This window comes from Toxotes jaculatrix, chromosome 1, assembly GCF_017976425.1.
Source record: "Toxotes jaculatrix isolate fToxJac2 chromosome 1, fToxJac2.pri, whole genome shotgun sequence".
In the NCBI taxonomy this organism is placed as follows: Eukaryota; Metazoa; Chordata; class Actinopteri; family Toxotidae; genus Toxotes; species Toxotes jaculatrix.
This window is the reverse complement of record NC_054394.1, coordinates 19,423,097-19,495,023: the sequence shown is the minus strand read 5'-3', so window position 1 is coordinate 19,495,023 and position 71,927 is coordinate 19,423,097. Positions and strand designations below refer to the sequence as shown.

The 71,927-nt window shown below is 41.9% G+C and overlaps 1 protein-coding gene across 1 annotated transcript; it reads right to left on the bottom strand.

Annotated features, from left to right (window-relative positions):
* Positions 1-26,954: 26,954 nt before the first annotated feature.
* On the bottom strand, positions 26,955-35,347 carry stk33 (serine/threonine kinase 33). The gene is made up of 13 exons (XM_041042150.1): positions 35,231-35,347; positions 34,575-34,688; positions 34,331-34,435; positions 34,012-34,150; positions 31,347-31,432; positions 30,622-30,709; positions 29,631-29,706; positions 29,429-29,541; positions 29,186-29,271; positions 29,027-29,099; positions 28,320-28,483; positions 27,521-27,607; positions 26,955-27,155 (listed from the first exon to the last, which is right to left on the bottom strand). The coding sequence occupies exons 1-13, from the start codon at positions 35,345-35,347 to the stop codon at positions 26,955-26,957; spliced, it is 1,449 nt and encodes a 482-aa protein (XP_040898084.1).
* Between the last annotated feature and the right edge of the window lie 36,580 nt (positions 35,348-71,927).

Here is a 71,927-nt window from a genome sequence, read left to right as displayed (position 1 = left end):
GCTGAAGTACTCCTTAAAGAGTGAGCGGTTGCTATCCACAATTGGTTTATTCAAGTAAGGATCATCAGAAGACCTTTTCTTTACATCAAAGAAATACATAAAAGGACACTTCAGTTTATTTAAAAATAATTGTGCTTGAGGAGAATATTCTTAAACCTAAAAAACAAGCTATAAATACAATACTGACATATTATCATAGTAAAAAGTTGACAAACTTGTTAGCAAAGACATCCAGTACATATGAATTCATTTGTTTCTGGCCATCCCACAAAGTTAAGTCCAATATTCACTCTTCTTTCAGGTCTGTTTTTGGTCTGTACCAACCCCTGAGGGAAATATCTGGTTCTTTAGCTGCTACATGCTCCACTCTGTTCACAGACTAGTCTCTAACTCTGCCTGTCTGCTGTTTGGTGTTGAGCAGGTAGTGTACAGTGAAAAATAGTTTTGCACTGTGGCTGAAAACAGTCGTCTTCCTCAGCGGCTACATTATCTCTTTAGTACGTGTTTTATCGCGCATTCGCAGAAAGTAATCAGGTTACATTGTTTACATGGCACAACTTTTCTTTTGATCGGTTTATGAAAAGGTTTAAACTACCCCTCAGCCACAGATTGAAATTTCAAAATTGGGCCTGTTTATTCTGATTGAGGTTTTTATAAGGAGTATTTTTATTTAGTTTGAGCTTTTAAACTGATTATAATCAGATTATTAGGCTCCATGTGAACGTACCTAATGTCATTAGGGAAATAATACAATAAATATGAATAAATAATCTTGAAAAAAAGGAAATCAGTGCATCATAAAGCCTTTTCAGTTTTGCAGACAGCCTGTACTGTCTGCAAAACTGAAAAGATCCCAAAGTAGCATGTGGACATACAATATATAGGAAGTGACATCATCTTGAGAGCAAACATATTTAACTGCCCCCTTTCCAATGGTCCATGTGATATATTTCTCTCCATTGTGGTTAAAACCAGGCCAGTTGTGGACATTCAGCTCTGCCTGCCTCCTCTCCTTGTTCCAGCTTAGCGGGCAATAAGGAATGCTGCCTGCCACCCTCCTTTTCCCATTAGCTGTTTTATTTCACGGGAAATTTACTTCCTGCTTGCTGTAATTGGTATGTAGGCACCTCCTGATGTGGGCATTAGGATTTCTAATACAATCTTTTACACAGGTGAGAATGTGCATATATTACCCTTTCAGTTGCACATTATTTGATTGTCATTCACAATTATTTACCCATACACTGCGTGAAACAAAGTTAAAGATTGTGGCTAATGTTATTAGCTAAATACAAGTGAGCATAACTTTGTTTCCACACCCTTACTGCACAATGGTGATAATAACGTCATCTGAAGTCTTAAAACTTTGGTGTGACTTTTTTTTTCCCCCTAATAAAAGCTCTGAAATAGAAGCAAATCCACAAAAGCAGGGTGATTTGCATGTTTCACCAAAAAAACAGTGCTGTTAAAATATCATCATGAGCAGACCTGTTACCAAAAACAGTACATTAAGTCAGGAAAACCAACAGACACAGATTTTTATCCTTGTCTCTTGTTTTTGAAGACTTAGTACATGTGGTGACACTGGCCTTAATTCACAACCAAACTGGCAACAATCACAGGGCCACATACACCATGTTCTTTAAGAATATTTGTCCATGTAGCAAGAAAAAAAAGAGTTAATCTTACCTCCTGGTAATTAACTCCGCCTTTGCCCTTTTAATTCATAGCATTTCTAAGGGTTTAGTTACTGCAAATTGGTAGCCAATTGTGTGTTTGGAATTCCAGGCACATGCAGTATTGAATGGTGAAATTGCAGCAAGTCTTTCTCCAGCAGAGGCCAGAACTGGGTGCCATAATGATATTCATTTTCAAACAGGAGAACATTCTAATGGGCAATTAAGATGATCAAGCCTGCCAAGATACACGTGAAGAACGGAGTGCTGGTGCCAGTGATTACGTGTCCTCCGCCCCTGCCTCCTTCCTGTGCTGGCCTGAGCTTTGTCTTATGTGTGTGCATAAGTAGCAAGGAGGGAAAGAGGGAAAAGGCTCCAAAAGCACAATATAATTGAACTTTCCACATTATTTCTCACTAATATGTGCTGCCACTTGGTCTCATTAGTGGAATGATGTGCTCTGCCATTCTGGAATGAACTCTTTGCCCGAGTAATTAAGGCTCCTAAAGTTTCTAGTCCTTTGTTTAAAGAATTCGTCCTTGTGCTCTCCATGCCCCATCAGCTGCCTAATTAGCAGGGCCTTTGTGTGATTAAAAATTCTCACAGAGATTCCGTTGGATATTTTCCTCTGTTAATGAGTGTTTGTGGACAGCTGGGAACGGGCGCAGGCTCCCTCCTCGTAGGACCTCCTGTGCATTGGGCAGACCTCTGTCAGGGCCCGAGAGTGAGAGCTGTCATTTCCGTAATGGGGATGGAAATTGGTCAAAACCTACCAAGGCCCCCACAGGAATGGAAATGCCTTGAAATATAAATGAGGATGAATATTCATATTTCTTCCACTTCAATAAAAAAGTGCTGAGTATTAATATACATGTCTGTCAGTTGAAGCAGCACCAGGAACTCTGTGTGCTATGTCTGCCCATTAACGCAGCCCTTGGCTTCATTTGCTATTATCCTCAGGTTCTTTTTCTCCCTAAAGTTGGGGTCACCCTCTCCACTGAGAATTGTGCATTGGAGGCTTTCCTTTTGTTACAATTCTCCCACTTAGTGAGTGTCTCAGAGAGAGAGAGAAGGCCCTGAAAGAGCCAGAAAGACATTTAATGAAGCCCACTCGGAAGTAAGGTAAGCAGGGGTCAAATCCAAATGAAACGAACAAGCCTGCCATGTGTACAGCTGGAAGACAGCAGAAATCCAGAGGGAGAAAAGGAGCGATGTTGGGAGGAAGAGGCCTGGGGAAGGAGAAGTAGTCCACATTGGTTTAGCTGCGTGGGACAGATGCCCTTCAGCCTCACTGCCAATTCCTTGCCTCCGCTCTGTCTTCATTTGTCTCCTGTTGCAAAGCAGTGACAAAAAAAAATGTTAATGCACTTGTTCATACAATACCTCATATCTGTATTTCAATAATGAGCTGAATCTTGCTCACATGGAAGATCTGTTCAGGGTCCATCACGAAAACAAACACTGCCCGGGTATGAGGAGAGACGACATCCTTTAAAGCCGGATGTGTTAGCCTCGCTTTGGTGAGGCTGGAGGCAGAGAGAAATTCAAAGTGATGATACGGCTTGACTTTCACTTGGAGAAACTGTTGAACCAAGTGATGAAGCGATGAATAGATTTTTTAAAACATCATTATAGACACAGATAGGCATAATGGGCTGATTATATTTCTATTTTAAAGATGGATCTCCAGAGAAAAAGATACCTATCTCATAGAAGAAGTTACACCTGAAAGGGCATATTTAGCTTTTAAATTAAATTTTATTCAAGTTCTGCAAGAACAAAGAACACTGAAATCATTATTAACCTCTTCTCAGTATGATTTCCAGAATCACTGTGGATGCACTGAAGAGTCCACAGTGAAGGTTACAGAGATTAGATTGATTATCAAATAATAAATCAGCCAGTGATGCCTTCTTATTTGCTGGGCTCACAGGGCACACGTGTTGATGTTTGGGCCTGGTCTCCTTGCCGTCTTATCTTATGCCATTTGCATGTTTTTTGATCTATAAAAGTCTTTTGATGTATTAACTCCCCTCTCAGCATTAACTGTCAGGTGTTTTTAAGAGTGTACCTGTAGACCGCCTCACAGGAATCATTCCACAGTTAAAAGTTAGGTCCTATTTGGATGGAGCTAAATTTCCTGGATGCATGGAGCTCTGGGTAATTTGTTTGTTTTTAATTAAAATCTAATGTAGCTCTCTCTGGGCCTGGCAACTCTGCAGCTCTGCCCAGTGACTGGGGGATATTTAATAAGCTGCAGTGCTGAAAGTTGTTTCATTAGGTGTGAAAAGGGCTGATAACTCAATAGCCAACAGCCAAACATCCTCTCTGTGTCGGTTTCCTGCCTCTTTAATCTGTTTTTCATTCTGCCTGGCATGCTGTAGCAGTACAGGGGACTTCACAAAAAGGAAAAGACATTCATCACCATCGGGCCTCCAACAAACCAGGGTGACAGAGCGAGCCAGCCAGTTTGGCTGAGGAAGGAGACGATCAGACTGCAGAGCACGACAGCTAAAGCATCTTATGTGAACTAGGGACTGCATGTGTGTTTATGTACATGTATTACCGTCTGTTCATCTGTACATTTAGTTCCAGGCGTGTAATCATCAATTCTTTCAGTCATGAGTCAATGACACAAATCCCCCGTAGCCTTCAATGGCACATTCCACCCGTTTATTTTTCCTTTTTTACTTCATCCTAATCTTATTGCATGACTGTCAAGTATCTACATGTGCATATAGGCTGCTGATTTATTGATATTTAGAGATATTCAGTGGGGGAGACTCAAGTGCTTTGACCATCAAGATCAGCCATCTTTTAAAACAGGCGGTTTTTATTAGTATTTTTGAGTTATGATTGCATGGCTCTGGTGGCAGTTGTGGTTATTGTTTGGTCATATTGCGGCTATGACTTCGTAACACGTGGGAACGAGATTCCTGTGCTTCAGTGGCAGAAAAAGGGCTGCGTGTGGTGGCTGAGAAGGCTCAATGCGGTGTAACCCAGGAGAGGATGAACAAATTACAAAAATATCTTTATCAGTTTGACAGCACATACATTTAGTAATAAACACTGCAAATAGGTTAAATCAGAAAATAAATATATATATTCACAGCACCAGTCAAACCTCAGATGAATGAAAACAATGTGAAAATGTGATGGAAATATGACATTTAGGTTTGTTTGATGCATTAATTTGAGTCTCCTCATCACTCCACACAGATCTGATGTTTTCGTGTGCTGCAGTTTTTCATCTCTCAGTGGAGTGGAGGCTTCAGGAGACGTTTAAGTCATATGCTTCATGGACATCATGATTCATTAGGTAAGACTGTCACACATTGCACAACCCCAACTTTTCCACCTCATCCAAGGTAAAAAAAAAAATTCTATTCAGGTTTTTATGCACAAATTGAAAATGCAATTAAAAACAGGTGGATGAATTTATCTGTCTGGTCAACGTATGCATCGGTTTCAGAAGTCTCAAAAATGTTGTGTGTTTCAAATCCAGAGTCTGAGCTGAAAAAGGGGTATTATTTCTTCATCAGTTTCAAAACTATCCACTGCCTTCTTAAAATCCAGTGTTCTGACCAGCTGCTAGATGCTTATAGCTTATAATAGACTCTGCTGAAAGAGAGATTTCCTTCTCAAGACACTGAACCTTTTTTGTCCAAATCAAATCACTTTTGTAAATTGTGCAGTTCATGCCTCAAAAACTTCTTGATTATGTTCATTCATTTGCTCGGAAACCTGTCCGTTAACCAGATGTTTTTGGCTCTAAATGTGTCCAGCATTGAGTAGAGTCAAATTTCCCTCCAAGTAAGATATGACCGCAAGTGTTTCAACCAACAATGTAAACATTTACTACTTTAATTTCTGTAATTACTTTATTCTCTTTGATTTCTGACTTATCTTCACAGAGTGCTTTAATACTCTGCATGACCTGGGTTATTACTTTGATCTCAAGATGCCTTTAGTTTTGTCACTGCCGAGTGTTAGCAAATGATAGAGACATTTATAAAAACCCACAGACTGCAGACCTCTAATGAACACAAGTGTCTGTTTCAAACATACCAGTGTACAACGTACACAGTCATATCACTCCTTGTCTGCAGAGCTGCTTGGCTGTGTTGAGGCAGTAATATTCTAGGCATATCATTAAAGTAAAAATCCTCCGCAGAGTTATTTTCTTCTACCTGAAAAATGTGACAGGCCAAGTATCTTGCAGCCTCTTTTTTCCATACTGAACAGATAACACAGTCCCTAATTTGCTGCCAGAGATCTGTGGCATAGTTGAGTGTTCCCCCTCCCTCCCTCACTCCTTCAGGGAGGACTTCTGAAGCTCTTACAGTAATAAGGCGACAAGTATGCCTTCACGTGTTGAACTACATCAAGCCCACTAATCCTTGTAGATTGAAGCCGCCCACTGATTTAGATTGTCATTATGTGTTTCACAAACGTTCCACTCTGAGGTTTTATATGCAAAAAATATGGAGAGGTGGAATAGACGGTGTAAATGGTTCTTTCATTACCGTTCATCCCTCTGTATGCAGAGTTTAAACAGGGCAACGTAGATGTGCTCACTCAGTGGCTCTGTTCCACCTGAGATGAAAGGCTATTTACATCCAGTGATGATGATGATGATGGCTGTGGGAGCCGGCGTCGTTTCCAGGCGACTGGGTTTCCCCCCGCTCACCGTCATTTGGCAGGCTTTAAGGAGCACACTGTTAGAGCTCTGCAGACATTGTGACCATCATGCCTAATTGACCAGAGGGGCTGCACCTTAAGTGAAACAGAAGTATAACAACTGAAGAAATGAACCTCTTCCTCAGCAGATTGACATGACAGTACAGACAAATCACAGGTCACCACTTTATGTGTGAAGCCATATAATTGTCTAATTTGAGATACACTGAGCCTGAGATCTTTAAACTTGTCAACTATATCTTTAAATGTGTAAACTATAGGAAACTGGACCATAAGAGTGACTGTAAAGCCGGAAGGAAAGTTTTTTTTTTTTTTTTTTTTCATGTCCTGCTCATTCTTATTTCATTCGGGGCTGATAAGTTGATCGCAGATAAATGTTATTCATTTCAGTGAGTAAGCCAATTAAAAAGGGAGTTTTATCTAATTTGATAGTTAGACATAATTTGCAAGAGTTTAGACTGAAAACTCTCAGTTAATAATGTGGTTTAATTTAATTTTCCACTTTTTTTTCTGGAGTGTTGGATTAAAAGGATTGAAACTTTGTCTTCCAATTGCACAACTCTATTGGGCTATTTAATTAATCGTTTTTGCTACTCAGACATGTGCATAAAGCAATATCCCAGAAAATAAATGAATAATTAAAATATATGTATGCTTAAAGGCAATTAAAGCAGTAACTGCTTTAGCAGCTACATTAGTACCACTTGTCCTGGAAAGTGTCTGTGAGGAAATGTACACACTGTTACAGACTTGAGGTCTTGCAGGTGGAAAACGGCTCCACAGCAAACTTGAAGTAAGGAAATGGAGCAACTGAAACAGAGACCCCTCTATTTTTCATGAATAAGGTCACTTATCAGTGAATGTAATGTCACCAAGTTCTCTTCATCAATTCAATAACAGTGCGAAAGTGAAAAAAAATAGTTGGGTCATTTCTTTGTAATACACCCCTGGGCTTTTTATTATGACTTCATTTCCGTTGTAATATTGGAACGTCTCTATAATTGTAAAAGTGTAATAGACTCTAATATAATTTCATTTTGAACCCTGAATGGTCTATGCCATCTCTGCTCAATTTGAGTAGAATAATGATTTTTAATGTCCACACATGGCTTCCTGTGACCTTATTCAATCTCTGGGCTGATCAGGAAATATATTGATTCAATTACAGTGCTGATGACAAGCGAACAAGAGAGAGGAGGGAAAAAAGGTCAGCATATATTTGAAAATGTAAATCTTAACAATGTCTTTTGGGTTTGCTGAAAAAAAGCCATTATCAAATGCCATTTGGCTCCAGTGGCATGTAGCCCTCTGCCTTTTTCTCTCGCACACCAATGGGAATAGTTAGAATATTTAGGATATCCATAGCGGATTTTTCCTTTGTCAGCGAGTGAGTTATATTCTGAGCTTGGGCCTCTGTTTTGCTATTTCCTATGTTTGTGTGGCATATAATAGCTCACATTATTTCTTTAGCATTACGTGACCACAACTGGCCTTTTGGAGACTTCCTAATGACCTTGAGGTAATGACTTTCCAATGCTTTTGTATGTACCACACAGTTCTTTGCCGCATAAGCTGCTCTATAAGTAAATTAGCCTGTCTGTGCTCAAACATTGAACAAAGCTCTCAAATTCATTCCTTCTCAAATTACATGCGCACCACACCGGGCTCGACTAATTATTTGTTTGGTCATTAAAAACTCATTAAATTTAAATTGTTCATTTGCATACCACTGTGTGTTGCATCATAAATTATTAATTGAAGATAAATAAATGAATTCAATTAGAAAAATAAGTAATGTAACATATGCACCAACAGAGATCTGGAGCTTGTCTTTGTTTTGACATTGAGAAATACTGTGCTACAGCTCGTTTTCCAAAGGTCTGAATAAAAAGCTTGTGCATAGAAAGGGATCCTTGTTATAAGGGAATGAGTGTAGAAAATGTGAATTCCAGAAAGCAGATTTGAGGTGGTGCTGATGAGTGCAGATCACAGCTGCACGGCCAAGATGAACATACTGGTACATTCTTTCTACAGACAAAAGTGGAAAATATTTTCCCCTCTTCTGTTTTACATTTCACTGATTAACTCCCCCCTCCCCTGCTGTCACTGTTTGGCTTTGATGAATTTGAATAAATTGACTTTTTCTCTTGCTGACAAATATTTAAGCAATCCAGCCAAAGAAAGGCAATTTTCCTTAACCCAACTCATTACCTCACATCTGTATGTGTTTTGTGGTTGGATCATCTTGTCTCAGGGCTGGAATAATATTCCATCTCATTGCAAACAATTACTCTGCAACCCAACTCTTTTACTTTGTGTAGGGTTTTTTTTTTTTTTTTTTAATGACTGCGGCTGTTGCTGTTGTTGTTGTTGCTCTTGTTGTTTCTGTTATTTTATATGCCCACTATTTTCCAGTTCCAGGGATTGGTAAATGTTCACCCTTTTTCAAATCACTTCATTAATTAAATGGGATTGGGAAAGGTTCTGAGCTAATGGATTAGACTGGGGATGGCTGGTTCAGGCCTTTTACCAGAGGTCACATTTCATTTGCTGCCTATGTCAAGCGACCAGCAGCGGGGCCTCAGAGGCAATCTAATCAATGTCTGCGTGCCGTGGCCCTTGAATGAATCCATTAAAGTTATGTGGATGCATCCTGCACAGAGAAAAAAAAAGTCTCCTGATACCTCTGATAGAAATTAGCCATGAATTAGGAGAGAGGCTGGGCTCATTTTGGATGCCAGCCAGAGCAGAATTAATAGGCCATCAGAGCCTCTTGTGTGTTAAATCCCATTTGTTCGCCCATGGTTTATGAAAGCTCCTCCTCTGTTGCTCCAGGCCTGGCGTGAGACCCCTGAACACCCACCACAAAACTTCACTCATTAAATAAAGTTCTGGGAGGAGATGAGGCAGGGAGGGCTTCAGATCGGGGACAGCGCTGCAGTTAAGGCTGGTGTTGTTGGAGATGATGATTCTGAGGGGCCGGACTGAGCTGGGGGTGTGATTGCATTTGGGGTTTGGATGGGCTTAGTCTGTGGCCAGGAATGGAGCTAAGAGGACTTTAGCAGGACACTGGGGGGACGATAGTCATGTGGGCCTCTTCAGCACCAACTTTATCTCAGCAGTGTCCACTAATCCCACAAATTGATCCTCAGTGTTTCTGTGTTTAAGTGGAGGAAAAGCTCTGACCAAATCTCTTTGGAAAAGGGTGTCTGAAATGCCTAAACCTATCAGAGGGAGAGGTTTCACCCCTGCGATTTTTCAAGCACTCTGTGGCACACGATCATTATTTTCTGTATGCCTGAAAACACGCAGCATCATATGAGATAATTACAGGACATATACTTTATTTAAAGAGTAACAGCTTTTGGCATGCCTGACTCACAAAGTCAAGAAGTCAGCGCTTGGATTTTGTTGCTTAGAACAAACTATGTTTTTCTGTAAGATTTCCTTCATCACTGTATGTCTGATTATCTGTGTAGTGTTTCCTGTTTTTCAGCTTCAGTTGGACCAGTTAATCAGTTTAATTGAAGGACTTTCAGTATAGAATTTTCAATCAATTCTTAGAGCTAATGTTAGCTTAATTAGCTAGTTTACAGCTGCCATTTTTACCCCCCAAAAATCAGTGGTCACCCACTAGAAATCTGCCACTGTCTGAAATCAAGGACCCATTGATTGAAAGATTACTAAATGCAGATTACTAACTGTAAACTGCATGTTGTGATGTTTTCGTGTGAGAGTGGAAAGCTTGACAAGCATAGCAGCAGTAACTGAGGGGTGCAGGACTTATCTCCTGGCTAAAAAGAAGCTTTAATTTTATTATTAAATGTGACACTCACTGTAACATATTTTTTGAAACCTGTGCATTTTATAAAAATGATATATAAAATCTTTAAAAGTTACTAGTTTGGAGGCTGAATGGACTCTGCAGAGAGACAAACTTTTCTTTGGAGATTTTGCCTCATTTGAGCCAGAGTATGCAACGAAAGCACTAATTCACCTTGACAAAAGCAGTGATAACCTCCAAATGAACTGGTCCCGTCCCAAACAAGCAGCCGACCAAAATAACACAGAGATGTGCAGCTCAGAGGGGAGGCCTCAAACTGCTGCTGCACAGTGAAGTTTGCATACTGAACCCACTGGAGGGCCATTACAGCTCAACCGTTCTTTTCACTGCACTGATAAACAACAATTCCCAGAGTCCCAGGGTCTTCCATTGTCCGAATTTACATGAGGTTTGGGGGTTTCAACGCATGTGAGTGATAGAGGTCAGAGCCATTGTGTGTTCACAAACACACACAACACAAGGAGAATGATAAGCATAAAAACTCTCCCCAAAATCTCACTGTAAAGTATTTTTAAAAAAAGTAAACTTTTAAAATGCTTTAATGCACAAATGCACCTGAATCTACACATACTGCATTCATACTTACTAGAACATCCACATAGCACGTTCATATGCACGTGCGCACACATACAAACTATTCTCCTGCTGTTATAGACACACTATATGTAAATGAGATCTAAAATGGCTCTCATGCTTTGCCCTCTTCCTCCAGTGCCAGAGTCACGCATCATTGTCAGCAGCCAGCAAAACAAGATGAAATAAAATTCTAAGCCGTCCTGGCAGTCAAGGACACCATTCCCTCACCGTAATAGCCTGTATCGCCTAGCCACTCCATGTGTAGCTTTTCTTCATTGCTCTGGGCTTTTATTCCTGGCAATAAGCTCTTTATCACTCCTCAACACAATTCATTTAAAACCACCGTCAAGAAGCAATCAAACCTTAAGTAAGAGGATTCAAAGTCAGTGTGTTATTGTTAAGCAAAGTAGCATTACTTCATTTCCATAATGCACCCAGACAGAGACGCCAAATAGGTAATAATAAAGAACAGTACACAAGAATATAAACAGTTAATATTTTTCTCATTTTTGGGCACCCAAATTTAAATGCAATACTTTATCCACTCCTGTTGTTTCCGCTTCTCTTCTTTCTTGCATTTGCCTCCTTTTCTGCTTCCAGAATGACATTATGTTTGGGTTAGTTGTCTTTCTGCCTCAGACACCTATGATTTAGCAATTCTTGACATATCCATTACACCTCACAGATTGGCTGTTCTCCTTTCCCTGTGTCTTGGAAACCTATAGAAATGACATGTACCCTTCCATTTTTTCTCAGATGTCCTCGATTCACAGGTGGTGCATTTAGAAAGAAGTGGATTCTAATTTCAGGAGTGTTCCCTTACTATTAACTATAGCTACAGGAGGGACATCAATCTTGACAAGGTCTTTTTGAACCACGTCTAAAAATGCAATACTATTGTGTATTTTTCACCTGCTCTCCACAGCCTGACCGCAGATAGGCATTTTGACTGCTGGTTTTATGATTTACTATCTGCATTATTTTTTTCTCTATTACAGTGTTTGGGAAATGGTTCACTTGTCATCATTATGTATCTTTTTTATATGTTGATTGCTTAGGTAGAATAACCAGTCTCTTCTGCAACAGTCAATTTTATAACAGGTGCAAAAGTAGATAGAATCAATGTCATCATCACCACAATCACCTTCATCCTCCATAGAAATGTTTACTTTACCGTTAAACCAGTTTCAGCTTCCACCTTCAGCGCCTCAGCCCTCTTTCATCGATGTTTACTTGTGGATTGATCTTCATCCTCTTGTATTTGCAGTTCTATTGAATTTTGATTTTTACTTTCTTGACCATTGACATTAATTGATTCAGTGCAAGGGGGAAGTTCATCAGGCAGCAGCTGCATCAAGCTATGAATGGATTTTATGAAACCACATGGTGATAGCAATGAGTCTTGTATCCATATTAATTACACTGTGACTTTCCATTTGAAAATACATTTAGTTTCTTTTGAATATTCTTGGGTCTTTTAAAATTCAACTTTAAATTTTACACCTACAGCACAACACACTGATTCAATACAGAGATTTTTTTCATTGCAATACCAATATTTATTTTTGTACAAAGTATCTTTTTAGGCATCAAGGCCTCAAGTTGGAAACCATCACACTAACATTTAGCACTATACTTATTAAATTAGATATAATGAGGTCTTACTTCACAAACACATTTTACAGACAGGTTATTAGTTTCAAGTCATTATTAAATAGCCCAATAAGTGGTAGTGTTTGTTCAACACGGTTTTAAGTACGATGGTTTAATTCCATGTCCACCGTTCCCTCCCTCTAGTGCTTTCTATTTAATACACCAACTTCATCACCAGGGAGATTAAGGCTAATGCCTAAAGGAGCACAGCCCAAAATTGAAAAGAATTAACTGTAATTAGCACACTAACAAATGGCTAATACGATGGCAATTGTTATATTTTTATTATATAACCTGTAATCTTACTCTTGAGAACCTCATTTTAAATTATGGTGAAAATGGAGGTACAGAGTTATTTTAATATTGATCATTTCAATTTGGTAAAATCCATATATCAAAGAAATGCAGGGTAGGAAAAGAAGCATTTTTCAATCAGAGCTCTTCTCTGTTCTCAGCAGGGTCTTTACCTTTTATGCTACATCCTTTAGCAAATGTGACACAATACTGCTAAAGACAGGTAAGCCTACATCAAGCACAGAATCATTACACCAACACCACAGCCACAGCAGGCAGTACAGCACATAAAAGACCCTGCTAACTGTTCCTTCGGCCTGTAAACTCAGCTAATTAACAGTAGCTTCATGCTTTTTGAATGTTGCCAGCTCTGTGTGTTTCTTCAAGGCCACAGGATGTAAGCTCTGCAACAATCTGCAAGCCAATTGTCACAGAAAGAAAAAGTGAGCCAGGCAGTACTGAGCAGGGATTTACTGGCTCTGATAGTTATTGGATGGGTGTGTTTTTTTCCCCATCTTTTCTCACCTTCTGCTTGCTGTTGCTGCAACCATTACTGGTGTCTTTCCACACCAACAGTAATGAAAATAATAATAATGATAAGAATAGCATCACTTCAATCTCACTTTCAGTGATTACATTGTTCCACCCGTTTCCGTTTCTGCTTAAATTATATTTAACTTCATCTGCTGTGGTCCGCAAACAGGATTACTGGTACTTATCTGAAATGAAAGTGCATTTTTAACGCAGTTTAATAACGAGAGTGGAAAATCCAGTCCATAGCAATAAAGCTGAAACTAATTCATTTCAATGGCTGTCACCACAGAGTGTTTCTATTATTCCTCACATGCCCATTCCCACTGTTAAAAACTGTAAAAAAAAAAAAAAAGGCAGAAGGCCATTTGTGTAATCTGCTGCAGCTTGACATGAGAATGGTGATCACAGAAACACTGAAGAATCTTCATCCAGCCTTTAAGAGCCTCTTCAAAGAGCCCCTAAAAGGCCAACTTAAAAGCAACCGAGATCATCAAACTCTGCAACTTTTCTGAAGAGTCTTGAGCAGAGTGGAGGGTGAAGGGGTGGACTGGTAGGATGGAGGAGAGTGAAACTGCCGGGTGTCCTCATGCATCTAAAGTGGTCAGCAGTTTGAACCTGTCTGTGCCTCCTGTTCCATTATGGAATAGTAACACAGGGGCCTGTTTGTTCGCCAAACACAATTAACAAGGTTTCTGCTGCACATCAATACCGCTATTTGCATAGGGTATTGATCTGAAGTCCTTATAATCACAAAATGTTAATTGCACCAATTAATTCTCAATCTGTTTGTGCCCTTGTCTGGCCGCCTTGAGCCCTGAAGGTCAGTGTGAAAATGAACTGCTCTTTGATTCTCCTCCAGGAAAAGATTTTTTCCCAAGACAACACAGTTTGCTACTTCGAAATCAAAAGGCCCTACCATCCTTTATCATTATTATCATTCCCTGTGAGTAGCAGCTAATGGGTTTGAAATCTTGTGATCTGATTTGTCCTTTTAAACAAGGTTTTTCTTGTCTCGTTCATTAACCAGGGCTGTCTCCACTTCTCTACAGAGCCACGGCTATTTACACCTCAAAGACACAGTATCCCCCTTTATATTGACTAATAAGTCATTTTCTGAGACAATGCATTGCCCATTTGATTCATAGCCCATGCGTGGTGTGTGTGAGTTTCCCTCTGTCTCTGGTCCTGCTGCTACACCATGTTATTACATGCTGAAACATGACCTCCTGGTTTATTGTCTGTTTGAGATGATCAGAATAATAAGTCAGAGCTGTCTACTCTGCTGCTCCACTGTCTGTGATATGTAGGTAGGCCTCCATCCTTTGTTGTGTGCTACACTTTTTTTTAATCCTAACATGGCACTACTTATATTGCTGCTGTCATACATAAGAGTATAAATGCATTTAATATATAGTATAAATCAAAAATATAAATAATTCTCTATAGAAATATAAATGTAGAAATGTCTATCTATAAAGTATATTTCGTCTTTAAGTGGTGAGAATAAACTGGCGGTGAGAATATTTTTGCACTGGCTACATTTACCAGTATTGATCCACATTAATTGCTTTTCGCTGTGTCTTGATATGGTCAACAACAAGAACACAATTATAGGTTTTGCAGCGTGTTTCACTCCCCGATGTCTGTACATAACAGTGCAGAAGGACCTCTCTTCCAGTCCCCGTCATCCATGCCTGAACACAGCCAAATGACAAATGAGCCACCCTGTGTGAAAGATGAATTTCAATCCACTACACCTGTGCCACCCCACCAAATGAAAGGACTGATTGCCTCCAATTGCATATTTAAAATGCTTAATTCCTCCATTAAGAAACCTATTTACATGAATTAGGGACAATTAGCATTTTCAGACCCACTTCAACTTTGTTCGCCCCCATCCATTAACATTTGAAAGTGTCGGCTGCCAGACACAAGAAAGCCCCTGCATCTGATTTGTACTGACCCCCTATGACGGCTGCCTGGATGGACTTTTTTTTATCTGTACCACCTCACTAAAGGAGGGGGCCGGCCCGGGGTCCATAGTAAGTCACCTCATTATGGTTAATCAACAAAAGACCGTGCATGAAAGACAACAGAGTGAAGGGCAAAGTGATATCTAATGGAGAGGAGCTAAGGTGTAGGTCATCAACCTCACACACCTTTTATCTAAGGGATGTTACATTAATTTTATGTAGTAGAGCTCCTGGGTTGTCCCTCTAATATTCTGTTGTGCACTGAACAATCGAGGGAAAAGGAAAAATCTGTGGCCTTTAAATTGTCAGTAGTTAAGTGGAAATAATGTTGACAAAGAGGAGAGGATGAGCATCGCGGTATGCATCTGTCAGGTTTCTGAAGTTATTGGACCTTGTAGCTAAATCCAATCTACACAATGGAAAATGAGGCCTCAGTGAAGACTGTTTGTACACAGCCTTGAGTATTTTCATTGGTCAGCAATTACAGAGTCTGATTCAAAGTACTTACACATCTTTAGGATGATCTTTTTGATGGAGAAAAGCTGTCATCTTCTAATGAAGATGACAGAGGCTGTCTCACTCTTCGGGGAATTTATTAGAAAAAGGAGCCTCACATCATGTGAGTCATATGTAATGCTTTTTATTGCTGCAGTCACAGGCATAAGAGGGAGAGAGAGCTTGTTTTGATGATTATATTCACTCTTGAAAATATATTAATATCTCTTTGAGTTGCGTGTGTGCGCACCCATTTACAGTAGTACACATATGTCTACATGTACATTGTGTTCTTATGAGTATCACTAAAACTCATTTGTGCCTCTCAAAAAGTAAATTGAATTTCATGTTGTCATGTCTGACTTAAATGATGAAAGTGCTCATAAATAACTTTGAAGTTATTAAATATAAGCAAAGTTTGAGACTTTTGAAAAATCGAGATCCAAACTTGTCTAAAACCTGCATCTTTAAGACCCAGCCTAATTGAACTTTAAGAGTGCTACCAAATTTAAGAGCAGCAGTCAAACCAAGGCCAGAAACTATACAGTATTTTTATTTTATTTCATTAGTGACTATTAACTGTTGCTTACTATCACAGTGGCTACACGCAGTCTCTTTCCCTCTTTCCTGTGGGCATTTGCACAGTCAAAGAGAATAAGAGAGAAATTTTGTAATAAAGTACATTTGGAAATAACCAAGCCTGACTTAAACCTGAAGCTTTGTCAGGCCTTGTTGAGTTTGCGTTAGGTAGCAGACTTCTGTGTAGCTCCTGTTACAACTTGATGTAAGGCTAAGGTTAAGAATCGTGTAAGGTTTAAAGGCTCAGGTCACTCATAACACAGAAAAACATTTTTCCTAGTTACCCCGAGTAGTATGAAACTAAGAAGATAGTTCTGTAGGCAGTGATTCACTATGAACATCTGAAATGTAGACCTTGAACTTGATTAAACGACCAGCATGTAGGATTTAGTGGCATCTAGTGGTGATCTTGCAGATCCCAATCAAATAAATACCCCGTCCCCTCACCCCTCCCTTTACAGGTGTGTAGGAGAACCTATGGTGGCCTTCAGGTAACCAAAAAAAAAAAAAGTAAAAGACCCTCTTTGGATCCAGTGTTTGGTTTGTCCTTTTGGGGCTACTGTAGAAACATGGCGGTGTAACATGGTGGGCTCTGTGGAAGAAGAGACTTCCCTATATAGATACAAAGGGCTCATTCTAAGCTAAAGAAAACACAGTGATTCTCAGTTTCAGGTGATTATACGCTAATGAAAACATAATTACATTCCATATTCCATTTCCATTTCTGCCAATAGATCCCCCCTGAAACCTACACACTGGCCCTTTAAACACTCAACTTGAATTTAAAGGGGAAATATGCAGCAGAAGTAGAATGAAAATGCCAGCCATTAACTCCATACAATGTAACAGAAGTGACACACACTGGAAATGGAAAGAGGGCTGTTTTCTGCTCAGTAACTTCATAAGAAAAAATGTACGCCATCCGGCCGAGAGTTTTGCTATAGCTGGAGGGCTTTGCTCTTGAACTAAGTTTGATGAGCAAAGTGACTTGTTGGCTTGAAATGGCCTCCTGAACAGTTCAAACACCACTTTGTACAACAAGAGGTAAACCCTGAGGTGACTGAACTGCATGTTTGAAACAGTCTGCTCTAGTGCTCACCAGCAGAATTGTCTTTGTGCATACGGCATAAAACAGTTAGACTAGCTGGGGAGGATGGAGGGGACGTATCTGCTCACGCTGCTGTATATAAACACAATCGTGGCATAAAGATTATAGCTGGCAGCCTGTTTGTCAAACAACCATCCCCTGCTCCTTTAAATCTTGATGGTGGTTGTTGAAAGTGACTACTAACCAGCCTCTGCAGGATGTCCCCTGACTTTCCATCCTTGCTGCAGCTACTTGGCTTCTGTCATTCTGCACGTTCTTCTTCTACCACATCCTGCATACAGCATGGCTTCCCAATACAGAGAATGTTGAACTACAACACCAGGTTTGCTCTCAGATCAGATTACATTACCTTACATGATGTTATGTTACATCAATCTTCACTGGGGCACTGCAACAGTAAGTAGTAATGTGATTCTTCAAAGGTACCCTGTGGAGGTTTTATTGTAACCAAATACAGTTTAGTTTTCATTTAGTGTTTAATATGAAAACTTTTTTTTTTCCCTGTCCTAACGGTTTTTCCAGCATGTGAAATTAATTTCTTACTTCATTTGCAAAGGCTTTTGTTTTGAATATTTTGATGTCTTTGATTTAGCTTTTATTGTATTCTTCTTTTGCTTTTTAATGAGCACTATGCTACTTTCATGGTGCATTAATGCCACCCATTATATATATATATTCCCACTCTCTTCAATCTGCAGACTTCTGCATCCTATCACACCTAAGCTCATGGCTTGCATGCTTGCTCATCAACACATTGCTCTACAATTGTCAGGTGGTCAGCATATATGTTGAAGTAATTGTATAAACATGTATGATTAAAGCATATTAGGTGAACACGTATGAAAATGTGCAAACAAGAAGCTCTGGACTCAGTTTTAATTGTCTGTACAAAATATCAGAAGCAGAAGTTACTGGGATATAAAGTGTGAGAGAGAAAAAATGGAGAATGCAGTTACACAATGTCAGTATACTCTAAACAACAGTGCGTAACAGGGATGTGAGAAAAGATAATGTGACAGATTACAGCATATATTCAGGGTGTGTAAAAAAGAGAAGATATCCACACTACCACATCTATAGGAGGTCATACATATGTACGAAAGTTATTAGGCATGTAGGCATGTGTGTAGATACCTGTCCACCTCCCAGATATATTCTCTTGATTTGCTGCTCTACAGCGTGTCAGCTCACATTTTCCAATCCCTGGCTTCCCCTAGCTTCCTTTGCCTGGGTCTGCTCAACAGTAATTCCTCCATGACTCATTTATTATGACTCCAGAATACAGAGCAAATTTGAAACGCAGATTTCGCTGTCTGAATAGGAACGTTTAATCTGTTTGTTTTTACTCTTCAACACTTGATTGTGCCACCAATTGCGAAGTCCTTGTACTTTGCAGGACATGCACCTGTTAATGTTTCTGAACCAAGCTGCCAATTTGAGATCATCCACTAATGTTAAATCTAACTCTAGATAAACATTTTCTAGGCATTTATCTTATGCAGTTTATCTTCTTCGCCACTTCATTGTTTGTTCTTATTTCTGCTCTGCTTGTCACCTTTTGCTTGGTCATTCATTTCCACTACCAAAATTTTATTCTTGGCTCTTATAAACTACTCTTCAGTTGAAGCGTGTTGTTCTGCTCAACGTAGGGTTATTTGTGCCAACACCTTGGCAATCATTTCTGTCCATTTGCTGTACTTTATTTTCAGGTGACGTACTTTTGCTTGTAGCTGTACATGCACTAATTTCAGTGGCTTTTGAAACTGGACAGTATGTCAGCCTGGAAAAAGAAAATAGTAATAGTGATTTCCTGAATATGAATGATGCACAAATAGTGAGTTGGCTGTTCACACATGAAGCGTTTAAAAGAAGCCAGTTACTTGGAGAAAGTGAGGGAGGTAAGAAAAAAAAATCTTCATTGGGATACAGCATGAAGATGCATGTTTTTTTAAAATAGCAGTGTTTTGTCATCCATTTGGGATGGGCCAGATGTTTGACACAACACAGAAATAAAAACTCGTTAAAGAAAATAAGCTGATAAATACATAGAGAACTAATATTTTATATTTAAATCATACTCAATTATTTATTTATTTATTTATCATTACTTTTCCCAGTACTGTTAGACCACCAACATCAGACAAAGCTGCTGAGTGTTGCTTCTCTGAAACATTGTGCAGTCTTCCAATATTTCAGGTCACACCAAAGGACAATCAAATGCCATTGTCTCACTGGATTTAGCAGCCTTATTGTACTCTCCTCCTGACAGTCTCCTTCCAACATATTTCAGAGCAAAACTGGTTACTTCCATAGTTTTCAACAATCCATGGCCGTGTACTTGGTTTTCTTACAAACACACTGTGTGCAATAAAGAGTCTCTGGTATATTTATTAGGCTCGTGATGAACTTTTCAATTATACCATTAAACAAGCTGCCTGAGATAATGTGTGCCACCATAAATAAACTAAAGGGATACCAGTTTCAATACATAGACATCTGCACAAGCGCATGCTTTAATAAACACAATGCAGCCTGTTTGAATGCACTCATTGTCTCTATTGCAAAGACGAGTCCTGCGCACTATCATAATTGGGCTATTGATTATACATAACTCACTTTGTCTGATTATGATTACAATTTAATATTGACTTTCCACGTGCGATGAATTCACTCTCCCGTTGTCAGTCTTGTTGACTTCTATGATCTATGATTCATCAATACCATTGATTCTCCCAAAGTTCATCCATCCATATGTGACTGGCACATCAGTATTTTACATAAAAAAGATTGAGGGGAGGCAATCTGCACGTCAGCAAAATGTCACCATAATTGAGCTTGGCTGATGTTATTGTCCCTTAACGAAGTTCTGACTGTTTTATAAACAGGTCTGGGACAAGAGGCATCAGTCACAAGGGAGACTGTTAACATTACCAAGGACAAGAGCATCACACATTAAACAGGAGCGGCAGATGTGCTGCGCTCTACCTCAGATAAAATTTGAATGCACTCTGCATCTCCTATCTATCTGTCTATCTGTCTATTTATCTATCTGTTTACAGTTTACAGAAGAAAAGCAGAACATGTAGTACTACAACAGCACACAAAAATGGCAACACACTGAGGCTAATTGGAAAAGGCCTGTCACTGATTACAGACATACTCTGTATGTGTGTGTGTGTGTGTGTGTGTGTGTGTGTGTGTGTGTGTGTGTGTACACGTGCCCCGTGTGTGCCTTGCGTGGGTGCATGGCTATTCAGTGCACACACACCTGTGTATCTCTGGCAATTGCTCTGCTGGTGGACGCCGCTGTGACAGTGGGCTGCCCTCGGAGGTCTCTGGATATCCAGTGTAAATCCAGCCCGGTGGAGCTGTGAAAAAAGCTAATAATATGTTATTGCAGTCTAGGTCCCCCTGTCGCCTCTCCATCAGAGCACCACTGTCACCTTACACATGGACCACAGTGTGATAATGGACAATAATGCGGAGTAGCTGAGAGTGAGAAGTCCAATCTGCCTCCTGAGTGGTAAAAGGGCTGAGAGGAAAGCACACCCCATATGCTGTGTGAGAGCTCCTGACTCCGAGGCCGTGTGTCATCCTGTCATGAACCCCTGGGCATCCCTTCCAATAGGTAAGCATACTTCCGATTAATTATTATCTTATTTCATAAATCGCGAAGGCTCAGTCTTGACAAGAGAGGGCATGTGTGTTTTCTCAATTCAAAACTCACTAATTACATTGTGGTGTACTGAGAAGTAAAGCTAATTTGTGAATACTAAAGTTTTTTTTTTAATAACTTTAACCAGCTCCAGAGAAGACCATTGCCTAATTGTTTCATCATGATGTGTTTATTCATATTTAATGTAGAAGCATTTTCTCCTGCAAAAACATGGTCATTAGTGGGCGCTTCACAAAGAAATAAATACCCAGATTTGTTGTGAGAGTGTTTAAATCTCTCAAAGAGAATCTAAAATCATGTTATCAGTAGTGACTTCGGGCATGTTTGTAGTCAGCGAAGCACGACGGCACATAAGCCGATGAGCTATTGTTGTGCTTTTCTTTGTTTAGAACAAAGTTTTATAAAATAACCTTCAGAACATAAGTAACAACTCTGTTTTCAAACCTAAACACATTAAATATGCTTCCTTTGATCAACCTAATATTTATAGCTTTGCTTACAGTGAAATGTTTCCCTTCAGAGAACTGTGAAAACATTACAAAACATAAGCAGCAGCAAAACAGTACTTGGAAAAACAAAGTGGTACGACTTTCAGCCGGACTGAGGCCTCTAGTGGTAGCTGATGGCAACATCTTCCCCACCATCATCAGACTAAACTTCTACATGACTCCATTCAGGTAGAGCTCAAGTATGATTGTTGAATGTGATAATCAACTGAACTATCTTTTTATAGCTTACACATACAGAATATGTAGGCAGGGCATCGCTGTGGATGGAAAATACAGTTTAATTTTTTCATAGCTCATACATTAATTCTCCAAATCTTTCATAAAAACGTAGTGGTTAACACAAGAAAATCATTTCCAGTTGTCACACAAGCATCACAGCACTTTCTAAATTCATCAGGTTAGAGTAAATAAATGACAGCAAATTACACTCTCGCCCTTCTAATTGTAATTATTGTGATGTTGAGAGGGCACAGGGGGGCATTTTATTTTCTGTCTGATGATTGAATTCCTGCCTCTCTCCTGGGCTGCGTTGTATTTTGGTGCGTGACCACAGGCTTTGTGGTTTTCCAAACCTCATGGGACCAATTCCCATTATTTACTTGACTGTGACCCCGTATCGTGACCCCTCAAGTCTCTCATTTTCCAGGAGCCTACTTTTAAATTGCTCATCTAATGGCAACCTGCATTTTTACTGAACTGTAATGAATGCTCCAATTACACTGAAGGTGATGGAGCCGATTTTCCTATGATAGAAGGGGTGATTTGATCTCCCACACTCCATTTCACTATCTCTCTGCTCTTCAGCCATTCCCACAGACCTGTGGTCAGCACTAGCTGTTGGGAGGAAACTAAGCCTCCACTTGTGGTAATGCACCCTCTGAGTGCACTGCCAAGCCATGCACCAATGAGGTGACTGCAGAATTAAGTGCTTGAAATAAATGAATTCATTCTGGCAGAAATGTGTCAAATGACCTTTCCGCTGCTCATTACACATGGTGCACATTACACCAGAGAAATGCTCCTGTTGTCTGGGCTCCTTTGTTTCCCCCCTCTTCTCTGCCTTGTCAAAGGGGAATGGTAATTAATTGAAATCATTTCCATGTGTAAGGTTGTGCAGACCCTCCTCAAGGTGTGTCAATGGGTCGATAGATATTTGGAGTGTATAGTGTAGTCAGGTGATAAGAACTCCAGTCATACTTTGCTAAATGACTGCCAAAGCCCCATAAAACCAATTCAAGGGCAGAGGAGTTTAAGGGCAGGAAGTAACAGAAAGCGGGGGGGAAAGGCATTGTCCCCAGCGGACGATATTCTGACAGCAGTGACTGTGGTCACTATCCACAGAAATTGAAATGTTTTGGATCATTCAAGGCTGGGCACATATTTCATTTTCCACCCTTTTTTCCATCTGATTAAAAGGTTGTTTGTGAGAACTGAACAGTCTCCTTGGAGGTGGTATCCTCCTGCTTGACTGAATGCAGGGCATTTCACCCAGCTCTGTGCACAAGAGAGGAGAGCTTATCCTAATGCAGAGGCTGCCTGTCTGCCTGCCAAGGAGAGATGTGGCTTTAAGAGGCCCATACATGGTGTTGATTAGTTTTACTGAGCGGGTATGCAGAGACCAATAAATTAAATATGAATAAATTAAAAATGTACTCTAGCAGAAAATTGCCATGAAAACAACCACCTCCCCATTAAAATATGTATAGTAATGCCTTTTATGTGAAGTAACTTGGGATTAGATATCACTGTAAATTAACACGCCATCCAACCATAGTCAAGAACTTTTCACTTTTAACAAGGACTTATAAAAGAGGTATTTACTCCAGTGTGTTTAGTAATTAATTTGATATTCAAATGAGCTTACAGTATGTATTATAATTGCAAATATCCCAAATAAGAGTAGTTTTAAAAAGGGGTAGGGTCAACAAAGATTGATGAGGCTTGCTTTGAAATTGCCATCTGTTTCAAATGTGTACTTGAGGCGAGAACCCACCCCACCCCACCCCTTCTTCTGTGGAAATAGAGGCATCATGGTTTCCTCCTGCCATTTGGCCATATGTATCTGTTATTTTGTGAGTGTGTGTGGGGGCCGTGATGCAGCAGCGTACATGAACACACACACACACACACACACGCATCTCCATACACAACGCAAACACTGAAGGGGATCAGGAACATCAGCATGTGTGATGAGCTCCCACAGATAACGTCTCCGCAACATTTCCATGACATTGTAGCTGTGTTACCTCATTACCACAATGTCACAGCAGCAGTGTGAGGATGTTGTGTTTGGGGTGAGGATGGAGGGGAGTGGGAAAGGGTTGGGGGGGAGGGGGGTTCAGCTGCAGGTATCAGGCCTCTGCAGATGAGCTGATTAATTAAAGGGAGCTCTATTAAGGTTATTGAGATGCACCCCCTCCCCTCTCCTAGCAGCCCCCGCCATGCTCCTCAGTGGATAAAGGTGGATGGAGCAGAGGGGGGGCCAGGGGACGGGAAGCATCCTTGCCTCTTTTGACATTAGCCTGCGTGTAGCCTCTTCACATGCCCCGCGACTCTCGCCACAAGTGCCTCTCTGCACCCCACCTTTGCAGGAGTGACACTCTCTTCAGGCTCCAAAATGGGACTGCAGAGTTTTAATCCCTCCAGCCCGTCAACCCACCCACCCTCACTTCCATCTGTCAGGAGCACTGCTGGAGGAAAAGGGGGGATGGTTTTGGGGAGGGTGCAGGGGGCGCATCCCTTGTTCCATCTCGACGAATTTTCTAATTTCCTTTGCCTCCATACTTTGTCCCAAATTCACGCCCCTAACCTATCCACCAGCCTCTTTCGCCTTGTCCCCCTTCACTCCTGCTTCTTTTCTCTCTTGTTTTGGCAAAAACAGTAAAACTGGAGGCTGCTCTTTTTCTTCCAGCAGTTGCAACTCACAGTATTTTAACAGCATCTGAACCTGCTGTCATCATATATGAAGAAACTGATTCCTCCAAATTTTCTTGATGGGTTTCAGTCTCTTTAAATTTGTTCCACCTTGAGGCATGTACAAGTACTCCTATAATTTGCTGTAGGTCATATTCTGCTTGCACAAATCAATTTGGAGATTTTTTTTTCTTTTGGTTTCCCCATAATTAATTAAAAGTCTGGCACAAGACAATGAGGACCATATGCTGAAATCCCATCTCCTCTTCTGACAAAAATTAGCCATACATGAGGTTATCTAAACAGACTTTATGCAAATTGAGTGAGGTAATCTAAAGGGAAAAGAGCTTTAACCAACTAGATGAATCAGTGTTGTGTGTTTTTTTTATCTACCAAAAAAATCACATTTTGAGAATAAGACAGACCCCAAAAAGAAGCATGTCTTCACCATTTATTTTGTTTGAATGGACCATCAAGACATAACCATTCAACATATTAATTAGTGACACATTACATGGACATCGCAGTTTTAATGGGCAGTGACTCAAGCAATCAATTCTAATTACACGTCTTCATGCACAAAACTAGGTAGGAAGCTTTAAGGATAGCACTCTCTTGTCAGATTAATTCCAGGAAATGAATTCAGCAACTTACTACAGCTCTATCTGCTGTTTATAGCAGTCTGAGTAAACCAAAGGCATATAGTATGTCAATAATGTTGCAGTCTTTTTGGCAAGCAGCTTGAATCAAAGATAATTTAAAATATGTCAAATGTTCATTCTCACAAACTGTTTCTAAAAACAAATCTATCAAAGGACAATGAAAAAAAAACTGTTTTGCATATCTATTCATAGTTAAGAAACATCACCCAAGGTCAGTTTATCCACCTGAAGGCAATGTGATAAAGGTAAACATCCTGTGTCCACACTTTTAAGACTCTTCCTTGAAATGTGTAAATACCTTTTGAAAACCGTTTCAATAAACACACGCTACATTTATACATATGCACTAAAACACAGAGCCTGTGTATGAACACAGGGCCCCATTGTTGGCACTCATTCACTTCAAGATGCAAATGGGTGAATTTGAAATTCAGCCTCAGTGTGTTATGCTTGGCTACTTTAATGTTGTATCTATGCTGGGGATTATTCTCTCTACAGCGGAAAAACGTGTGTTTGAATGGCAGTGCCCTCAAAGTAGCTCCTACTGCTTTCAATGGCCTCCAAACGAGATTAGACCCGTGGCTGCCCTCAGTCCCAATCCTCTGCATTCAGATGGAGCGTAACCAGCCTGTGTGACAGTTTTTCTGTTTTGACACTGAGTGGGTGCAGTCACTGCACATAGGGTGTTTTTGAAATTGAGAGGTCAGAACAGAAAAAAAAGAAAATCCCTGTTACTCACTTTGGTGTTGCAAAATGATATCCAGCACAATCTCCCGTTTTCTTTATGAGTATTCTCTGGAAATTAGCATGTAATTATATAAAACAGTACAAAATATTTTGTAATTCTATAGAATGCTGATTTTATGATATTTGGCACATTTCTTTCAGAACATTACTGATTTAAAGACACCTTCAAGTTGTAATCATACATTTCTGTCAAATGCTAATTTTCAGGGAATTCATTTGTACATTTGTTTTTGCAAATATGTCTGTCCGGATGTTGAAAATATTCTCTGACCATATTAATGCATCCCTGTTGACCTCTAGCCAATAATTATTTCTTCCCAATATTAATAAATAAACATTCACTTTTTACTAATTTAATTATTTTCAGCTGATGATTACTTTCTATACGGAACAGGCATATATTCATTGTGCATATAAATAAGGAAATGACATTAACAGTGAGAAAATATGTGGCTAGTTTGTGCTGTGCTCAAATCTCCTGGGTGACACTCTTTACTCAACTAACTCTAGGTCACTGCTTTATAAGAAAAGCCTTCAGTCAGATACCACCGGTAACATCTGACAAACGCATTCAGTTTGTGTGTTTGCTGGTCACCATAAAAAAAAAAGTGTGACTGTATTTGGGCTGCTTGGCATTCTCAAACAGTTGGCTGTGTAACAGTAAGTATTTGTCCTGTAGTTTTGCCCCATCTGGGAGAACACCTCAGACCAGGATCCTTTACTTTGGCACGAGGCACTGCTGAGGCTGGACACTCAGCTGCAGTGGTTTTGGACTTCTTGTACAATTTTCACACCTGCATTTGAGGCCCTTTTTATTGACACTGCTATCACTGCTTATTTCTGGTCATCACCATAAAGGTTGTACTGTTCACAGTAGCTACATTCACATCAATGCTGAATCACAAAATTCCATAAAATTACCAGAATTACATTAAATAAAGCGGACATCAAAGAAAGTCTGCTTCTAGTGTAGTATTTCTCTCTTGTTTGCTGTTATGGCTCGTTTTTTTAGTTTTATTCTGAATGGGTATTGATCTTAGAGCTGGATTGTGGTTTACCGGGCCCAGTCCTACTTTTAGTGGAGGTAGAAGGTTTCTGGTCGTCTGCCTTACTTAGATCAGAGGCTGGTTTCTGTCCTGTGCTGAGGTCCTTCTTGTCCTGAGGGTTGCACTGCTTTGCACTCGTCTGGGTGGTGGGTTTCACACGGGCATGAGACTGTGGGGTTAAGATTCATATTACATGAAAGAATTAACTATCATATTCATGTAAAAAAAAAATGCAGCTGCAAGGCTACACCTTTATTACCATCTTCTGTAATAGGTAAATCTGGCACCATCTAGTGGTGATTTTGTATAAAATTCAGCATGTATGGCAATATGAAAGCACAGCAGCAGCTTGATAAGAAACTGTGTTTAAAATCTAACATGTACAGCTGTAGATAATGCTAGTTTGAAAAAGTTTAATTCAAAAGCTGTAAAATGAAAAACTTCAGGATATGTCAAGTGCTGCTGGAAATATAACAAAAACCTGTAAATCAAAGAGGAAATTGAAAAGGACAACTTGTAGAAGGTTCAACAAACCTGTGTGGTGGTTGGTTCAAGTGGGTCCGAGGTTTCAGAGCCATTTTTGCGCTTGTCCTGCTGGAGGCTGCCACCACTGTCTTTTGTCTTTAATCCAAGATACAAGAGAAACCCAAAGGGAAACATGAGAGATCTGTACCTGGATTCCATGACCATATATTATAGATAAGGGATGAACTATGTGGTACATAGGTATAGTGGTACTATACCTTTATGGAAAATTCAGTTTTGTTTAGTTTTAAACCGGTCACTTGAACAATATGAGATCCACAGACATAATTACTATTTGGATATTGACATGAATGATATTTACAAATCAGAAACCGATAGATATGGTAACTTTCAAGAACTCAGTGTGAACACACAAAGTATTTATTATAAAACTGTTAGATTTTGCAAAGTGCCTTTGCAAAATTTAACAGAAGGTTGGGAAATAAATTTAACATTCACCCATGTTTTTTTTCTTCAAATATAATGTCCATGATATGATTACAGTATTATGGTTTAGACAGCACTACTTAAGTTGTTGTTGAATAATAGCCAGAAACTTTGGAAAAACTGTTTTGCTCTAAGTGCTGAGTTATTTGCTAAATATGACAGTGCTAGTTAGAAACAAGACAAATACGACAAAAAGTAAGTCCTGTGTGAGCAGATATAACGGACAGAACATCAACCACATACAGCACTTAAATAGATAAGTAGAGAGTAGACATTATCCCAGATTATTTGGGAGCCATATAACTGTAGAGTCCTGAATGAGAAAACACATAGGCAGGTGAGCTGTGATAAACAGACATACAGTGGATGTAGAGGGTGCGGAGAAGCTGCTGTCTCTCTCAGGGCTGAGCTTAGCAGGGCTCCTGAAGGTACTGTTGTCTTCTGTTGAAGCTGCCCTGGGGAGCAGGGGTAGGTTCTGTGAGTCCTCAGAAGTGGTGAGCGATGAGTTCTTCAGAGACTGTGTTCCTAATATAGACAGTTTTAAATAACATCAACATCAAATAGCCTCATGTGGCTTGGCTTTATCTCTCTTTTATCATCCGTTCCTCAGTACAACCAGTTGCTGTGTAGATTTTACTAATTTGACCTTATTTGGTAACACTGGCAAATTCAATAGTACAGCATACTGCGTGGCATTCTTGGTGAAAGAAAATGTTTTTGACTGGCTGGTTGGTATCTGTTAAAATTATATTTCAGGACACCTGAAACATTGTATTTTAGCACTTCAGCACTGAGAGTATACTAAACTGCAGCTAACCATAGCAACAATACTAATGCTTTATGTTACATTTCCAGTTAAGTTGCACGGCAGAAATGAAACCAACACTGAGTTAAGATGACTACATTAAATTTTTAAACAAAAGCTGTTTTTTTTTTTTTTTGGCCTCCACTTTATCCATTATTTCCATATGTCAGAACACATTTTGGCGTGCACAGTGCTATTTATTCACATTATCAAATCATGACCTAGATTAAGTAATTTAAATTAACTCTTCAGCATCATCTTACTCTCTTTCTCCTCCACATGGTTATGCATCATATCCAGCACATTGGACGGGATAGCAGGCACACTAGTGTCACCCTGTTGAACAAAGCACCCCATAAGCTCTCCTCGTGTGACTCATGTGGTACAGTTTATGAATGCACCTGGAAGAATCAGTGCCTTACTGTAATCCAAGGGCTTTCCAGAAGCTGATTAGCGGACATGCGGTAGGCAGGGTCCACGTTCAGGAGGCAAGATAATACATTTTTTGCTGTTGAGACAGACTCAAACCAATCAGTGTACTTGTTAGTAACAGTCTGAACAGTAAATATGCATGTATACAACATCTATATCACAAACAAAATCTCCCTTTTTTTGCAGGATTACATTTATTTAAGAATGAGAATTAAGTGGAGAATAAGTGTCACCTGCATCACTGACAGTGGCCCAGATGGGTTGAGTAAATGTGACTGCTTTGTTCCTAATTTCCTCAAGCAGGGTTTCCTTTGTTTTTAACACAAATGGAGGCTCTCCACACAACCTAGAGGGACACACAGCTCAGATATGAATTCACGTTATGTATCTGAGTGCATATGTATATACATATATTTAGCATGTGTATCTACTTACAACATGTACATAACGACTCCTATGCTCCACATATCACACCACAGGCTGTAACCACGGCCGCTCATCATTTCAGGTGCTGAAATTCACAGGCATACACAAATGTATGGCTCACTTTATCTACCATATGGAAATCTGGTTTACTAGGTTAAACTAGTTTTTGACCACTACTAATGCTGCTGTTCAGTGTTTCAATAAGTAAATCCCATATTGTTTGTATCATGTTTTATCACCACATTCACAAGGATGCAGCTACACACCACAAACACAGGAGTGTTATGATACACAAGCTGGTAAAGCATGTACTCAGCTGGTGGCAGAAATGAGCCATAAAAGGCAGCAATGCACAACTGAAAGCAGAGGATGAAGACTGCAAGCCAAAACAATAAAGGTTTAACTAACTTTTGATCGTTTTATCGTTTGATAGCTAATGCACCAACTTTTCAGTATGCCATTCCCAAAGTAAAAATGTTAAGATTCAGTGTTTAAATACTTTCAAACCTGCACTGTTTACATCCATGTTAACACCACGTAGAAGTCTTCATTTTCCCAGTTTTTTCCTTGCTACATTTTCTGGCACATTACCTCCACCAGTCGTCTATAAATGGAATAGCAAAGAGTGCAACAAACAAATGTGTTCTGTGGAGTTAAAAACTCCACAGAACACATTTAATTCTATTATACATATAAGGATAATACGATATTTATATCTAAGTATAGATATACAGTGTACATAATAATAAGTATAGATATAAATCACACGATACATTCCACATTAAAAAAGCAGAATTACACTCACTGTTTACAAACTTTTAACCACTATGTATAGGATTTCAAATGTGTCACTTGGACATCCCCTCATGGCAGAATCGAAAAGATAATGTGGCAGATGGCAAAGCACACCAGCACATCTTTCATTCAAACTTAGAGCTCTATCCCTGTGGTCATCTGTGTGGCATCTCCTAGCATGCTGTAAGAAATACAGGTGTCATACCCATATAGATAAGAGTCCCACAGGCCTCCTTCATTATGTTCCCAATCCCTACACCACTGGTCTGCACCGATAATCCAAAGTCTGTCACCTAGGTAGAGAATAGCACTTCAGAAAATGGCGAAACAAATAAACATGATTTAGATGTGCAGACAGAGCCCTTATTAAATTCTTTGTTTCAGCTGCATTTGTCAGGAAAACAAGGCTTGAGCTTGAAAACGAACAATGATCCTTGATGATTTACATGAGCAGCTAAAGTTGTACAGGTCCACATATTAGCAAAGGGCTATCAGGACTACCTACTGCAAAATGAAAGCAATTTATGCTGTGCCAGGGAAACACTTTCTTACAACATGTACAGTACGTGAGTGCTTGTGCATGTGTATGAGACAAAGACAGAGAGAGAGACAGGGAAGTTTATGCTGTGGCCTAGCGTTGTTTTAGCCCACACACAAGGTATCTGTTTTGTCTGGCTCGTTGTCAATGCACAACACATGCTGTGCTCAGCTGGTTATTTGTTTAAAGATACAGTTGAGTCGCTCTTTGTAAAGGTGTACTATAAAGGAAGACCATAGGGAGTCCGTCATAATGAGGTAGTATTTAAAGCCTTTACTAAATATAGAGGAGATGCGAAGAAAAAGTGCCCATCAGAGGGCTTGTACTCGGCCCAGCAGAGAATGGATAAGAAGCAGTGATGAAAAGTTTCACACTCTGAGTCACCATTTTACCTTGATATTAATCTTGCCATTAACGTCTTCATCAGGAGAATTTTTCACAAGGATGTTCTCAAGTTTCAAGTCCCGGTGCACTATGTCTGTAAGATGTGAAGAGAAAAAGTTTAACACAGACATCAGGAGACTGAACACAGTTTTAATATGGATGTATGTGGCAAGTACATGTACTCAATTAGTTTCTGTATTAATTATTCCTACCAATATTTTTTATATTGACAATGGATCAAAGGAGTGAAAATGGAGTTGCTCATAGAAGTGAAACAAATGAGAATTATCACACAACTCTGCAGTCATCATGACTAAGGAGGCAGAAAAGAGACCTTAAAGAGGAGACTGAATATTGGATTCACATTAATCAGCTGGCCAGAAATAGGACTCCAAAATACTAATATTACTCTGTGTCTGCTTGATGTGTGAATAAGCAACTGCTGTCATGTTTGCCATTTCAACTTTACAGGTGATAATATGTTAATGCTGTGTTTACAGCTCACTGTGCTACCCATTCCATATATTTTTACATTAAAAAACATTTTAAAAAAGCTAATGGTTTTTAAGTGTGTTGCTTTCTGGCATCACATAGTTCAACGTTTTTTATAACATAAAATAAATTATGATAAAGAGTGCATTATTTGCTCTTTAATACAACCCAAGTAATCACCATGTAATGAGACAATAAACAATATATGTAACTCCAACACTCAATAATATTTAAAATTTGAAATTGAAATTTAACACACAAATTAATTCTATCCTTATTTTTAGCTCTTGCTAAGGTCTTTAAAGACAAAACAGTCTTTACCTAAGCACCACTCCTCTGTATAAACCCCAGTCCTCCATAATAGTCATCACTTTTGATAATTTTCTCAAATTAAATACCAAAGTGATTCATAGGTAAATCATGACAATAACAACAACAAGCTGGTAGCTTGTTCTTCTCATTTTAACTCAATTTTTTTTCCCACCCTGATGCCAGTTCCTTGTCCTTGACTAAGGCACTGTTCTCATGACAGGAGTTGGTTAACAGGCGCTGCTTAAGATCAGTAAAACAAAGGACAAATGCCCCCACAGGTGATTAATAAAGACTGAATTAACAAAGCAGCATCACATATTTGGCCAGTGGAACATTCCCATCTTTTGAAAAAATGAACTACGGCCAAACGTGGCATCCTAAATCTGCTGAAAATAAATGTGTGTTTTTTTTTTTTTGTCAGTCACCAGAATAAACTATGTTCCACACACACTGACACAGTGATCTGTTTACCTTGCTTACAGTGGGCCAGGATGAAGGGCATTGTTAACAAAACTTGGTGGAGTGAGAGAAGGCAGGAGGAAAAATACAATTTGCCCTAGGCAGTTCTTTTCACTGCTCTTGTTGAAGCAACCAATTATATAACACAACAGTTTTGATGGTCTGTGAAAGGTAAGTTAGGCCAACTGGTGTGTATAAAACAAACATCTGAAAATGTTTCTTTTAATGCTGCAGCTGAGCTCTCAATTTCGTATTCATAAAGGCCTAAATTTAATAATGACACATACTGCATGAGGTTTGCATTTCCTTTAGTTATTTAATAAAATAATAATGAGAAGAAAACACATCATGCTTACCAAATATTACATAATTTTTGGTGTAGTCTATTTGAGAAATGGTCCTTCTGGTAATTCACTGAGAAGCCTTGCTTCTTATTTGATAAACAGTTTGATCTGCAGTGTTAATAGTTACATGTACATGTAAAATGTACCATGTTGTCCTGAGCATGTGTTAGCTGAAGCTCAATACACAGCTGAGCCTAAATAAAGCTAAGACTAATAACTGAATGTGACAAATGGCAACAGAGGCCTACAATCCACAGCAAAAATTTGATAGAAAAACCAAACAAATTTAAGCTGAGGGACTTTTTTCACCAAAAGGGTTCTGGCTACCTAATGAGGAGCCATTGCTTTCTCATTAGTATCATTACTCTCTATAGAGGTGAGGAAAACTAGCATGGGGGGCTTTCCATGAGAAAACACACCTATTAATCAGTATTGCTCCCTAGCTTGTTGTAAATTACTCATTAGCCACATGTAATGATGCCTTATTGCCAGACAGTGTCCTAAATTACCTCTAACCACAGATTTTACCATTAGAGGGGGAAGAGGCATTCCCAAATAAAGCACATAGATTTAATTAACATGTTTATTGTGTTTTTTTTCCTGGCAGTTGTTTATTATTGCTCTTTTATCAAAATGAGCCACGCTTCTATAATGACTGAAAGCTATAATGGCAAAGAAACTCACGTTGCTGAGGGCAACACTAATAATGGCACTATTAACTGAGGTGAAACAAACAAGTACTTAATTTAAAAACCTAAAATACCCTAGACTAAAACACAATCTATTACTACTTGTTCCAGTGTAATTAGGGTAGGAATATGAAGTAACTTAACAACAAGCTCGATAGCATTTTTGTAACTTGTCTTCTGATTATCAATTTCATGTCTGTTGCAAAACTAACACCTGGCTGTTGTCACACCTGTAAACGCCCCTACACCCTGATTTCAGGGTGTAGTGAACACACCACATGCACAGTACACATCTACATCACAGCAGAAACAATGGATTTTAAGCTAGTGTTAAGGTTTAAATACTATCAAAATGTCTATCTGTAGAATGACGTTACCTCTTTTGTGAAGGTAGGCAACTGCGTCAGCTAAGCTACAGATGATATGCCTTGTCTCGTCCTCTGTGAAGAACGTTTTCCGCTGCAGCAGCTGCTTCAGTTCTCCTCCAGCGCACAGCTCAGTAACAAAATACATCATCTAGAAACAAGCAGAGAAAATGCATCTCACCACACAGTAGATTCGTGTGTGCTTAACAGAACTGTTTATACAGAGACACAGGGTAATAGGAGATTATGATATGTCACATGCATCACCCGTAACCCACTCTCTTAATTAGCCTTGCTTTAAATTTGTGACTCAAAGGACAGCAGTGCTCACCCTGGGCGTGTCGTAGACTTCCTTTAGATGTATTATGTGAGCGTGATTCACTTTTCTGAGAATATTTATTTCGTGCCCCAGCATCTTGACTTTCGAACTTCCTGCCTGCAGTGACAGAAAGTCAGCTGATTAAGTTTCAGCATTATGAAGGTTATGGCCATTTGTTTCTCTCCAAAAGATAAGCTCTCTTATTAGTGCAACTTTTTATCACATTAAAAAACAGACTTCCCACAGGGATACTCACCGCTGGTCTGCAAACCTCCTTAATAGCCCAGCTTGTCTGTGTCTCTATGTGGGTGGCTTCATAAACAACTCCAAAGCTACCTTGACCCAATTTCCTTCCAAATTTATAAATTTCCTATGGGGATAGAAAAGAAAGAAAACCATGGTACATTTGTAATCTACACCTACTCCTGTCAGTCAGAGACAGCACAGGTTTTCCCTGGAGCTTGTGTTTAGGACTTTAGGATCATTTCACTGTTTTGGATTACAAAAAACATTATGTCTTAGCTCAAGACCTGAAATCTGAAGTACATCCTAATTTCAAGCTGTCTGAAAAAACTGAAAGTTTTCTGGTCCCTGGAGCTGCAGAATATAGTATTTCTAATCAAGTTACAAATGATTAAGTTGCTGCTGCAGTTCCTTCAATCTCAGGTCTAATTAACTTGATCATTATCTGTGTGCATGCAAGGCTGAGCACTGGCTGCTTAGAATTTGGCAAAGGGAGCAGTCAAATTCCCCAATGAAGGGGGGGGCTATAAAGCAGCAAAGTGACGTTTGATCCTCTTCTGGTGCAGACAGAGAGAACTATAGAGGTCACCAGTGAGTATGAGTGACTTCTTCACTGGTGGCCCTACAACACAGGATTGTAGTGGAATCATGTATCGAAGCTCTCCATACCCTGAGTTCAGCCTCATTCTCAAGGCGTATTACAGGCACATCCCTCTCTTGTGTGTCCCTGGTGGTCCGAGGGGACACCATGTCCATGTCTAATCCACTAACATCTGCGTCTGTCATCTAGAGATGGAAGGAGAGAGTAGTCATTATTGCTCTGAAATTTCTCATCAAACCGTGAGATAATAGGGCAGTCCATGACAAAAGAAATTCTTAGCTAACAAATAATAACTGCATTTCTTGGACTAATCAACCAGTTATTTTGATCAGTTCAATTATTTTTCCAAGGTTGTTATTAATGAAGATGAATGCAGACATGAAGAAAGATTTCTTAAAATCTAGTGTTTATTAAAGACCAACATGTGTTTATGAATATTGTTGTGGTTCCATAGCTGTGACTATCTCTTTAACATTAATTTCTGATCACTTAAAGCCCATGTCCATCCTTAATAAAGACTAATCAACCAGAAGTTTCCTTGACAACCAATACAACTGGCGGTTCTACTGTAAATTCTCCCTTTCTTTCATGACCCAGTTTACCGTCATGTCTAATCATTAGAGCCCAACCAATACTAGATTTCTGGCAACTCAGTAAGTGGCTTCACACCATCACCACTGCAACCCTAAGCTGAAGAGTCCAAAACCCAAAAGCATTTGACATTAAAATGACCTACATGTGTACTATTATCAATTGTCTATTATCATTGCAATGATAAATTTTCTGTCATTTGACTAATTATTTCAGTACTAACTGAGAAGCTAACATTTGTCCAGTATAAAACATGAAAAGAATGACGTAATTAACCAAATATTTTTAAGTGAACTGATTTTGTTATTTTGAAGGCTGTTATTATTTTTAAGTTTAAGTCAAGAAGTCTATACTTCAGGAAGTAGTGTACGGAATCACTGAAACTTCACTTAGTTATTTTTATTACTGGTTTATGACCAAACTGCTGCCTCTGTCTGAGCCCATATTAACTTTAAGCACAATTTACCCATCTTGGAAAACAGCCTCTAAAGCCAAATTAAATGTAAAGCAATTATCAAGTGATGACTGGGAGCGATGAAGTGGATCCACCACATGCACAGCAATTAATTATTAACAAGGAAGCGGTGTCTTTAACCTCTTCACTCTGATGCATTATTTTAGCCCTGACAGGGCTCTCATAACAGGCCTGTCTCTCCCATTATCTCCTGTCTATTTTCCAATCAAAACGATTGTGACAGCCTCTGGAAATTCCAATCACCTCAATCACAGCTAATTTGTGAAAGACAGAGGCATGTGATGAGTGTATCACTGGGGACTTGAAGTAACTAGAGGAGGGTCCTGTGCACCTCAAGTGTTTCTAAGACAGAGGTGTCTGGTCCTTAGCACCAGATCCCAGATGCAAAGGAAATGGGATATCAGGGTCAGGTCAGGGTGAGAAGCCTGACCTTAAAAAGGGTCACCAACAGACACAGGTCTTGAATTGCTTTAAGCCTGGGGTTGTCTCTCTGCAATCTCTAGACCTGTGTTTCTAAAACTACAGGTCAAACCACAAGTTAAAACACAATACATTACTTATGTGTTTCTGTTTTGTTTTTTTTAACTTAACAACTTCAAACTTTTAGACAGCAGCTGCACCCAACCACAAATTAACCTGAGGACTTGAAGGCTGAAGGAGGACAATTAACCCTGACATAATCAAACTTGGGCCCAGATTTACACAAGAATTACTGTATTTGATTCCTAATCAGAACAGATATACACAGCACCTCTGCCTCTACTGGCAAGTCAAAAAAAAGATCCTGTAAATTATAAATGCCACCAACAAAAGCTGTCACCGTCTATTCTTTTAACCACCAGTGACAAACTTCACCAAGAGGATGGATTGTAACAGGCAGCAGGTTTCTGCTACTGCTCATGAATCCCACCACTCTTTGATGGAGCTGCTCCAAACAACATTCAAGAGTCGCTAATGTAAGGACATGACCCTTTCCTGGCTTGCAACTTGAAAACGTGGCCAATGGTGTTTGTTGAATGACCAAATGGCTGGAATTACAATCAAGACTTAAAACTCTCAGAAGTAGTAGGTAGGATTTGTGGCCCTGTGCCACCTGTGCTCCTAAAATGCCCCCCCATTAAGGCTAAATTACCTGTGACTTAGTTTAAGTCAGAGTTCCAGCATTACCAAATTGTGAGTGGACCTTTATTTCATCTCTACATAGATGGAGGATTGACCAAAGGATAAATATATAATTACTAACTAGGTCAAATAATGACTAAATTGTAGTTGACAGCATAAATGTCCAATGTCAAAACATAATGGTCTTTGTTCATATACAGACACACTGAAAGATGAGCAAACATCAGCACACACCCCAACTCCACGGAGACACAGGCTTTTACATTGAGTTCGCCTCATCTCCAGTTTCAACAGGAAGTAATTAGAGCCGGCGGTTCATCAGAAGTCAAGCCCATACTTGCCTCATTTCTCCATCATTCTGTCAGACAGCAATTTCTGTTTCTTTACACTACTGAGTGAATAAATATACGTAGTACCTAATGACTGGGTGTGTGGGGGATACTGTCAAAGAACTAAGCACACAGAATCAATGTCACTTTGGAACAAACAAAGCACGAACATACAAAGGACGACTCTGATCCTGTGTGACTTCACTTCCCTTAAACCTGCTTGTCTTTCATTAACTCAAGGTAATGTATATTTACTCTTTCTCCCACCCCTAATATCAATAAGACTGTTACTAGCCCCTAGAGGCTGCAATGTTTTTTTACATCCCACAACATAAAATTGTTGAACAGGACAAACAAAATTCTGATGATGCTGCATAAATGTTTTTTTACTGGCATATGCTGCTGCTGCTCATCTACCAGGTTTTAAGTGCATCGGCAAGCAGAAAGTGGTGTACACCAGTGATATGCCATTTAAGACTGAAACAATTTATCAGTTAATCAATGAGTCGACTGACATAAAATCACAAGTCCAACATTTCTGTCCTACAGGTCTTTGTCCACCAAAATGTCTGGTTTCCAACCTATCTACCACCTCAACCTACCACCCATCTTTGCATTGAGCAAGGCATTTTAAGAAATCACCTTGGCTGTGGGAAATTAAATATTTACCACTATTTTCTGACATTTTATAGGCTACACAGTTAATTGATTAATTGTAAATAAATAAATAATTAAGATTAATCAATGATCGTAATAACAGTTATTTGCAACACAAAAGCTATTTGGCAGTAGAAAACTGCAGCATACCAAAAGTCAGCAGGGGTGTATTCCAGAAAGAAATGGCATATGCTGCTGAAACCACACTGTCAAAACAGTTACCACTTTTCCCTTTCAACCAGACCATCAAGATATTACACATTTCAATTATTTTACTTTAGAAGTTTGCTTTCTTTAATGGCATAAATAGTAGAATAAATTAGGCTTAAGCAGCTCTCTAATGACAGTGCCTCCAGCTGTAACAAGCAGCCGCTAAAATATAGCCTGAAAATCAAATAAAAACAAAATCTTACCAACTGCAATTAAAATGTATACTGCTATCCATTTTGCTTGAGCCCAAATATTACATTTTCCTCATGTGGAACTTAATCATTTATTGACAGCTTGGCTTTGATGACAAATGATAAACTTCACAGTCCTAATGAAGCGTGGAATTACATTACCTGATGAGCCAAGAAATTGCATGTTTAGAATGCAAATACAGAGCCCATCTATTTCACTAAGTTATGGGGTGAACCCTAATATTATGCAGAGAGATTATCAAAGCTCGTGGTCTAAATGTAATTAAGTCATTAAAGCACACAAGACACTTACTACAGAGCTGCACAATACACCTGACAGTTGATTTTCTACAGTGACAAAAAGGAGCTGTTTTAAGTTCCAATTCATAGAGTCAGAAAACAAGTAATGCAAGTAGTGACCCTATAACTGCAAATTGCAAAATGATTTATTTGTGAAAATGTTTCCGATAGAAATTTCTCAGAAAGTTTTGAGACATAAAAAAATAACTGTAACCATAGCAAAAACGATGATGTTTGCTGTTTGGCCAAAATTACACAGACATATCAATAGATATGGTGGATTTGTTTAAATCAGCATACCATTAGGCATGTCATTGTCATGTCACTAGGCATAACTGAAAGTTAATTGTATTGTAGTGGGGGTTTTTTAAGCTGCTGTTTTATAACCCTAACACCACACCAAACCAGCTGTAATACAACACATACCATAAAATCCACATTCTATCTCAAACACTGACTTTGAGAGATTCAGAAAACCACAATTACAACAGAGAAATATTATATGCTGTTTGTCTTACAACAAACAGAAAAATGCCTGTCAGTTGATGGTCCACAGGACTGACAGAAAGTAGGTGCTTTAAACCCTTATTCCTGCACTAAGAAAACAAGTAATGCATGTAGTGTCCCTATAAACAAATCATTTAAAGGCTCCAAGAATTCCCCCTGTCTTCAGTGGTCATGTTTGATAAGTGTCTATTGGCAAGAAAACATGCTTTGCCAAAAGGAAGCAATAGATCAAATTCTGCTATTTGCTCAGAGCAGTCCACATGTTGCTAGGAGATAAGGGCCAACAAATTCAAATTTTCTCATTGGTTTAATCCTGGTTAAAGCTAATCTCTGCCCTTGCTGGGCTCAGCTTTGGGAAGCTAGGAGGGCAAACATCTATAAAAATGTAGGCCATAGCAGAAACAAGAGCAAATCGAATTCATTTCAATGACAAGAGAAGTCAGCACATTCATATCAGAGTACACACGTGTCTACACCTTCAGTTATCATAAATCATTCATTGTCCAACAGCAGACTTTGTGACTCGCTGGAACAAAAGATGCGGGACAACCTAACCTTTATGATCAAGATAGATTTTTAAACAATTGCAAATGATTTTAAAATTAAAAAATAAATTTTAGTAATTGCTAAAACAAAACAAAAAAAGAAAAGAAAAAAGAAAGAAAGAAAAAGCTTGTTTTATTAATTTGTGAATGTATATTCGTGGTCTCTCAGGTCCCTTATATTTTTTGTAGTTAATTATCTTTTGGTTAATTTGAAATCATATAACTGAACTGACAACAATTACCCTGACATACTCTTGCCATCTTGAAACGTGAAAAACTAATTAATCTGCCCTTGTTAAAACATTAACTGGCGCAGAAAGCCCGGGGAGCTACATTAATTTTAGGTGGCATTCACCACGGAACGCGTTGTCATGGCAACGAAACATAAAGTTGCACAAACGTTTGCTCTAACGAGCAAAAACGTCCAAAGCGACATGCGTGTGAATATACCTTAGCCACAATGAGACATCTGCTGTTAGAGGGGCTTTTAAAAAGTTGCCTACCTTTTAGAACCGATCATTTTCACTCAGCAGGTTGTCACTTCACGCAGCTTCACGCACAAACTTTTTCGGGGAGTGAGTAGGGAAAGCGAAGAGGGACAAAACTCCCATGAATGGACAGGGGTTCTCTTCGATCAGGGGCTTGCAGCGCCCCTTTTGGCTGGTGTTTGTCGACTTGACGTAAAGTAGCCCTTACTTTAGGATTCGCCTGACCACGACAGGATGTAACTGAATTTCCAATTTGCACACTAACCCTACGCTCCCATATATGTATGAGCCAAAGGGGAAACAGTTGTTGCCCAGTGGTAAACTTTTTTATTTTGCTTGGTCCTTAGTCTCCATCTAGTGGACGAAATTGTTACAGGAGAGTTTTGTCTGATTTTATTGGTGTTGATTGATCCATTTATGGGATTTAAAATAAGTAATTTGAAAACTAAACGACATTACAACGGAAAGGTTAAGAATAAGTGGTGCATTCAGGCAGTTTATTCCTATGATTAAAGCATCTACCAGAGTAAATGCCAACACACAGCTTTTACCAAAGGCATTACTTGCAATTACAAATAAAAGTCCTGAATTGAAAATGCAACTTAAGTATGTAAGTATTATCAGAAAACTGTACTTAAACTATTAGAAGTAAAAGTACTCAATGGAGAAAACTGGCCCCTGTAACTGTTATACTATTATACATGATACAATATTTATAACATTATATTTCCTATGTTATAAATTATATTGCTATTTTTTAGAATTATATTATGACTTATGCATCAATACTGCATTTTACTGTTGTAGCTGTTTAAGGTGGAGCTAATTTTTAACTATTTTATGCAAGACTGCAACCAATGATGATTTTCATCATGAATCAGTCTCCTGATTATATTCTTGATTAATCAGTTGCTTTTGTAGTTTATTAAAATTCGAAATATAGTGAGAACTGCCCATCACAGTTACCCAGAACCCAGTGTGGTGCCTTCACAATATTTGTTTTGTCCAACCAATCTTCCAACCTATTAAAAATAAATTTAAATATTTCAAAGGAAAAGTAGCACAACCTCACATCTGAGGAGCTGGAACAATGAAATGTTCAGCATTTTTGCAGAAAAACTACTTAAATGATTATCAGAATAGTTGCAAAGTAATTTTCTGTAAACTGACAAATCAATTCTTGGACTAATTGTTTCAGTTTCACTTGTATATACTGTTGAGTAGTTAATTTTTTCAATTCAAGACTCAGAGCAGCAGCCACAGTCACTTTTTATTGCTGCTTTAATGTAGTTTTTATTTGTGTCAATAATTTATTGTAATTTTGCACAGTTTTTATTCATGCTCTTTAGTTTTTTTTTTCACTATTATGCTGCTCCTCTTCCTAACACAACCACAAACATTTTTAACCCATGCAGCTTTCCATGGTCCCTGTATGCCTGAAGTCCTCAATCATTGTGCCTGTGCCCAAGAAACCAACCATCACCTGCCTCAGTGATTACCGACCTGTCGCTCTGACTCCAGTCATCATGAAGTGCTTCGAGAGGATCCTCCTAAAGTACATCAAGGACGCCATCCCTGCTAGCTTGGACAGCCTACAGTTTGCCTACAGGGAGAACCGTTCTACGGAAGATGCTGTCTCGTTAGCACTTCACATGGCCCTGACTCACCTGCAGCATACTAACACCTATGTTAGGATGCTATTTGTGGACTTCAATTCAGCCTTTAACACTCAGCCCTGCCCTCTTCACCCTCTTCACACATGACTGCTCTGCCATTCACCCCACAAACATGGTTGTAAAGTTTGCGGATGACACCACCGTGGTGGGTCTCATATCCAACAATGATGAGACCCGCTACAGAGAAGAGGTCCAGAATCTGACATGGTGTTGTAACAGGAATAACCTCATCCTGAACATCAGCAAGACCAAGGAGGTCATAGTGGACTATAGGAGGTCCAGGAAGACTGAACACGCTCCTGTCTGCATACATGGGGAGGCGGTGGAGCGTGTGGACAGCATAAAGTTCCTGGGCATCCTGTACCGCTTCCAACAGGAAAGCGGTACAGCATAGGTGTCAAACCTGTTCCACAAAGGGCCATGTGGCCAGGCTTTTGTTCCAACCAATCAAGAGCACACAGTTTGACCAATCAAGACTGAGATCAGTTGATTAAATGAGTCAAGTCTGGTGTGCTGCTGCTTGGTTGGAACAAAACCCTGCAGCCACATGGCCCTTTGTGGAACAGGTCTGACACCTCTGCAGTACAGGAACATTAAAACAAGCACCAACAGACTCAGAGACAGCTTCTTCCCCAGAGCTGTAAAAGCAATAGCCCCACCACAGTGAAAACACTCACATCCCATCCCCCTACAGGACCCTCAAACATGTCCCCCACGCCCCCACACACACACCCCTGCTGATACTGACAACCACACAGAACAAAATCAAACACTCACAGCATTCCATACACTGGACTGGCACCAAGCTGCACTTTATTACTTACTTACTTTATTTTACAAAATTTCGTTATGTTCGCATAATGACAATAAAGACTCTTAAATCTTGAATCTTGAAACTTACTGACAAGCAGTTTTAATTGAGTGAGGCTCCAGCTCCATCTAGGTTAAAATGGCCTCTTACAACAGCTGTTGCTTCTGTAAATATTTAACTTTAACTGCTATTAACTGTTATAGCAAACCATTTTTTAAGACATAAACATCTGCTTTTCCACTGGATGCAACTTCACCATTTTATCTACAATAAGAAAAAAAACAAAACATTGCATACTGCAATTCAGGTACTATTTGCAAATTTCAAAAGGATTTATTTGTGAGAGTATCTCATGCAATATAAGATTTCTCAGAAAGTTATGAGATTCTAAAAAAGAAAACTGTTAAGATAGCAAAAAAAACACCACACCACAATAAACCAGCTGTAATACAAGATGTACAATAAAATCAACATTTTATCTCAAACACTGACTTTTGAGAGATTCAGAAAACCACATAGAGAAAACAGAGAGAAGGTCTTGGTTGAGTGGTCTTGTAACGAGATATCAAATTGTATTTGTACCACATGAAGTGAAACATTTAATCTTGGCATTTGGCATCTTTGAGAATCTCACTCTGGATTTATTTTCTTAAGAGGGACACTGAAATTTTAATTTGAGTAAAACTGGTATCTTGAAATGCTCAGTAGAATATGTCCACATATTTGTTGACCAATACAAAATGCCTGGAGTATCCAGAAAAAGAGTGTGTTTAGTTACATACATCATAATCAGTAGCCACTGATTTCCTCAATCAGACAGACTTCCGCCTTTTACCAAAGACATTATTGATAAGTTTGGCCATGGACTTGGAGCCACTGTAACGTCTGCGGTCTGCACGGTGCTTAAGGTTCTTCATTACACGACGAATGAGCTTAGTGAAGAGGTTGGATATTTCCAAGTAGTCTTCTGCTGCAGACACCTCCTGGAAGTGGCAGCTGTCCTCTTGAGCCACAGATCGGCCCTCCTCCTCACATACCTGCCTAGCGTTGCAAAGGTCCTGCTTGTTCCCCACCAAGAGGACTGGAACTTCCACCATTCTGCCAAGGAGAGAGAGAGTTCAGTAGGGTTGCACAACAACTAGTGAACCAGGTGGTGAAAGTGCCCAAGGCAGTCCACATTCATGGTCAATGGTTTTAGACCCAAGTACAAATTAACCAAACAGCATCAAGTCAGATTCAAAATGTTTGGTGCTTTCTATGACTTTATATGTCCAGAACGTCTCAACAGTATCAGTCTAGGAAGCTGCTGCTCTTTTATTATTTCTCTTCTCGCTTACTGTTTTTTTTTCTTTCTTCCATTCTTTTGTCCCTGTTAAACAAACCAACGTAATAAATAAATACATACATAAAAGTAAATTAAACTTAAATCGATTTGTCAATAGACAGAGCTTCGGTAAGAGTTATGTATTTCCTGTTATTCTGTGTGCACTGTGTGTTCTCCTGTAATGAAAACAGCTACACTGGTGGAAGATCAAAGCTATATTGTAAGGGCTGAATGTTTATTGTTGGTCTCCATTTGATATCAAGGGGGAATAATTCAAGTCGTGGAAGTCATGAAATAGTTTCAGTGAAGCACAGACAGTTAATGTAGCACATAAAAGGCAGTGTTCTGCTTAAGTCTTTTAAATCCCTCTCATAATGTTTTGGGAACTTGGTAATCAAAGAAAGTGGTAAAGCTTTTATCCTCTCCAGCTGTCACGCTTCAATCACTCTTGCCATCTTGCAAAAACCTTTAATAAAATGAAATTCCTTAAGTATATTTTATTCCATTTCAGTTAACGGCTGGAGGAAGGACATTCGGGTCACTGATGTCATACACCACCACAAATCCATATGCCCAGTTCACAGGCTCCTCCAGGATACATCTGCTGCTTCCACTCTGACACAGCAAAGGTTCATGTGGAAATCAAACGCAGTCTATCAACTGATTCGACTTTTAAGTATTGGATAATTCATAGGATACTTCATCTCCAACGTACTGCAGAAAACAGTGAAAAGTGATGAGAAAAATGGGCTAATTTTGTAAATACCTTCAAACCACCTAGAGTGTGAAAATATTCACCGTAAGACTTACAGACTTGAAAATAGGTACACAGATGCATCACGTCGAGACGAGGAAAAAAGCCTCTTGGAGAAAAATTCCACAATGTATAGGAAGTCGGCCATTTTGGAAAGACTGCACCATTTTGCCTTTCACACTTGCCGTACGTTGACAAACTCCTCTTAGGGGAATTGTCCAGTTGTGCTGAATTTTGCAGATTGCTCAGAAGGCCGTATGACATCTTTTGTGACATTTTGAGGTCTTACTAAAATATGACTTTTTTTGGCATGTTTTGATGCCTTACGGCCATATGACATTTTTTATGACATTTTGAGGTCTTACTAAAATATAACTTTTTTTGCCATATTTTCACACCCCATGACGTGTTTTATGACATTTTGAGGTCTTACTAAAATATGCCTTTTTTTGGCATATTTTGACATCTTACTATACTATGACCATTTTTATGACATTTTGAGGCTAAAAAAAATTTGACTTTTTTTGGCCGATTTTGACGCCTTACTATACTATGACCATTTTTATGACATTTTGAGGCTAAAAAAAAATTTTGACTTTTTTTGACCGATTTTGACGCCTTACTATATTAAGACCATTTTTATGACGTTTGAGGTCAAAAAAAATTTTGACTTTTTTTTGGCCGATTTTGACGCCTTACTATACTATGACCATTTTTATGACATTTTGAGGATGTGACATTTTTCACCGATCCTCAAGGGAGCAAGATAGAGACATGCGACCTTGTCCTACCCCCTCATTTGTGTGTACCCCGAGTCCAACGGTACCACCCTTGAGTGTCTAGCACATAAGGTTCCGGAGTTATGAGCATTTGAAGTTCCCCCATATAAGTGAGTTGGGTGAGTTTCCGAAGTGTGAGAGGCCAAAAGTGTTCCCCCAGAAAGTGTTTAGGAGCACGTTTCAGAGCCTAAGGAGTGGTTTGGACCCCCCTTTTTGTGGTACTTTTTGTCAAGCTGAAGTTGGTATTTAGGGTTGTTAAGAGTGTACAGGGCTTGGAGTTTTAACCATTTTGAGGCCGTTCTGAAAAATGACTTTTTTTGGCCGATTTTAACGCCTTACTATACTATGACCATTTGCATGACATTTTGAGGCCAAAAAAAATTTTGACAGTTTTTGGCCAATTTTGATGCCTTACTATACTGTGACCATTTTTATGACATTTTGAGGCCCAAAGAAAAAAAATTTTTTTTGACCGATTTTTACGCCTTACTATTCTATGAACATTTTTATGACATTTTGAGGCCAAAAAAAAATTTGACTTTTTTTGGCCGATTTTGACGCCTTACTATACTATGACCATTTTTATGACATTTTGAGTACCAAAAAAATTTTGACTTTCTTTGGCCGATTTTGACGCCTTACTATACTATGACCATTTTTATGACATTTTGAGGCCAAAAAAAATCTTGACTTTTTTTGACCGATTTTGACGCCTTAGTATACTATGACCATTTTTATGACATTTTGAGGCCAAAAAAAATTTGACTTTTTTTGGCCGATTTTGACGCCTTATGACCATTTTTATGACATTTTGAGGATGTGACATTTTTCACCGATCCTCAGGGGAGCACGATAGAGAAATGCTACTTTGTCCTACACCCCCATTTGTGTGTACCCCGAGTCCAACGGTACCACCCTTGAGTGTCTAGCACATAAGGTTCCGGAGTTATGAGCATTTGAAGTTCCCCCATATAAGTGAGTTGGGAGAGTGAAAATTTTCCAGTGTGAGAGGCCAAAAGTGTTCCCCCAGAAAGTGTTTAGGAGCATGTTTCAGAGCCTAAGGAGTGGTTTGGACCCCCTTTTTGTGGTACTTTTTGTCAAGTTGAAGTTGGTGTTTCGGGTGGTTAAGAGTGTACAGGGCTCACAGGCCTAAGTGTGAGAGGCCAAAAGTGTTCCCCCAGAAAGTGTCTAGGAGCGCGTTTCGGGGCCTCAGGAGTGGTTTGGACCCCCCTTTTTGTGGTACTTTTTGTCAAGTTGAAGTTGGTGTTTTGGGTGGTTAAGAGTGTACAGGGCTCACAGGCCTAAGTGTGAGAGGCCAAAAGTGTTCCCCCAGAAAGTGTCTAGGAGCGCGTTTCGGGGCCTCAGGAGTGGTTTGGACCCCCCTTTTTGTGGTACTTTTTGTCAAGTTGAAGTTGGTGTTTCGGGTGGTTAAGAGTGTACAGGGCTCACAGGCCTAAGTGTGAGAGGCCAAAAGTGTTCCCCCAGAAAGTGTCTAGGAGCGCGTTTCGGGGCCTCAGGAGTGGTTTGGACCCCCCTTTTTGTGGTACTTTTTGTCAAGTTGAAGGTTTTTTCGGGTGGTTAAGAGTGTACAGGGCTCAGAGGCCTAAGTGTGAGAGGCCAAAAGTGTTCCCCCAGAAAGTGTCTAGGAGCGCGTTTCGGGGCCTCAGGAGTGGTTTGGACCCCCCTTTTTGTGGTACTTTTTGTCAAGTTGAAGTTGGTGTTTCGGGTGGTTAAGAGTGTACAGGGCTCACAGGCCTAAGTGTGAGAGGCCAAAAGTGTTCCCCCAGAAAGTGTCTAGGAGCGCGTTTCGGCGCCTCAGGAGTGGTCTGGACCCCCCTTTTTGTGGTACTTTTTGTCAAGTTGAAGTTGGTGTTTCGGGTGGTTAAGAGTGTACAGGGCTCACAGGCCTAAGTGTGAGAGGCCAAAAGTGTTCCCCCAGAAAGTGTCTAGGAGCGCGTTTCGGGGCCTCAGGAGTGGTTTGGACCCCCCTTTTTGTGGTACTTTTTGTCAAGTTGAAGTTGGTGTTTCGGGTGGTTAAGAGTGTACAGGGCTCACAGGCCTAAGTGTGAGAGGCCAAAAGTGTTCCCCCAGAAAGTGTCTAGGAGCGCGTTTCGGGGCCTCAGGAGTGGTTTGGACCCCCCTTTTTGTGGTACTTTTTGTCAAGTTGAAGTTGGTGTTTCGGGTGGTTAAGAGTGTACAGGGCTCAGAGGCCTAAGTGTGAGAGGCCAAAAGTGTTCCCCCAGAAAGTGTCTAGGAGCACGTTTCGGGGCCTCAGGAGTGGTTTGGACCCCCCTTTTTGTGGTACTTTTTGTCAAGCTGAAGTTGGTGTTTCGGGGGGTTGTACAGGGCTCAGAGGCCTAAGTGTGAGAGGCCAAAAGTGTTCCCCCAGAAAGTGTCTAGGAGCGCGTTTCGGGGCCTCAGGAGTGGTTTGGACCCCCCTTTTTGTGGTACTTTTTGTCAAGTTGAAGGTGTTTCGGGTGGTTAACAGTGTACAGGGCTCACAGGCCTAAGTGTGAGAGGCCAAAAGTGTTCCCCCAGAAAGTGTCTAGGAGCACGTTTCGGGGCCTAAGGAGTGGTTTGGACCCCCCTTTTTGTGGTACTTTTTGTCAAGCTGAAGTTGGTGTTTCGGGGGGTTGTACAGGGCTCAGAGGCCTAAGTGTGAGAGGCCAAAAGTGTTCCCCCAGAAAGTGTCTAGGAGCGCGTTTCGGGGCCTCAGGAGTGGTTTGGACCCCCCTTTTTGAGGTACTTTTTGTCAAGCAGAAGTTGGTGTTTAGGGTTGCTAAGAGTGTACAGGGCTTGGAGTTTTAAGCATTTTGAGGCCATTCTGAAAAATGACTTTTTTGGCCACTTTTAACGCCTTACTATACTATGACCATTTTTATGACATTTTGAGTACCAAAAAAATTTTGACTTTCTTTGGCCGATTTTGACGCCTTACTATACTATGACCATTTTTATGACAATTTGAGGCCAAAAAAAATTTTGACTTTTTTTGACCGATTTTGACGCCTTACTATACTATGACCATTTTTATGACATTTTGAGGCCAAAAAAAAAATTGACTTTTTTTGGCCGATTTTGACGCCTTACTATACTATGACCATTTTTATGACATTTTGAGGATGTGACATTTTTCACCGATCCTCAGGGGAGCAAGATAGAGACATGCGACTTTGTCCTACCCCCCCATTTGTGTGTACCCCGAGTCCAACGGTACCACCCTTGAGTGTCTAGCACATAAGGTTCCGGAGTTATGAGCATTTGAAGTTCCCCCATATAAGTGAGTTGGGAGAGTGAAAATTTTCCAAAGTGTGAGAGGCCAAAAGTGTTCCCCCAGAAAGTGTCTAGGAGCGCGTTTCGGGGCCTCAGGAGTGGTCTGGACCCCCCTTTTTGTGGTACTTTTTGTCAAGTTGAAGTTGGTGTTTCGGGTGGTTAACAGTGTACAGGGCTCACAGGCCTAAGTGTGAGAGGCCAAAAGTGTTCCCCCAGAAAGTGTCTAGGAGCGCGTTTCGGGGCCTCAGGAGTGGTTTGGACCCCCCTTTTTGTGGTACTTTTTGTCAAGTTGAAGATGGTGTTTCGGGTGGTTAAGAGTGTACAGGGCTCAGAGGCCTAAGTGTGAGAGGCCAAAAGTGTTCCCCCAGAAAGTGTCTAGGAGCGCGTTTCGGGGCCTCAGGAGTGGTTTGGACCCCCCTTTTTGTGGTACTTTTTGTCAAGTTGAAGTTGGTGTTTCGGGTGGTTAACAGTGTACAGGGCTCACAGGCCTAAGTGTGAGAGGCCAAAAGTGTTCCCCCAGAAAGTGTCTAGGAGCGCGTTTCGGGGCCTCAGGAGTGGTTTGGACCCCCCTTTTTGTGGTACTTTTTGTCAAGTTGAAGTTGGTGTTTCGGGTGGTTAAGAGTGTACAGGGCTCACAGGCCTAAGTGTGAGAGGCCAAAAGTGTTCCCCCAGAAAGTGTCTAGGAGCGCGTTTCGGGGCCTCAGGAGTGGTTTGGACCCCCCTTTTTGTGGTACTTTTTGTCAAGTTGAAGTTGGTGTTTCGGGTGGTTAAGAGTGTACAGGGCTCACAGGCCTAAGTGTGAGAGGCCAAAAGTGTTCCCCCAGAAAGTGTCTAGGAGCGCGTTTCGGGGCCTCAGGAGTGGTTTGGACCCCCCTTTTTGTGGTACTTTTTGTCAAGTTGAAGTTGGTGTTTCGGGTGGTTAAGAGTGTACAGGGCTCAGAGGCCTAAGTGTGAGAGGCCAAAAGTGTTCCCCCAGAAAGTGTCTAGGAGCACGTTTCGGGGCCTAAGGAGTGGTTTGGACCCCCCTTTTTGTGGTACTTTTTGTCAAGCTGAAGTTGGTGTTTCGGGGGTTGTACAGGGCTCAGAGGCCTAAGTGTGAGAGGCCAAAAGTGTTCCCCCAGAAAGTGTCTAGGAGCGCGTTTCGGGGCCTCAGGAGTGGTTTGGACCCCCCTTTTTGTGGTACTTTTTGTCAAGTTGAAGTTGGTGTTTCGGGTGGTTAACAGTGTACAGGGCTCACAGGCCTAAGTGTGAGAGGCCAAAAGTGTTCCCCCAGAAAGTGTCTAGGAGCGCGTTTCGGGGCCTCAGGAGTGGTTTGGACCCCCCTTCTTGTGGTACTTTTTGTCAAGCTGAAGTTGGTGTTTCGGGTGGTTAAGAGTGTACAGGGCTCACAGGCCTAAGTGTGAGAGGCCAAAAGTGTTCCCCCAGAAAGTGTCTAGGAGCGCGTTTCGGGGCCTCAGGAGTGGTTTGGACCCCCCTTTTTGTGGTACTTTTTGTCAAGTTGAAGTTGGTGTTTCGGGTGGTTAACAGTGTACAGGGCTCACAGGCCTAAGTGTGAGAGGCCAAAAGTGTTCCCCCAGAAAGTGTCTAGGAGCGCGTTTCGGGGCCTCAGGAGTGGTTTGGACCCCCCTTTTTGTGGTACTTTTTGTCAAGTTGAAGGTTTTTTCGGGTGGTTAAGAGTGTACAGGGCTCAGAGGCCTAAGTGTGAGAGGCCAAAAGTGTTCCCCCAGAAAGTGTCTAGGAGCGCGTTTCGGGGCCTCAGGAGTGGTTTGGACCCCCCTTTTTGTGGTACTTTTTGTCAAGTTGAAGTTGGTGTTTCGGGTGGTTAAGAGTGTACAGGGCTCACAGGCCTAAGTGTGAGAGGCCAAAAGTGTTCCCCCAGAAAGTGTCTAGGAGCGCGTTTCGGGGCCTCAGGAGTGGTCTGGACCCCCCTTTTTGTGGTACTTTTTGTCAAGCTGAAGTTGGTGTTTCAGGGGGTTGTACAGGGCTCAGAGGCCTAAGTGTGAGAGGCCAAAAGTGTTCCCCCAGAAAGTGTCTAGGAGCGCGTTTCGGGGCCTCAGGAGTGGTTTGGACCCCCCTTTTTGTGGTACTTTTTGTCAAGTTGAAGTTGGTGTTTCGGGTGGTAAAGAGTGTACAGGGCTCACAGGCCTAAGTGTGAGAGGCCAAAAGTGTTCCCCCAGAAAGTGTCTAGGAGCGCATTTCGGGGCCTCAGGAGTGGTTTGGACCCCCCTTTTTGTGGTACTTTTTGTCAAGCTGAAGTTGGTGTTTCGGGGGGTTGTACAGGGCTCAGAGGCCTAAGTGTGAGAGGCCAAAAGTGTTCCCCCAGAAAGTGTCTAGGAGCGCGTTTCGGGGCCTCAGGAGTGGTTTGGATCCCCCTTTTTGTGGTACTTTTTGTCAAGTTGAAGTTGGTGTTTCGGGTGGTTAAGAGTGTACAGGGCTCACAGGCCTAAGTGCCAGAGGCCAAAAGTGTTCCCCCAGAAAGTGTCTAGGAGCGCGTTTCGGGGCCTCAGGAGTGGTTTGGACCCCCCTTTTTGTGGTACTTTTTGTCAAGTTGAAGTTGGTGTTTCGGGTGGTTAAGAGTGTCCAGGGCTCAGAGGCCTAAGTGTGAGAGGCCAAAAGTGTTCCCCCAGAAAGTGTCTAGGAGCGCGTTTTGGGGCCTCAGGAGTGGTTTGGACCCCCCTTTTTGTGGTACTTTTTGTCAAGTTGAAGTTGGTGTTTCGGGTGGTTAAGAGTGTACAGGGCTCACAGGCCTAAGTGTGAGAGGCCAAAAGTGTTCCCCCAGAAAGTGTCTAGGAGCGCGTTTCGGGGCCTCAGGAGTGGTCTGGACCCCCCTTTTTGTGGTACTTTTTGTCAAGCTGAAGTTGGTGTTTCGGGGGGTTGTACAGGGCTCAGAGGCCTAAGTGCCAGAGGCCAAAAGTGTTCCCCCAGAAAGTGTCTAGGAGCGCGTTTCGGGGCCTCAGGAGTGGTTTGGACCCCCCTTTTTGTGGTACTTTTTGTCAAGTTGAAGTTGGTGTTTCGGGTGGTTAAGAGTGTCCAGGGCTCAGAGGCCTAAGTGTGAGAGGCCAAAAGTGTTCCCCCAGAAAGTGTCTAGGAGCGCGTTTTGGGGCCTCAGGAGTGGTTTGGACCCCCCTTTTTGAGGTACTTTTTGTCAAGTTGAAGTTGGTGTTTAGGGTTGCTAAGAGTGTACAGGGCTTGGAGTTTTAAGCATTTTGAGGCCGTTCTGAAAAATGACTTTTTTGGCCAATTTTAACGCCTTACTATACTATGACCATTTTTATGACACTTTGAGGCCAAAAAAAATTTTGACTTTTTTTGACCGATTTTGACGCCTTACTATACTATGACCATTTTTTTGACATTTTGAGACTAAAAAAAAATTTGACTTTTTTTGGCCGATTTTGACGCCTTACTATACTATGACCATTTTTATGACATTTTGAGTACCAAAAAAATTTTGACTTTCTTTGGCCGATTTTGACGCCTTACTATACTATGACCATTTTTATGACAATTTGAGGCCAAAAAAAATTTTGACTTTTTTTGACCGATTTTGACGCCTTACTATACTATGACCATTTTTATGACATTTTGAGTACCAAAAAAATTTTGACTTTCTTTGGCCGATTTTGACGCCTTACTATACTATGACCATTTTTATGACAATTTGAGGCCAAAAAAATTTTTGACTTTTTTTGACCGATTTTGACGCCTTATTATACTATGACCATTTTTATGACATTTTGAGGCCAAAAAAAAAAATTGACTTTTTTTGGCCGATTTTGACGCCTTACTATACTATGACCATTTTTATGACATTTTGAGGCCAAAAAAATTTTTGACTTTTTTTGGCCGATTTTGACGCCTTACTATACTATGACCATTTTTATGACATTTTGAGGATGTGACATTTTTCACCGATCCTCAGGGGAGCGAGATAGAGACATGCGACTTTGTCCTACCCCCCCATTTGTGTGTACCCCGAGTCCAACGGTACCACCCTTGAGTGTCTAGCACATAAGGTTCCGGAGTTATGAGCATTTGAAGTTCCCCCATATAAGTGAGTTGGGAGAGTGCAAATTTTCCAAAGTGTGAGAAGCCAAAAGTGTTCCCCCAGAAAGTGTTTAGGAGCACGTTTCAGAGCCTAAGGAGTGGTTTGGACCCCCCTTTTTGTGGTACTTTTTGTCAAGCTGAAGTTGGTGTTTCGGGGGGTTGTACAGGGCTCAGAGGCCTAAGTGTGAGAGGCCAAAAGTGTTCCCCCAGAAAGTGTCTAGGAGCGCGTTTCGGGGCCTCAGGAGTGGTTTGGACCCCCCTTTTTGTGGTACTTTTTGTCAAGTTGAAGTTGGTGTTTCGGGTGGTTAAGAGTGTACAGGGCTCAGAGGCCTAAGTGTGAGAGGCCAAAAGTGTTCCCCCAGAAAGTGTCTAGGAGCGCGTTTTGGGGCCTCAGGAGTGGTTTGGACCCCCCTTTTTGAGGTACTTTTTGTCAAGCTGAAGTTGGTGTTTAGGGTTGCTAAGAGTGTACAGGGCTTGGAGTTTTAAGCATTTTGAGGCCGTTCTGAAAAATGACTTTTTTGGCCAATTTTAACGCCTTACTATACTATGACCATTTTTATGACATTTTGAGGCCAAAAAAAATTTTGACTTTTTTTGACCGATTTTGACGCCTTACTATACTATGACCATTTTTTTGACATTTTGAGACTAAAAAAAAATTTGACTTTTTTTGGCCGATTTTGACGCCTTACTATACTATGACCATTTTTATGACATTTTGAGTACCAAAAAAATTTTGACTTTCTTTGGCCGATTTTGACGCCTTACTATACTATGACCATTTTTATGACAATTTGAGGCCAAAAAAAATTTTGACTTTTTTTGACCGATTTTGACGCCTTACTATACTATGACCATTTTTATGACATTTTGAGGATGTGACATTTTTCACCGATCCTCAGGGGAGCAAGATAGAGACATGCGACTTTGTCCTACCCCCCCACTTGTGTGTACCCCGAGTCCAACGGTACCACCCTTGAGTGTCTAGCACATAAGGTTCCGGAGTTATGAGCATTTGAAGTTCCCCCATATAAGTGAGTTGGGAGAGTGCAAATTTTCCAAAGTGTGAGAAGCCAAAAGTGTTCCCCCAGAAAGTGTTTAGGAGCACGTTTCAGAGCCTAAGGAGTGGTTTGGACCCCCCTTTTTGTGGTACGTTTTGTCAAGCTGAAGTTGGTGTTTCGGGGGGTTGTACAGGGCTCAGAGGCCTAAGTGTGAGAGGCCAAAAGTGTTCCCCCAGAAAGTGTCTAGGAGCGCGTTTCGGGGCCTCAGGAGTGGTTTGGACCCCCCTTTTTGTGGTACTTTTTGTCAAGTTGAAGTTGGTGTTTCGGGTGGTTAACAGTGTACAGGGCTCACAGGCCTAAGTGTGAGAGGCCAAAAGTGTTCCCCCAGAAAGTGTCTAGGAGCGCGTTTCGGGGCCTCAGGAGTGGTTTGGACCCCCCTTTTTGTGGTACTTTTTGTCAAGTTGAAGTTGGTGTTTCGGGTGGTTAAGAGTGTACAGGGCTCACAGGCCTAAGTGTGAGAGGCCAAAAGTGTTCCCCCAGAAAGTGTCTAGGAGCGCGTTTCGGGGCCTCAGGAGTGGTTTGGACCCCCCTTTTTGTGGTACTTTTTGTCAAGTTGAAGTTGGTGTTTCGGGTGGTTAAGAGTGTCCAGGGCTCACAGGCCTAAGTGTGAGAGGCCAAAAGTGTTCCCCCAGAAAGTGTCTAGGAGCGCGTTTCGGGGCCTCAGGAGTGGTTTGGACCCCCCTTTTTGTGGTACTTTTTGTCAAGTTGAAGTTGGTGTTTCGGGTGGTTAAGAGTGTACAGGGCTCAGAGGCCTAAGTGTGAGAGGCCAAAAGTGTTCCCCCAGAAAGTGTCTAGGAGCACGTTTCGGGGCCTAAGGAGTGGTTTGGACCCCCCTTTTTGTGGTACTTTTTGTCAAGCTGAAGTTGGTGTTTCGGGGGTTGTACAGGGCTCAGAGGCCTAAGTGTGAGAGGCCAAAAGTGTTCCCCCAGAAAGTGTCTAGGAGCGCGTTTCGGGGCCTCAGGAGTGGTTTGGACCCCCCTTTTTGTGGTACTTTTTGTCAAGTTGAAGTTGGTGTTTCGGGTGGTTAACAGTGTACAGGGCTCACAGGCCTAAGTGTGAGAGGCCAAAAGTGTTCCCCCAGAAAGTGTCTAGGAGCGCGTTTCGGGGCCTCAGGAGTGGTTTGGACCCCCCTTCTTGTGGTACTTTTTGTCAAGCTGAAGTTGGTGTTTCGGGTGGTTAAGAGTGTACAGGGCTCACAGGCCTAAGTGTGAGAGGCCAAAAGTGTTCCCCCAGAAAGTGTCTAGGAGCGCGTTTCGGGGCCTCAGGAGTGGTTTGGACCCCCCTTTTTGTGGTACTTTTTGTCAAGTTGAAGTTGGTGTTTCGGGTGGTTAACAGTGTACAGGGCTCACAGGCCTAAGTGTGAGAGGCCAAAAGTGTTCCCCCAGAAAGTGTCTAGGAGCGCGTTTCGGGGCCTCAGGAGTGGTTTGGACCCCCCTTTTTGTGGTACTTTTTGTCAAGTTGAAGGTTTTTTCGGGTGGTTAAGAGTGTACAGGGCTCAGAGGCCTAAGTGTGAGAGGCCAAAAGTGTTCCCCCAGAAAGTGTCTAGGAGCGCGTTTCGGGGCCTCAGGAGTGGTTTGGACCCCCCTTTTTGTGGTACTTTTTGTCAAGTTGAAGTTGGTGTTTCGGGTGGTTAAGAGTGTACAGGGCTCACAGGCCTAAGTGTGAGAGGCCAAAAGTGTTCCCCCAGAAAGTGTCTAGGAGCGCGTTTCGGGGCCTCAGGAGTGGTCTGGACCCCCCTTTTTGTGGTACTTTTTGTCAAGCTGAAGTTGGTGTTTCAGGGGGTTGTACAGGGCTCAGAGGCCTAAGTGTGAGAGGCCAAAAGTGTTCCCCCAGAAAGTGTCTAGGAGCGCGTTTCGGGGCCTCAGGAGTGGTTTGGACCCCCCTTTTTGTGGTACTTTTTGTCAAGTTGAAGTTGGTGTTTCGGGTGGTAAAGAGTGTACAGGGCTCACAGGCCTAAGTGTGAGAGGCCAAAAGTGTTCCCCCAGAAAGTGTCTAGGAGCGCATTTCGGGGCCTCAGGAGTGGTTTGGACCCCCCTTTTTGTGGTACTTTTTGTCAAGCTGAAGTTGGTGTTTCGGGGGGTTGTACAGGGCTCAGAGGCCTAAGTGTGAGAGGCCAAAAGTGTTCCCCCAGAAAGTGTCTAGGAGCGCGTTTCGGGGCCTCAGGAGTGGTTTGGATCCCCCTTTTTGTGGTACTTTTTGTCAAGTTGAAGTTGGTGTTTCGGGTGGTTAAGAGTGTACAGGGCTCACAGGCCTAAGTGCCAGAGGCCAAAAGTGTTCCCCCAGAAAGTGTCTAGGAGCGCGTTTCGGGGCCTCAGGAGTGGTTTGGACCCCCCTTTTTGTGGTACTTTTTGTCAAGTTGAAGTTGGTGTTTCGGGTGGTTAAGAGTGTCCAGGGCTCAGAGGCCTAAGTGTGAGAGGCCAAAAGTGTTCCCCCAGAAAGTGTCTAGGAGCGCGTTTTGGGGCCTCAGGAGTGGTTTGGACCCCCCTTTTTGTGGTACTTTTTGTCAAGTTGAAGTTGGTGTTTCGGGTGGTTAAGAGTGTACAGGGCTCACAGGCCTAAGTGTGAGAGGCCAAAAGTGTTCCCCCAGAAAGTGTCTAGGAGCGCGTTTCGGGGCCTCAGGAGTGGTCTGGACCCCCCTTTTTGTGGTACTTTTTGTCAAGCTGAAGTTGGTGTTTCGGGGGGTTGTACAGGGCTCAGAGGCCTAAGTGCCAGAGGCCAAAAGTGTTCCCCCAGAAAGTGTCTAGGAGCGCGTTTCGGGGCCTCAGGAGTGGTTTGGACCCCCCTTTTTGTGGTACTTTTTGTCAAGTTGAAGTTGGTGTTTCGGGTGGTTAAGAGTGTCCAGGGCTCAGAGGCCTAAGTGTGAGAGGCCAAAAGTGTTCCCCCAGAAAGTGTCTAGGAGCGCGTTTTGGGGCCTCAGGAGTGGTTTGGACCCCCCTTTTTGAGGTACTTTTTGTCAAGTTGAAGTTGGTGTTTAGGGTTGCTAAGAGTGTACAGGGCTTGGAGTTTTAAGCATTTTGAGGCCGTTCTGAAAAATGACTTTTTTGGCCAATTTTAACGCCTTACTATACTATGACCATTTTTATGACATTTTGAGGCCAAAAAAAATTTTGACTTTTTTTGACCGATTTTGACGCCTTACTATACTATGACCATTTTTTTGACATTTTGAGACTAAAAAAAAATTTGACTTTTTTTGGCCGATTTTGACGCCTTACTATACTATGACCATTTTTATGACATTTTGAGTACCAAAAAAATTTTGACTTTCTTTGGCCGATTTTGACGCCTTACTATACTATGACCATTTTTATGACAATTTGAGGCCAAAAAAAATTTTGACTTTTTTTGACCGATTTTGACGCCTTACTATACTATGACCATTTTTATGACATTTTGAGTACCAAAAAAATTTTGACTTTCTTTGGCCGATTTTGACGCCTTACTATACTATGACCATTTTTATGACAATTTGAGGCCAAAAAAATTTTTGACTTTTTTTGACCGATTTTGACGCCTTATTATACTATGACCATTTTTATGACATTTTGAGGCCAAAAAAAAAAATTGACTTTTTTTGGCCGATTTTGACGCCTTACTATACTATGACCATTTTTATGACATTTTGAGGCCAAAAAAATTTTTGACTTTTTTTGGCCGATTTTGACGCCTTACTATACTATGACCATTTTTATGACATTTTGAGGATGTGACATTTTTCACCGATCCTCAGGGGAGCGAGATAGAGACATGCGACTTTGTCCTACCCCCCCATTTGTGTGTACCCCGAGTCCAACGGTACCACCCTTGAGTGTCTAGCACATAAGGTTCCGGAGTTATGAGCATTTGAAGTTCCCCCATATAAGTGAGTTGGGAGAGTGCAAATTTTCCAAAGTGTGAGAAGCCAAAAGTGTTCCCCCAGAAAGTGTTTAGGAGCACGTTTCAGAGCCTAAGGAGTGGTTTGGACCCCCCTTTTTGTGGTACTTTTTGTCAAGCTGAAGTTGGTGTTTCGGGGGGTTGTACAGGGCTCAGAGGCCTAAGTGTGAGAGGCCAAAAGTGTTCCCCCAGAAAGTGTCTAGGAGCGCGTTTCGGGGCCTCAGGAGTGGTTTGGACCCCCCTTTTTGTGGTACTTTTTGTCAAGTTGAAGTTGGTGTTTCGGGTGGTTAAGAGTGTACAGGGCTCAGAGGCCTAAGTGTGAGAGGCCAAAAGTGTTCCCCCAGAAAGTGTCTAGGAGCGCGTTTTGGGGCCTCAGGAGTGGTTTGGACCCCCCTTTTTGAGGTACTTTTTGTCAAGCTGAAGTTGGTGTTTAGGGTTGCTAAGAGTGTACAGGGCTTGGAGTTTTAAGCATTTTGAGGCCGTTCTGAAAAATGACTTTTTTGGCCAATTTTAACGCCTTACTATACTATGACCATTTTTATGACATTTTGAGGCCAAAAAAAATTTTGACTTTTTTTGACCGATTTTGACGCCTTACTATACTATGACCATTTTTTTGACATTTTGAGACTAAAAAAAAATTTGACTTTTTTTGGCCGATTTTGACGCCTTACTATACTATGACCATTTTTATGACATTTTGAGTACCAAAAAAATTTTGACTTTCTTTGGCCGATTTTGACGCCTTACTATACTATGACCATTTTTATGACAATTTGAGGCCAAAAAAAATTTTGACTTTTTTTGACCGATTTTGACGCCTTACTATACTATGACCATTTTTATGACATTTTGAGGATGTGACATTTTTCACCGATCCTCAGGGGAGCAAGATAGAGACATGCGACTTTGTCCTACCCCCCCACTTGTGTGTACCCCGAGTCCAACGGTACCACCCTTGAGTGTCTAGCACATAAGGTTCCGGAGTTATGAGCATTTGAAGTTCCCCCATATAAGTGAGTTGGGAGAGTGCAAATTTTCCAAAGTGTGAGAAGCCAAAAGTGTTCCCCCAGAAAGTGTTTAGGAGCACGTTTCAGAGCCTAAGGAGTGGTTTGGACCCCCCTTTTTGTGGTACGTTTTGTCAAGCTGAAGTTGGTGTTTCGGGGGGTTGTACAGGGCTCAGAGGCCTAAGTGTGAGAGGCCAAAAGTGTTCCCCCCAGAAAGTGTCTAGGAGCGCGTTTCGGGGCCTCAGGAGTGGTTTGGACCCCCCTTTTTGTGGTACTTTTTGTCAAGTTGAAGTTGGTGTTTCGGGTGGTTAAGAGTGTACAGGGCTCACAGGCCTAAGTGTGAGAGGCCAAAAGTGTTCCCCCAGAAAGTGTCTAGGAGCGCGTTTCGGGGCCTCAGGAGTGGTCTGGACCCCCCTTTTTGTGGTACTTTTTGTCAAGTTGAAGTTGGTGTTTCGGGTGGTTAAGAGTGTACAGGGCTCACAGGCCAAAAGTGTGAGAGGCCAAAAGTGTTCCCCCAGAAAGTGTCTAGGAGCGCGTTTCGGGGCCTCAGGAGTGGTTTGGACCCCCCTTTTTGAGGTACTTTTTTGTCAAGCTGAAGTTCCCCCATATAATTTGAAGTTCCCCCATATAAGTGAGTTGGGAGAGTGCAAATTTTCCAAAGTGTGAGAAGCCAAAAGTGTTCCCCCAGAAAGTGTTTAGGAGCACGTTTCAGAGCCTAAGGAGTGGTTTGGACCCCCCTTTTTGTGGTACGTTTTGTCAAGCTGAAGTTGGTGTTTCGGGGGGTTGTACAGGGCTCAGAGGCCTAAGTGTGAGAGGCCAAAAGTGTTCCCCCCAGAAAGTGTCTAGGAGCGCGTTTCGGGGCCTCAGGAGTGGTTTGGACCCCCCTTTTTGTGGTACTTTTTGTCAAGTTGAAGTTGGTGTTTCGGGTGGTTAAGAGTGTACAGGGCTCACAGGCCTAAGTGTGAGAGGCCAAAAGTATTCCCCCAGAAAGTGTCTAGGAGCGCGTTTCGGGGCCCCAGGAGTGGTCTGGACCCCCCTTTTTGTGGTACTTTTTGTCAAGTTGAAGTTGGTGTTTCGGGTGGTTAAGAGTGTACAGGGCTCACAGGCCTAAGTGTGAGAGGCCAAAAGTGTTCCCCCAGAAAGTGTCTAGGAGCGCGTTTCGGGGCCTCAGGAGTGGTCTGGACCCCCCTTTTTGTGGTACTTTTTGTCAAGTTGAAGTTGGTGTTTCGGGTGGTTAAGAGTGTACAGGGCTCACAGGCCAAAAGTGTGAGAGGCCAAAAGTGTTCCCCCAGAAAGTGTCTAGGAGCGCGTTTCGGGGGCCTCAGGAGTGGTTTGGACCCCCCTTTTTGAGGTACTTTTTTGTCAAGCTGAAGTTCCCCCATATAATTTGAAGTTCCCCCATATAAGTGAGTTGGGAGAGTGCAAATTTTCCAAAGTGTGAGAAGCCAAAGTGTTCCCCCAGAAAGTGATTAGGAGCACGTTTCAGAGCCTAAGGAGTGGTTTGGACCCCCCTTTTTGTGGTACTTTTTGTCAAGCTGAAGTTGGTGTTTCGGGGGGTTATACAGGGCTCAGAGGCCTAAGTGTGAGAGGCCAAAAGTGTTCCCCCCAGAAAGTGTCTAGGAGCGCGTTTCGGGGCCTCAGGAGTGGTCTGGACCCCCCTTTTTGTGGTACTTTTTGTCAAGTTGAAGTTGGTGTTTCGGGTGGTTAAGAGTGTACAGGGCTCAGAGGCCGAAGTGTGAGAGGCCAAAAGTGTTCCCCCAGAAAGTGTCTAGGAGCGCGTTTCGGGGCCTCAGGAGTGGTCTGGACCCCCCTTTTTGTGGTACTTTTTGTCAAGATGAAGTTGGTGTTTCGGGGTGGTTAAGAGTGTACAGGGCTCACAGGCCTAAGTGTGAGAGGCCAAAAGTGTTCCCCCAGAAAGTGTCTAGGAGCGCGTTTCGGGGCCCCAGGAGTGGTCTGGACCCCCCTTTTTGTGGTACTTTTTGTCAAGTTGAAGTTGGTGTTTCGGGTGGTTAAGAGTGTACAGGGCTCACAGGCCTAAGTGTGAGAGGCCAAAAGTGTTCCCCCAGAAAGTGTCTAGGAGCGCGTTTCGGGGCCTCAGGAGTGGTTTGGACCCCCCCTTTTTGTGGTACTTTTTGTCAAGTTGAAGTTGGTGTTTCGGGTGGTTAAGAGTGTACAGGGCTCAGAGGCCTAAGTGTGAGAGGCCAAAAGTGTTCCCCCAGAAAGTGTCTAGGAGCGCGTTTCGGGGCCTCAGGAGTGGTCTGGACCCCCCTTTTTGTGGTACTTTTTGTCAAGTTGAAGTTGGTGTTTCGGGTGGTTAAGAGTGTACAGGGCTCACAGGCCTAAGTGCGAGAGGCCAAAAGTGTTCCCCCAGAAAGTGTCTAGGAGCGCGTTTCGGGGCCTCAGGAGTGGTCTGGACCCCCCTTTTTGAGGTACTTTTTGTCAAGCTGAAGTTGGTGTTTAGGGTTGCTAAGAGTGTACAGGGCTTGGAGTTTTAAGCATTTTGAGGCCGTTCTGAAAAATGACTTTTTTGGCCAATTTTAACGCCTTACTATACTATGACCATTTTTATGACATTTTGAGGCCAAAAAAAAATTTTGACTTTTTTTGACCGATTTTGACGCCTTACTATACTATGACCATTTTTTTGACATTTTGAGACTAAAAAAACATTTGACTTTTTTTTGGCCGATTTTGACGCCTTACTATACTATGACCATTTTTATGACATTTTGAGTACCAAAAAAATTTTGACTTTTTTTTGGCCAATTTTGACGCCTTACTATACTATGACCATTTTTATGACATTTTGAGGATGTGACATTTTTCACGATCCTCAGGGGAGCAAGATAGAGACATGCGACTTTGTCCTACCCCCCCACTTGTGTGTACCCCGAGTCCAACGGTACCACCCTTGAGTGTCTAGCACATAAGGTTCCGGAGTTATGAGCATTTGAAGTTCCCCCATATAAGTGAGTTGGGAGAGTGCAAATTTTCCAAAGTGTGAGAAGCCAAAAGTGTTCCCCCAGAAAGTGTTTAGGAGCACGTTTCAGAGCCTAAGGAGTGGTTTGGACCCCCCTTTTTGTGGTACTTTTTTGTCAAGCTGAAGTTGGTGTTTTCGGGGGTTTGTACAGGGCTCAGAGGCCTAAGTGTGAGAGGCCAAAAGTGTTCCCCCCAGAAAGTGTCTAGGAGCGCGTTTCGGGCCTCAGGAGTGGTTTGGACCCCCCTTTTTGTGGTACTTTTTGTCAAGTTGAAGTTGGTGTTTCGGGTGGTTAAGAGTGTACAGGGCTCACAGGCCTAAGTGTGAGAGGCCAAAAGTGTTCCCCCAGAAAGTGTCTAGGAGCGCGTTTTCGGGGCCTCAGGAGTGGTTTGGACCCCCCTTTTTGTGGTACTTTTTGTCAAGTTGAAGTTGGTGTTTCGGGGTGGTTAAGAGTGTACAGGGCTCAGAGGCCTAAGTGGGAGAGGCAAAAGTGTTCCCCCAGAAAGTGTCTAGGAGCGCGTTTCGGGGCCTCAGGAGTGGTCTGGACCCCCCTTTTTGTGGTACTTTTTGTCAAGTTGAAGTTGGTGTTTCGGGTGGTTAAGAGTGTACAGGGCTCACAGGCCTAAGTGCGAGAGGCCAAAAGTGTTCCCCCAGAAAGTGTCTAGGAGCGCGTTTCGGGGCCTCAGGAGTGGTTTGGACCCCCCTTTTTGTGGTACTTTTTGTCAAGTTGAAGTTGGTGTTTCGGGTGGTTAAGAGTGTACAGGGCTCAGAGGCCTAAGTGTGAGAGGCCAAAAGTGTTCCCCCAGAAAGTGTCTAGGAGCGCGTTTTGGAGGCCTCAGGAGTGGTTTGGACCCCCCTTTTTGAGGTACTTTTTGTCAAGCTGAAGTTGGTGTTTAGGTTGCTAAGAGTGTACAGGGCTTGGAGTTTTAAGCATTTTGAGGCCGTTCTGAAAATGACTTTTTTGGCCAATTTTAACGCCTTACTATACTATGACCATTTTTATGACATTTTGAGGCCAAAAAAAATTTTGACTTTTTTTGACCGATTTTGACGCCTTACTATACTATGACCATTTTTTTGACATTTTGAGACTAAAAAAAAATTTGACTTTTTTTTGGCCGATTTTGACGCCTTACTATACTATGACCATTTTTATGACATTTTGAGGATGTGACATTTTTCACCGATCCTCAGGGGAGCAAGATAGAGACATGCGACTTTGTCCTATCCCCCATTTGTGTGTACCCCGAGTCCAACGGTACCACCCTTGAGTGTCTAGCACATAAGGTTCCGGAGTTATGAGCATTTGAAGTTCCCCCCATATAAGTGAGTTGGGAGAGTGCAAATTTTCCAAAGTGTGAGAAGCCAAAAGTGTTCCCCCAGAAAGTGTTTAGGAGCACGTTTCAGAGCCTAAGGAGTGGTTTGGACCCCCCTTTTTGTGGTACTTTTTGTCAAGTTGAAGTTGGTGTTTCGGGTGGTTAAGAGTGTACAGGGCTCAGAGGCCTAAGTGTGAGAGGCCAAAAGTGTTCCCCCAGAAAGTGTCTAGGAGCGCGTTTCGGGGCCTCAGGAAGTGGTCTGGACCCCCCTTTTTGTGGTACTTTTTGTCAAGTTGAAGTTGGTGTTTCGGGTGGTTAAGAGTGTACAGGGCTCACAGGCCTAAGTGCGAGAGGCCAAAAGTGTTCCCCCAGAAAGTGTCTAGGAGCGCGTTTCGGGGCCTCAGGAGTGGTTTGGACCCCCCTTTTTGTGGTACTTTTTGTCAAGTTGAAGTTGGTGTTTCGGGTGGTTAAGAGTGTACAGGGCTCAGAGGCCTAAGTGTGAGAGGCCAAAAGTGTTCCCCCAGAAAGTGTCTAGGAGCGCGTTTTGGGGCCTCAGGAGTGGTTTGGACCCCCCTTTTTGAGGTACTTTTTGTCAAGCTGAAGTTGGTGTTTAGGGTTGCTAAGAGTGTACAGGGCTTGGAGTTTTAAGCATTTTGAGGCCGTTCTGAAAAAATGACTTTTTTGGCCAATTTTAACGCCTTACTATACTATGACCATTTTTATGACATTTTGAGGCCAAAAAAAATTTTGACTTTTTTTGACCGATTTTGACGCCTTACTATACTATGACCATTTTTTTGACATTTTGAGACTAAAAAAAAATTTGACTTTTTTTTTGGCCGATTTTGACGCCTTACTATACTATGACCATTTTTTATGACATTTTGAGGATGTGACATTTTTCACCGATCCTCAGGGGAGCAAGATAGAGACATGCGACTTTGTCCTATCCCCCATTTGTGTGTACCCCGAGTCCAACGGTACCACCCTTGAGTGTCTAGCACATAAGGTTCCGGAGTTATGAGCATTTGAAGTTCCCCCATATAAGTGAGTTGGGAGAGTGCAAATTTTCCAAAGTGTGAGAAGCCAAAAGTGTTCCCCCAGAAAGTGTTTAGGAGCACGTTTCAGAGCCTAAGGAGTGGTTTGGACCCCCCTTTTTGTGGTACTTTTTGTCAAGCTGAAGTTGGTGTTTCGGGTCGTTAAGAGTGTACAGGGCTCACAGGCCTAAGTGTGAGAGGCCAAAAGTGTTCCCCCAGAAAGTGTCTAGGAGCGCGTTTCGGGGCCTCAGGAGTGGTTTGGACCCCCCTTTTTTGTGGTACTTTTTGTCAAGCTGAAGTTGGTGTTTCGGGGGGTTGTACAGGGCTCAGAGGCCTAAGTGTGAGAGGCCAATAGTGTTCCCCCCAGAAAGTGTCTAGGAGCGCGTTTCGGGGCCTCAGGAGTGGTTTGGACCCCCCTTTTTGTGGTACTTTTTGTCAAGTTGAAGTTGGTGTTTCGGGTGGTTAAGAGTGTACAGGGCTCACAGGCCTAAGTGTGAGAGGCCAAAAGTGTTCCCCAGAAAGTGTCTAGGAGCGCGTTTTCGGGGCCTCAGGAGTGGTTTGGACCCCCCTTTTTGTGGTACTTTTTGTCAAGTTGAAGTTGGTGTTTCGGGTGGTTAAGAGTGTACAGGGCTCAGAGGCCTAAGTGTGAGAGGCCAAAAGTGTTCCCCCAGAAAGTGTCTAGGAGCGCGTTTCGGGGCCTCAGGAGTGGTCTGGACCCCCCTTTTTGTGGTACTTTTTGTCAAGTTGAAGTTGGTGTTTCGGGTGGTTAAGAGTGTACAGGGCTCACAGGCCTAAGTGTGAGAGGCCAAAAGTGTTCCCCCACAAAGTGTCTAGGAGCGCGTTTCGGGGCCTCAGGAGTGGCTTGGACCCCCCTTTTTGTGGTACTTTTTGTCAAGTTGAAGTTGGTGTTTTCGGGTTGCTAAGAGTGTACAGGGCTTGGAGTTTTAAGCATTTTGAGGCCGTTCTGAAAAATGACTTTTTTTGGCCAATTTTAACGCCTTACTATACTATGACCATTTTTATGACATTTTTGAGGCCAAAAAAAATTTTGACTTTTTTTGACCGATTTTGACGCCTTACTATACTATGACCATTTTTTTGACATTTTGAGACTAAAAAAAAATTTGACTTTTTTTTGGCCGATTTTGACGCCTTACTATACTATGACCATTTTTATGACATTTTGAGTACCAAAAAAAATTTGACTTTCTTTGGCCGATTTTGACGCCTTACTATACTAAGACCATTTTTATGACAATTTGAGGCCAAAAAAATTTTGACTTTTTTTGACCGATTTTGACGCCTTACTATACTATGACCATTTTTATGACATTTTGAGGCCAAAAAAAAAATTGACTTTTTTTGGCCGATTTTGACGCCTTACTATACTATGACCATTTTTATGACATTTTGAGGCCAAAAAAAATTTTGACTTTTTTTGGCCGATTTTGACGCCTTACTATACTATGACCATTTTTATGACATTTTGAGGATGTGACATTTTTCTCCGATCCTCAGGGGAGCAAGATAGAGACATGCGACTTTGTCCTACCCCCCCACTTGTGCGTACCCCGAGTCCAACGGTACCACCCTTGAGTGTCTAGCACATAAGGTTCCGGAGTTATGAGCATTTGAAGTTCCCCCATATAAGTGAGTTGGGAGAGTGCAAATTTTCCAAAGTGTGAGAAGCCAAAAGTGTTCCCCCAGAAAGTGTTTTAGGAGCACGTTTCAGAGCCTAAGGAGTGGTTTGGACCCCCCTTTTTGTGGTACTTTTTGTCAAGCTGAAGTTGGTGTTTCGGGGGTTTGTACAGGGCTCAGAGGCCTAAGTGTGAGAGGCCAAAAGTGTTCCCCCCAGAAAGTGTCTAGGAGCGCGTTTCGGGGCCTCAGGAGTGGTTTGGACCCCCCTTTTTGTGGTACTTTTTGTCAAGTTGAAGTTGGTGTTTCGGGTGGTTAAGAGTGTACAGGGCTCACAGGCCTAAGTGTGAGAGGCCAAAAGTGTTCCCCCAGAAAGTGTCTAGGAGCGCGTTTCGGGGCCCCAGGAGTGGTCTGGACCCCCCTTTTTGTGGTACTTTTTGTCAAGTTGAAGTTGGTGTTTCGGGTGGTTAAGAGTGTACAGGGCTCACAGGCCTAAGTGTGAGAGGCCAAAAGTGTTCCCCCAGAAAGTGTCTAGGAGCGGTTTCGGGGCCTCAGGAGTGGTTTGGGACCCCCCTTTTTGTGGTACTTTTTGTCAAGTTGAAGTTGGTGTTTCGGGTGGTTAAGAGTGTACAGGGCTCAGAGGCCTAAGTGTGAGAGGCCAAAAGTGTTCCCCCAGAAAGTGTCTAGGAGCGCGTTTCGGGGCCTCAGGAGTGGTCTGGACCCCCCTTTTTGTGGTACTTTTTGTCAAGTTGAAGTTGGTGTTTCGGGTGGTTTAAGAGTGTACAGGGCTCACAGGCCTAAGTGCGAGAGGCCAAAAGTGTTCCCCAGAAAGTGTCTAGGAGCGCGTTTCGGGGCCTCAGGAGTGGTTTGGACCCCCCTTTTTGTGGTACTTTTTGTCAAGTTGAAGTTGGTGTTTCGGGTGGTTAAGAGTGTACAGGGCTCAGAGGCCTAAGTGTGAGAGGCCAAAAGTGTTCCCCCAGAAAGTGTCTAGGAGCGCGTTTTGGGGCCTCAGGAGTGGTTTGGACCCCCTTTTTGAGGTACTTTTTGTCAAGCTGAAGTTGGTGTTTAGGGTTGCTAAGAGTGTACAGGGCTTGGAGTTTTAAGCATTTTGAGGCCGTTCTGAAAAATGACTTTTTTGGCAATTTTAACGCCTTACTATACTATGACCATTTTTATGACATTTTGAGGCCAAAAAAAATTTTGACTTTTTTTGACGATTTTGACGCCTTACTATACTATGACCATTTTTTTGACATTTTGAGACTAAAAAAACATTTGACTTTTTTTTGGCCGATTTTGACGCCTTACTATACTATGACCATTTTTATGACATTTTGAGTACCAAAAAAATTTTGACTTTTTTTGGCCAATTTTGACGCCTTACTATACTATGACCATTTTTATGACATATTGAGGATGTGACATTTTTCACCGATCCTCAGGGGAGCAAGATAGAGACATGCGACTTTGTCCTACCCCCCCCACTTGTGTGTACCCCGAGTCCAACGGTACCACCCTTGAGTGTCTAGCACATAAGGTTCCGGAGTTATGAGCATTTGAAGTTCCCCATATAAGTGAGTTGGGAGAGTGCAAATTTTCCAAAGTGTGAGAAGCCAAAAGTGTTCCCCCAGAAAGTGTTTAGGAGCACGTTTCAGAGCCTAAGAGTGGTTTGGACCCCCCTTTTTGTGGTACTTTTTGTCAAGCTGAAGTTGGTGTTTCGGGGGTTTGTACAGGGCTCAGAGGCCTAAGTGTGAGAGGCCAAAAGTGTTCCCCCCAGAAAGTGTCTAGGAGCGCGTTTCGGGGCCTCAGGAGTGGTTTGGACCCCCCTTTTTGTGGTACTTTTTGTCAAGTTGAAGTTGGTGTTTCGGGTGGTTAAGAGTGTACAGGGCTCACAGGCCTAAGTGTGAGAGGCCAAAAGTGTTCCCCCAGAAAGTGTCTAGGAGCGCGTTTCGGGGCCTCAGGAGTGGTTTGGACCCCCCTTTTTGTGGTACTTTTTGTCAAGTGAAGTTGGTGTTTCGGGTGGTTAAGAGTGTACAGGGCTCAGAGGCCTAAGTGGGAGAGGCCAAAAGTGTTCCCCCAGAAAGTGTCTAGGAGCGCGTTTCGGGGCCTCAGGAGTGGTCTGGACCCCCCTTTTTGTGGTACTTTTTGTCAAGTTGAAGTTGGTGTTTCGGGTGGTTAAGAGTGTACAGGGCTCACAGGCCTAAGTGCGAGAGGCCAAAAGTGTTCCCCCAGAAAGTGTCTAGGAGCCGTTTCGGGGCCTCAGGAGTGGTTTGGACCCCCCTTTTTGTGGTACTTTTTGTCAAGTTGAAGTTGGTGTTTCGGGTGGTTAAGAGTGTACAGGGCTCAGAGGCCTAAGTGTGAGAGGCCAAAAGTGTTCCCCCAGAAAGTGTCTAGGAGCGCGTTTTGGGGCCTCAGGAGTGGTTTGGACCCCCCTTTTTGAGGTACTTTTTGTCAAGCTGAAGTTGGTGTTTAGGGTTGCTAAGAGTGTACAGGGCTTGGAGTTTTAAGCCATTTTGAGGCCGTTCTGAAAAATGACTTTTTTGGCCAATTTTAACGCCTTACTATACTATGACCATTTTTATGACATTTTGAGGCCAAAAAAAATTTTGACTTTTTTTGACCGATTTTGACGCCTTACTATACTATGACCATTTTTTTGACATTTTGAGACTAAAAAAAAATTTGACTTTTTTTTGGCCGATTTTGACGCCTTACTATACTATGACCATTTTTATGACATTTTGAGGATGTGACATTTTTCACCGATCCTCAGGGGAGCAAGATAGAGACATGCGACTTTGTCCTATCCCCCATTTGTGTGTACCCCGAGTCCAACGGTACCACCCTTGAGTGTCTAGCACATAAGGTTCCGGAGTTATGAGCATTTGAAGTTCCCCCATATAAGTGAGTTGGGAGAGTGCAAATTTTCCAAAGTGTGAGAAGCCAAAAGTGTTCCCCCAGAAAGTGTTTAGGAGCACGTTTCAGAGCCTAAGGAGTGGTTTGGACCCCCCTTTTTGTGGTACTTTTTGTCAAGTTGAAGTTGGTGTTTCGGGTGGTTAAGAGTGTACAGGGCTCAGAGGCCTAAGTGTGAGAGGCCAAAAGTGTTCCCCCAGAAAGTGTCTAGGAGCGCGTTTCGGGGCCTCAGGAGTGGTCTGGACCCCCCTTTTTGTGGTACTTTTTGTCAAGTTGAAGTTGGTGTTTCGGGTGGTTAAGAGTGTACAGGGCTCACAGGCCTAAGTGCGAGAGGCCAAAAGTGTTCCCCCAGAAAGTGTCTAGGAGCGCGTTTCGGGGCCTCAGGAGTGGTTTGGACCCCCCTTTTTGTGGTACTTTTTGTCAAGTTGAAGTTGGTGTTTCGGGTGGTTAAGAGTGTACAGGGCTCAGAGGCCTAAGTGTGAGAGGCCAAAAGTGTTCCCCCAGAAAGTGTCTAGGAGCGCGTTTTGGGGCCTCAGGAGTGGTTTGGACCCCCCTTTTTGAGGTACTTTTTGTCAAGCTGAAGTTGGTGTTTAGGGTTGCTAAGAGTGTACAGGGCTTGGAGTTTTAAAGCATTTTGAGGCCGTTCTGAAAAATGACTTTTTTGGCCAATTTTAACGCCTTACTATACTATGACCATTTTTATGACATTTTGAGGCCAAAAAAAATTTTGAACTTTTTTTGACCGATTTTGACGCCTTACTATACTATGACGCATTTTTTTGACATTTTGAGACTAAAAAAAAATTGACTTTTTTTTGGCCGATTTTGACGCCTTACTATACTATGACCATTTTTATGACATTTTGAGGATGTGACATTTTTCACCGATCCTCAGGGGAGCAAGATAGAGACATGCGACTTTGTCCTATCCCCCATTTGTGTGTACCCCGAGTCCAACGGTACCACCCTTGAGTGTCTAGCACATAAGGTTCCGGAGTTATGAGCATTTGAAGTTCCCCCATATAAGTGAGTTGGGAGAGTGCAAATTTTCCAAAGTGTGAGAAGCCAAAAGTGTTCCCCCAGAAAGTGTTTAGGAGCACGTTTCAGAGCCTAAGGAGTGGTTTGGACCCCCCTTTTTGTGGTACTTTTTGTCAAGCTGAAGTTGGTGTTTCGGGTCGTTAAGAGTGTACAGGGCTCACAGGCCTAAGTGTGAGAGGCCAAAAGTGTCCCCCAGAAAGTGTCTAGGAGCGCGTTTCGGGGCCTCAGGAGTGGTTTGGACCCCCCTATTTGTGGTACTTTTTGTCAAGCTGAAGTTGGTGTTTCGGGGGGTTGTACAGGGCTCAGAGGCCTAAGTGTGAGAGGCCAAAAGTGTTCCCCCCAGAAAGTGTCTAGGAGCGCGTTTCGGGGCCTCAGGAGTGGTTTGGACCCCCCTTTTTGTGGTACTTTTTGTCAAGTTGAAGTTGGTGTTTCGGGTGGTTAAGAGTGTACAGGGCTCACAGGCCTAAGTGTGAGAGGCCAAAAGTGTTCCCCCAGAAAGTGTCTAGGAGCGCGTTTCGGGGCCTCAGGAGTGGTTTGGACCCCCCTTTTTGTGGTACTTTTTGTCAAGTTGAAGTTGGTGTTTCGGGTGGTTAAGAGTGTACAGGGCTCAGAGGCCTAAGTGTGAGAGGCCAAAAGTGTTCCCCCAGAAAGTGTCTAGGAGCGCGTTTCGGGGCCTCAGGAGTGGTCTGGACCCCCCTTTTTGTGGTACTTTTTGTCAAGTTGAAGTTGGTGTTTCGGGTGGTTAAGAGTGTACAGGGCTCACAGGCCTAAGTGTGAGAGGCCAAAAGTGTTCCCCCACAAAGTGTCTAGGAGCGCGTTTCGGGGCCTCAGGAGTGGCTTGGACCCCCCTTTTTGTGGTACTTTTTGTCAAGTTGAAGTTGGTGTTTCGGGTTGCTAAGAGTGTACAGGGCTTGGAGTTTTAAGCATTTTGAGGCCGTTCTGAAAAATGACTTTTTTTGGCCAATTTTAACGCCTTACTATACTATGACCATTTTTATGACATTTTGAGGCCAAAAAAAATTTTGACTTTTTTTGACCGATTTTGACGCCTTACTATACTATGACCATTTTTTTGACATTTTGAGACTAAAAAAAAATTTGACTTTTTTTTTGGCCGATTTTGACGCCTTACTATACTATGACCATTTTTATGACATTTTGAGTACCAAAAAAATTTTGACTTTCTTTGGCCGATTTTGACGCCTTACTATACTAAGACCATTTTTATGACAATTTGAGGCCAAAAAAAATTTTGACTTTTTTTGACCGATTTTGACGCCTTACTATACTATGACCATTTTTATGACATTTTGAGGCCAAAAAAAAAATTGACTTTTTTGGCCGATTTTGACGCCTTACTATACTATGACCATTTTTATGACATTTTGAGGCCAAAAAAAATTTTGACTTTTTTTGGCCGATTTTGACGCCTTACTATACTATGACCATTTTTATGACATTTTGAGGATGTGACATTTTCTCCGATCCTCAGGGGAGCAAGATAGAGACATGCGACTTTGTCCCTACCCCCCCACTTGTGCGTACCCCGAGTCCAACGGTACCACCCTTGAGTGTCTAGCACATAAGGTTCCGGAGTTATGAGCATTTGAAGTTCCCCCATATAAGTGAGTTGGGAGAGTGCAAATTTTCCAAAGTGTGAGAAGCCAAAAGTGTTCCCCCAGAAAGTGTTTAGGAGCACGTTTCAGAGCCTAAGGAGTGGTTTGGACCCCCTTTTTGTGGTACTTTTTGTCAAGCTGAAAGTTGGTGTTTAGGGTGGTTAAGAGTGTACAGGGCTCACAGGCCTAAGTGTGAGAGGCCAAAAGTGTTCC

Bases quoted from the DNA above. Each gene is read 5' to 3' on its own strand.
- stk33 (XM_041042150.1), bottom strand. From the start codon at position 35,347: ATGACAGACGCAGATGTTAGTGGATTAGACATGGACATGGTGTCCCCT. The intron at 34,151-34,330 runs GTGAGCACTGCT...GCTTGTTTCTAG, and splicing joins AAGTCTACGACACGCCCAGG to ATGATGTATTTTGTTACTGA. The intron at 31,433-34,011 runs GTAACGTCATTC...CACATCTTACAG, and splicing joins TGCCTACCTTCACAAAAGAG to ACATAGTGCACCGGGACTTG.